Source organism: Cheilinus undulatus, linkage group 17 (genome assembly GCF_018320785.1).
Source record: "Cheilinus undulatus linkage group 17, ASM1832078v1, whole genome shotgun sequence".
NCBI classification, from domain to species: Eukaryota; Metazoa; Chordata; class Actinopteri; order Labriformes; family Labridae; genus Cheilinus; species Cheilinus undulatus.
Window position 1 is genome coordinate 35,484,982 of NC_054881.1, and position 71,938 is coordinate 35,556,919.

Below are 71,938 nucleotides of genomic sequence, written 5' to 3' on the forward strand. Positions count from 1 at the left end.
GCAGTTATCCCAAGACAAGGACGTAAAAAGCCAAAATCTCAAAAAACTTCCAGAAATCATTTATAACTACTTATAATAACGGGAAAACAGAGCCTTTAATAAAATGTATGGAAACATGTCCACTAAGGGCTTCCATAGTAATCATCCAACCTTCAGCTCATACGTGTAATTCTTAGCGTGTGGACATAAAATTAGTAAAAAGCTAAATTTTCTTTTTAATTTACGGATTGTGTGCTCATATTTTATTTACGTTACTTACGTTAATGCTTCCTGATTTTTAATTTTATTTATTTATTTTTGGTCATACAGACCACGCAGATTATAAATAGATTAATATTTTCAGAATTTAACTGATTGCTTGTTTAACATTACGTCTTTTTCACTTCATTTCACAGCACGAGCAGAAAATAGTTTCATCATTTGTATTTGGGAGTTCCTAGTCTGGCCAGTCACCTTGACAACATTGGCCCAATGACAGCGCGCACGCGAACTAGGCCAGCCAATCACAGTCGCCCGGCAAAGCTGCATGTCATTTCTGCCCCGCTCACAACCTGCACCGTGTTTTGTTTGTCTGTCTGCGTACCAGGGAAGAATCCGCAGGCTCTGCTCTCTACGCTGACTCGCTACCTAACTGAGGAAATCTCCCTTCTCATGAGGACTCTGGTAGCCGCAGAGGACGGACGGTTGAGGACCGAAAGGGAGCCCCGTGGACCGGTGGACTGTAGAGTCAGGTGCTGCTGGATGAGAGTCTGACTAGGCATTTTCTCCCCGGTGACAGAGACAACCTCAGCCGCGCATCTTCCCACATCCTCCTCCTCCCCTCCCTTCCTTTCTCCTCTTCTCCTCCTCCTCCTCCTCTGCTGCCCTCCAAAGCTGCAGCACAGCGACCATGGCCCTGGTGACTCTGCAGCGCTCCCCCACCCCGAGTGCAGCATCCTCGGCTAGCACGACCAACAGCAGCGCGGGGGAGGTAGGTGGAAAAGCCGGGGAGGTGTCTTTGTGTACGCGGCATGGGGAAACGCTGTGGAGCTGGTATCAGTGCAGACTTTGAAATGGGAAGGGTCAACCTCACTTCCGTCAATTCTGTGTGGGTTGAAAACTTGATTTCATTGTTACCAGCAGAGTTGTTTGTGGCTGCGGATTTGTAAACACAATCCTGGCCGGGGGGAGGGGGCGACTGCTGGGTTTAGCTGTTAGAACAAAGTGCTCATTTTGCTGCTGCACAAACATTTGCAGCGTTGAACTCAGGTTGTCCTCCCTCCTTGTTATTGGGCTCTTATGTGCACCAACGCTGACCGAGTGTTTGGGAGGAGGCTTTAAAGGTGAATTACACCTTTTTCTAGAGTTTTATTTAGTTAGTGTTCAAGGACAGAGCAGGAAGGTGTTCATAAACTTGTAGAAACCTGAGAAAAACACTCCCTAAGTTACGTCACTGAGGTGTAAATGCAGTGAGAAATTTCAGGTAGCTTTTAGGTTCCTTTTTATTTACATAACACACTAACTTCTAACTAGACAGAATTATTTGATACTTTCATCCATTGCCATTTAAAGCTCCTGTGGAGAACTTTACATTGGTGTGAATTTTGGTGCCCCCTGCTTTTTAGCAAACTAAGCTTTGAAAGGAACTGTATAATCAGACACGTTCACCCTATCTCCTATATGCATATTAAACAATTGAACTCAGTGAATGCATTTTGAGAAAATTTTATATAAAGATATAAATTAGGGTGTCTTTGGCCCAAATGAAGGACTTCAAGTATCTCGGAGTCTTGCTCATGATCGAGGGTAGAATGGACCACGGGATCAAAAGGCGGATTGGTGAAACAACAGCATTCGTAATGTACAGTCCTGGTGAAGAGGGAGCTGAGCCAGGAGGCAAAACTCTCAATTTACTTGTTGATCTTCGTTCCAACCCTAACCGATAGTCATAAGCTTTGGGTTCAAGCGGTCGTACTGAGATTCCTCAGGAGGGTAATCAGATTCAGGGTGAGGAGCTCGAGCATCCAGGGGGATCTTGAAGTACAGCTGCTGCTCCTTCTCCTTCGAAAGGAGCCAGTTGAGGTGGTTCCGGCATCTGATCAGGATGCCTCCTGGTTGCCTTCCTGTAGAGGTCTTCCAGGCGCACCCAACTGCAAGAAGAACCCGGGGTGCATCCAGGACTTGCTGGATGGATTATATATCTCATCTGGCCTGGGAACACATTGAAATACCCCAGGAAGAGCTGGTAAATGTAGCTGGAGAGAGGGATGTCTGGGTGGACTTGTTAAGCCTGCTGACACCGCAACCTGGATAAGCGTAGGAAAATGGATAAATTGAATTTAAATTAACTCACCTGGATGCCCTGTCTGCACTGCACTCTGAGTAGTGTGACGTCACTACTTAATAAACTTAGAAATCATTTGATTTTTGCCTTAAGTGGACTATTCCCTCTGTTTATCTGTAGAGCCTGTATCAGACAACACTTGCACTATTTCAGCTATAACGGGGGAATAGTAGTTTTAGCCATAAATGCTCTCATAAGTTGGTTTCATACAGGAAAAAAATGCAGACATAGCAAAATAAGGGAAAAGGCCCGCCCTGGTGTAATCTCTGTCCAAGATATGTCCACATAGCCATGAATTGTTAGCAGGTGCTACTAACGCTAGCTTGTTGAGGCAATGCTGCAGGCCAGAAACCGTCAACAGGCACAGGAAAGGAATTTCATAATAAAAGTGTCGCTTAAAAATGATAAGATGAGGATAAATGTTTTGACTTTCTGTCGATCTGATTGGGTAATTAATCAACCAATTGGCGTATAGATGTGCACTGATTGATCGTTAAACCCCTACACCTAACCCATGGCAGTGAGTTCAGACATTAGAATGAGCTAAATGGAAGTAGTCGGTCTCATGTTCTGTTTGCAGATCATATAGAGGTCCCATGTTTCATCAAGAAAAAATTCAGATCTTCAGTTGTATTTTTGACCAAAATCTGCAGAAAAACAAATGAGATAACACTGTTTCCACTGCATTTGTACCACAATATTGCCAACATATTTGTGCAATTTAGTGAATGTGGATGTGTTTTCCTGATAGCCCTGATATTGAAATAGATATCAATATTGTATGAGTTTTTCTACGACCAAACAAAGTAAAAAAAAAGAAAAAAAAAAAAAAGAAAGAAAGAAATTAAGAAAAGGTCACTAAACCACTGGACACCAGAAGTCTGGTTTCAGTTCCCACCCACAGGAACTGACTTTGTGGAGACTGATGCTGAGTAAGCTTAACAAATCCCGTTCGCAAATCTTAGCAGCAAACGAAATCAAACGTTCAAATGTGGAGCAAAGCCCAGTGAAATCATAACATCAGTGTTAGTGCTCTACTTTCTGGTTTTAGAGGAGTGGATTACGCGCTCTGAAAGGCTGACCGAGCTCTGGCACAAAAATAAGCAGCGACATTCCTCCTCTGATGAGAAGTTGGGTTTTTAATATAATTTTATGCATTACAGCAGGAATTAAATGTGGAGGAGTGGGGAGTTTCAATGTATCAAGGAAGGTCTGATCATGTTCTGCCCACAGCTCTCCCTAAGGCATACTCGGATTTTTTGACCGTGTAGTGATGCATCATACTCACGGTGGATCTCAGCCTTTAAATGACTTACAGAGCCATAGCCTGGTTATATTTACCAAGGCTAAACAAACAAACAAAAAAAAAACACTACCATTCTGCTGAAAAGTGTTTTAAAATGTAAGATTCATGACATGAAAGCTCCTGATACACCTCACAGCTCTGTTTTATCCATTAGTCTAACACAGAGGGGTTACGAATCTTTATAATCTTGCTTTGTTTTTGTCTTTCAGGACTTTGGGAGTGACGATGACCGGAAAAACAATCAGAGGTAAGAGCTTTTTGCCCCTTCTAGGGTGAAGTTTAAAGAGGTTTATAAAGAAATGCAGATGTTTAGTATTTCTGACTGCATGGAATGTATTTTTGTGGTCAGTGGGCTTTCCATCCCTCATGAGCCCACTCTATCGTAGCAACGGGGAAAATCCAGCCGAAAAATTTACAGACATGACTAAAAAGAGAAAAAGAGAGCTGAAAGCAACACTGTCACATATATAAATGGAGCTGAGTAGGAGTATCCAGGGGTGTCCAAACTATGGCCCAGGGGCCAATTGCAGCCCTCGATCCAGTTTTGATTGGCTTACAGCAAATTAAGGAAATAAAATTAAATATGGCCCACATCTGAACATGAAGTTTGTGCTTGACTGTATTCTACTTCATAGTTTCAGCACTAGGCTACCATGCTAATTCTGTAAACAAACATCTTGACAAGAATTTATTGACGTGTTTTTGTGTAACTAAATTGAGACAACACTCAACATTGAAAACATATTGGCAACCAAAATAACAATATCTTGTTTTCGAACTTCCTGATGGGTTACAGCAGCAAACAGCAGTACCAATTATATTCAAGGGGCCAAATAGGGCCCCCTCAAATCTGATTGGCCTCCCCAAAAACCAGGAAATGATTGTCTGTTTGCCTTGTCAGCCATTAAATCATGTGTACAGCGTTAGTTCAGGCAGGCCTCAGAGACAGGCACTGCCATGATCACCCAAGGCCTCGTTAGCTGATGGCCAGCTGATTTGTTTTAAGCACACAGTTAGCTTATTGCTCTCATGCTGCCTTATTTAAACTGCTATCACATAACCTCTCTCTGCAAGTTGCACTTGCAACCCTCCTCCACCCCAGCTCCTCCTTTATTCTGCTTCTGACTTTATTGTTCTTATTCTGTTGTCATTGATGCCTGCTCTGCTCTTGGCTTTTCCTGTATTGAACTAGCCATGCTCAATCACTAAGCATATCTTAACTTAAATTCTATGGTTTTACAAACTTTCATTTATCTCAACTTGTGGACGTTAAAGTGGCCCCAACATCCTTGTATATTTCTGTACGTGGCCCTCAGTGGAAACAGTTTGGACACTCCTGTCTTAAGCTTAAAAACACAGTGTTAATTCAATCAGTCTTTGGGTCCTTCTTTATTGTTTGTAAAACACTGTTTTACTCCACTATAATGGAGGTAAAAGAATGGACTGAGTGACCAGTAGTGAAATTAGGATTTACAAATATGCAGATAAATTATTAATTTGTACTGATACAATCTGCCAAAGTTAAATATGATAAATCTCTGTTTTGTTATTTTGTGTTGACACCATAGCTAGAAGGAAACAGTAGCTCTATCCACATATGATTCCTTTGCTATCGCCCTTTTCTTACAACCTGCCAACACTAACTAGACCTATAGACCGTAGAAAACTTAGGCGTAGTCTCAGCTAGATCTCCCATTGAAGATTCACCCTGAAGAGCTGGAAATCCAATCTCAACCCAAATTTCATCAGTCTAAAGGAGTGAAGAGGTGGAGCACAGGTGGGTAAACAGCTACAATATGTCCACCTGTCAGTCATCGTAGCCGCGCCCCCAATTATGCTAGGCTTACCTAGGCTTAATAGAATTAGAAGCACTGGAGGATACTGCTTGGTCATACCTGTAGCAATGTTCGCTGTTGTAAAAAACATCAGAAATGGAAGCAGTTGACGTAAATAGACAAGGGATCATCTGTGTGGATAGCTCTCAATCAGGCTTGCACATCTTGACACTGCAATTTACTTCATTCTTCTTTGCAAAACTGTTCAAGCTCTGTCAGGTTGCATGGGGATTGGGCATGAACAGCTCTTATCAAGTCCAGCCACAAACTCTCTCTTGGATTGAGGTCTGGGATTGGACTCGGCCACTCCAGAACTTTCCCCTTGTTGTCTTTAAACCATTTCTGTGTAGCTATCACTGTATGCTTCGGGTCATTGTATTGCTGGAAAATAAATCTTCTCCCAAGCAGTAGTTCTTTTGCAGACTGAATAAGATTGTCCTCCAGGATTTTCATATATTTTGCTGCTTTCATTTTACACTCTACCTTTGAAAGCCTTCAAAGACCTGAGAAGCATCCCCATAGCATGATGCTGCCGCTACCATGCTTCATAGTGGGGACGTTGTGTTTGGTGTCCACTAAATGTAGCATTTTGTCTGGTGGCCAAAAGCCAAATTTTGGTGTCATCAAGCCAAAGAACCTGCCTCCTTTTGACCACGGAGTCTCCCACGTGCCTTTTGGTGAACTCTAGTCCAGATTCAATCTAAGTTTTTTAACAGTGGCGTTGTCTTTACCACTCTCCCATAAAGCTTTGACTGGTGAAGAACCCATGCGTCAGTTGTATGCAGTTGTGGCAGAGACGGCAACAGTTGCTGTCTGCAGAGTCTCTCCCATCTCAGCTGCTGAAGCTTGTAACTCCTTCAGAGTAGTCATCAGTGTCTTGGTGACCTCTCTAATAAGTCTCCTTCTAGCACAGTCACTCAGATTGTGAGGATGGTCTTATCTAGGCAGGTTTACACATGTGCCATATTCCTTCTGTTTATTGATAATGGATTAAACTGATATCCGGGGGAGATCTTTGTATCCATCCACTTATACTTCTCAATAATATTTCTCTGAGTTGCTTGGAGTGTTCTTTTGTTTTCATGGTGTGATGGTAGCCAGGAGTACTGATTGAGCAGGGCCTGGACCTTCCAAACACAGGTGTCTTTATACTGCAATCACTGCACCCAGTTGATCCCTATTTCACTAGCTGGGCCTCTGTTGAATTAAACATTAAACATTGACTTTAAAGAGTTTATTTTGTAATTATATTTGTAAAAAAAGCCAAATTGTATTGGCCATGATTGATTTATAAACTTAATAAAAGGGGAAAAAAACAGAGGGGTTGAATAGTTTTTATAGGCAGTGTAGCTCTTGAGGAAAAAGTAAGATAGTTTATTTTTCCTCTAATAGTAGTGAGTTTGTCACAGAGATTAGAGATGATTTAACCCAACACGTTTTTGAAATGTTCCCTTTGCTCAGTTACATAACAGCGAGTAAATAAACTGTTGTTCCTGCGCGCTAACAAAGCTTTTCTTCAATCCGCTCGACGTCACAGAAGTCATGATTTATGTCAGCTAAGCTTTGGCACAGACTCCGTCTTTGTTCCCTCTCTGAGTGTGTGTGTGTGTGTTTTTATTCCTGTGTGTGGGTCATTCACAGTTGAAACAGTCATGTCATGTTGAGATTGAATGACTAACATGTTTTTTTGTTGCTCACTAATTCATCAGTGAAGAGTCTTAATTTAGGATTCTGCATGTCAGACTTGAGGCTGATGCTGAGTAGCATTTCCAACGCCTCGCAGTACTCGCATGAATGATGCTATTGTGGCCAAGCGTTGCATAGGGAGGGCTGATCGCTGAGGCAGGAGATAGTGAGCAGAGACTGGGAGGACAGGGTGAGACCAGGACTGAGACAGCTTCAAGAGGAACGACCTCCCAGACCAGGACCAGGACAGGAGAAGTCTAAGAAATAAAAGACTCCAATAACATGAAAATGGGTGTGAATACGGAGGTGTAGAAGATGGATAGAAGGATGTACATAAAAGGAGACTAAGGTGGAGGTTTTTTTATTCTAAGAACGGTCTGACTGATGACAGGATGCATCTGGTTGTGAAACCTTCACATAAATCGGTGTTCAGCGTGTTGCCTCACTTTGTTCATCAGAGGGAGATCTGTCGGATGTAAGTAAAAATTTATAGGTAACTTAAAGTTTAAAAAGCTACAGATCTTCAGCTGAGCGAAAGAGATGACAGTGTCTAAATAACACAAATTTATAAAGTAAAGTTTTCTTCATTTTTCTATAATTAAAACAATAATTTACCTAATAATGGAGGTTTCAGTTGATATCAAATGGGTATCAAAGCAGGTGTTATATGATTATTACCAGAATTAAAACCAGATGTCATGCAGTGTTAATTTTGTCGACTAATACTATGGCTAAAATGTCAACAGCCTTTTTTCCTAGATAATGAAAACTAGTAAAGAAATGTAATTTAGTTTTCGTCAGACATTCAAAATCCATGATATTTCCCCACTGTGTGGGAAATCTGTCAGAATACAATGCATCTGTATCTATTCTACTATCAGCTACTGTCACCTGTAGAAGGCAGGGACCCCAGGTAGAACACACTAACATGATTTAGTACCAGATTCAGGCAAGAGAGTAAATGCTTGGACTAAAAGTTAAGACTCAAATTTATTCTCTTGCCTGAAGCGGGTACCAAACCATAGTAGCATGGTAGCACTCTGTATCGTCTGATACCCAATTCTGGTATTGGGAAGGAAAATATGGTAGTGGAACATCTCTACTCAGCGGTGCAAGCCTAGAATGTCATATCTTTTGTCGCTCAGATACTACCCTTCGTAGGCACCATGTATGGGGTGTTGCCCAGATTGGTGTGAAATACATGCCTTGCCATGGATGTGGGAAACAGTCAGTCTGACGTGTCAGGTTAACGACTGAAGCAATCAGTCATTGAGACTAACTCAAATTTAGGGATGAACTCATGCATTGGTGTAACATCCGTATTGGCCAGTATCTGCTTGCTGAGAGGCATTAGACCATTGGCAAATTATGTACAAGAATGCCTGTAGCTGTTGTTTATCTGTATATGATACCTATACCTATTTGCTGACTCAGACAGGAGGTTTGATATATCAGAGAAGAAATCTTCTGTTGGTCAAACATGAGAGAAGTGTCGTCAGATCTTACTCTCTGATACTGCCGTACCGTTGATGTCTAAATATTGAAACCCCTAGATTTTTTGTTTCTTCTATGTAAATTTGTCCTGAATGAATGATATCACATGGCAGTTAGAGCTGTAACAAAGGCACTGTGGTGGTCCCACTCAGTCATACCAGGCTTTGTGAGTGTTGGTTAAGCGGGGAATGAGAGTGTAGGGCTTGGAAACAAAGACTCACTCTGTTCTGTGTGAGAAAAGACGCTAAAGCTCTCCTGCTGCTAACTGCAGCCTTCACAGCAAAGTCATGGCCCGGGAGGAGAGCTGTGTCTGACACAGGTGGGACAGGAGTGGGCGTCTTAAAGCCCCAGCACGTATGGATCGTCGTGGTGTATGAACCTCTGTTCACCAGAGGTCATGTAAAGTTAGTTAATCATCGGGACCTGGACTTTGCTGACTTTCAGAGTCTGATGAGTCCTCTGTGCGGCTCAGTGAACCAATGAGGATTCAGTGAGTGTTCAGCTGACACCTGCTTACTGTAAGCTATCTTTACTGCAGCATTTCATATCCTTGTCTTGACTTTCTCTCTTCCTATTTTTGAAAGTTATGCTAATTTTTTCACATCTGCCTCCATGCAACATATTCAAGACTCAACAACAGAGTGAAATAAAGATTTTTTTCAGCATTTTTAACCAAAAATACACTCTCTGTTTTGGGGGTTTCCCTGTTATGTAATCAAGCCATGCTCTATCTACTGAGGCTACAGTCCTCAGTGAGTTGACTGCCCGGTCTTAGCCCTGTGATGAATGTCTACCCCAAACTCTCCTCCCCTCATGCCTTGTTTCTGCTCAGCTATCTCATCGTTAAAGGCTAAAAATTATATTGTGATTTAAGGTACCATACAGTTCTGTATCGTATTTTACCAAACCTTATTGTTCCATATTTCAGCATAGTGTATCATTCCCTATTGTATCGTACCATATCATAAAGCAATGTCAATTAAATAAAAAGATGCAATGTAAAATAAGTGACTGCATAAATATTCACCCCCTTCGAGTCAGTATTTAGTAGATGCACCATTTCTGTAAAGCTTTCTCTGTATGCTCTGGGTCATTGTCTTGCTGGAACATAGATCTTCTCCCAAGCTGTAGTTCTCTTGCAGGCTGAATAAGATTGTCCAGGATTTTCCTATATTTGGCCACAGTCATTTTGACCTCTACCTTGACAAGCCTTCCAAGGCCGGCTGCTGAGAAACATCCCAACAGCATGATGCTGCCACCACTGTTCTTCACAGTGAGAATGCCGTTTGTGGTGAGTTGCAGTGTTTGCCGTCTTTTCTGATGGCCACAAAGCAGCATATTGGTCTCATCAAACCAATGGGCTTTCATCTACTTGACAATGGAGTCTCCCACATGCCTTTTGGTGAACTCTATTCAAGATTTACTATGAGTTACTTCAACAGTGTCTCCCACCCTCCCATAAAGCTTTGACTGGTGAAGAACCCATGTGTCAGTTGTATGCAGTTGTGGTAGAGACGGCAGAGTCATGTTTTGGTTTGGAATTATGAGGAGAGAGCTGGAAGGCCCCTCTAGAGTCCCTAAAGGTGTGAAAATGACCACAGCAAAGCATATAGAGTTTCTGACTGTCCACCTTCTTCCATGGTACAAAAAGAAGAACCATGCCTTCCATAGCAAAATTATCTTCATGCATGACAATGCAAAGATATCTAGCAAAGAAATTCAAGCAAAAGCTCCCCAAAAACTCACAAGTTCAATGGATGCAAGAATTGTGAAGGTGATATGAAAGAAGGGCTCCTATGTTAACATGTAACTTGGCCTGTTAGGTTGTTTTTGATTGAAATAGCTTTTGATTTCAGTAAATATGACCTCCCAATGCTGCAAATTCAACAAATGATCATTTTCAGTTCTTTACAAACTAAAAAATGTTTCTAAAATCTGTTGTACATAATAATTTGGAACAGTGCATTATGAGTTTTTTTATTTCTGAAAAAAATAGTTATCATAGGGAGGTTTGCTCAATAAACATTAAAATTATGCTCTAACAGTTAGTGACGTGAAAATTATACTGACTGTCATTTACATCGACTATTTAGGAAAATCTGAGAAAAAAAACATTTGCATAAACATTTTGAACGCAATGTACTGATCAACCATTTAATGGACCTTCCTTGTGAGACTACTAGCACCAGTTGGCTGGACCTCTGTTGAATTAGATCAGTCACTTTAGAGGGGATGTTAGCGTGTGGTTTTGTAGAGATTAGGGCTGCAGCAATAGATTCTTTTTGTAGTCGAGTACTCTATTGATTCTCCTGATGATTAATCGAGTGCTCTAATAAGAAATATTGCATTTTTTTAATCAGTCACTTTTGCTTTTTCAAGAGAAATAGAACTAGACAAATGAGAAAAGAAGCTGGGTCCCTTAAATGAACTACTTCTATATTAAAAATTGGTATTAACAGGTTCTCTAAAGAAAATATATTTTACAAAGTGCAATGAAGTTCTGATGACAGTTTACATTTCTTAAAGTTACAAGGAAAGGAAGTTAAATAATTACATAAGATTATGCCATATTTGGGGTTTAGGGCTCCTTTGCCAGGAAATGTTTGGTGCCAACACTTTATTTCTTTCATTGTAGTTCATATTTATTTTCCAGTTCGTCATTGAAGAAAAGGGACACTTAATCATTTTAACATACTTTAGTTTATGCATGAATGTAATATTACACATTATAGCAAGAACAAAGCTCCATCATTCACACAGCGGTCTGATGATGTCTGAATGGTGAACTTCTAGATTATAGGAATATGGTCTATTTTTCAAAAGGGTGTTCACTTTTAATTTTTGTACATTTTTGTTTGTGAGTTCATCCACCATAAAATAAAAATCTGACCTTTTAAGACCATCCACTGACATGGAGAACACACTTTAAGGGATGAAGCTGCTTCTGTGACTTGTTCAATCCTGACTGTATGATGATGAACTTTAACCTATTTAGTCTCTCTCTCAGTCACTGCCAGTGGCAATAGCGTTTTTTTATGTTATTGGTGTCAATTCATTGTCAATATAAGTCTTATCAAATTGTTGTGGATGCTGAAACTTTTTGAAAAATACGCTGAAATCAAGACGTCGGTGCGCTGAATTAGAGAGAGAGGGAGGGGGAGAGATAGAAAGAGGGAAAGCACCAAAACAGGACTTGAATTGTGAAGCCTGAAGGTTTTCTGTGAAACTGTCGGGTCAATCAGAGAAGTTTATGAAATTCCCTGATGTCTGCAGACACAAACTGACCGCTGCAAGTCGTGTAGGCCGCGCATAAACTCAGAGATCTGCGTAGGTTCACTGGTGCAGGCGTAGTGCCGTATCTGCCGTGAAGCCGTGGCCAGTGGATGCGTAAAAACGCAGGACGAGTAGCCTACCCGTAAACATTACTGCACCAATGCGTCTTCCCTCGTGATTTTCACACCTCGTATCATGCATGTTAAGTTATTGTAACAGCGAAAACAAGGGCATTGTGCCACATAAATAGCTGTCTGTGCAAAACACAGCACGCCGTGCACACAGTGCGATACAGCATGGGCGTATATAGATATATGACTGATTTAAGCAAAGCCTCGAGGCAGATAATTTGCCTCGAGGAATTTTTTTGAATCGAAATACCCGGATAATTCAAGGAATCATTTCAGCCCTAGTAGAGATGGAGAAATAAAGGCCTGTGCTGCAGCTCCACATAGTGGTCAACGGTAGCTGCTACAGTCTTAAAGGGGACATATTATGCAAAAATCACTATATCAGGTTTTTTTAACAAAAATATGTGCCCCTGGCCTGTCCGCAATCCCCTCAAGTACCACAAAAATCCACCCACCCCCCCTTTCAGAAAATGTGTGCTGAAACAAACCGTTCTCAGATTTTCCCTTCATGACCTCATGTAGGGAGTTATCCCCACCCTCAGGTTTGGTTGGTCCTCCCCTCTTGGGAGAAAGATCTGCCCTCCTCTCCTGATCCTCAGCTGGCAGCTGAGAGGAGAGGAGGATCATAAGAGCCACATCCATTTCCTGAGAGGGGCGGAGTTAAACAGCTCAGTAAGATTTAAAGCCACGGACACAGAAACAGCTCATTCTGAGCAGGGCTGAAATAGAGGGGTCTTAGACATGCAAAAATCCAATACTGGAGTGTTTTTTCAGCAACAAACTTCACAGGCATGTTTTGGGGACCTCTGAGACCAATATAAACTTGTCTTAAAAGTGTAAAATATGTCCCCTTTAAGCTCTTTTTGCCCTCCAGGTATTTGTAGCAGTTACATAAATGAAAGCTATGAATATCATTTATTAATGTTTTTCAGTCTGATATGAAAGAAAACAAGTTGTAAACTATTGCAAGGCTTTTTTTGTACAGTGCCACATTTTTAAACTGCTCCTGTTTTTTGCTGCTGAGAGAAAAGAAAGAAAGTTAAGTGCTGATCATTTAGAACAAGGATGATAAGGGGATGAGGGGTAGTAAGGTAAGAAGCGATGACTGTAGACATGTTTACAAATGTTCATAAATGAAAGTAAGTCGTATTTGTATAGTTTTATTTTCAAACTGGCATTTTAAATTGATTATATGAATTTAAATGGCTTTGTTTGAGCTGCTGCAGTGTGTTTTCCTGCTTTTTTCCTCATATCAGGCATTAGACAAAAGAAAATACAGGGAGGAAGCGGTTGCTGTGATATTGAAGGGGCCAGAAGTTTAAGGCTTTCATGTAGAGAAAGTCTATGTGAGAATTTTGTAGGTCAAACTCTTAAAAGGCAGCTCTGAGACCTAAATTATCTCCCTTCTCTTCCTTTCCAGCCTCAGTGAGAGCTTCTTCATGGTCAAAGGCGCCGCCCTCTTCCTCCAGCAGGGCGGCAGCACACAAGGACCAAAGACCCCGACCCACCACAAACATGCAGGTAGGAGCCGATGCACAGACGCTTGTGTCTTGTTCTCCCAGCTTAGTCTGCTACAGCAGAGCCTCAGACAAAAAAGAAATTGTCCTCGCTGAGATTGCTTTTCTATCCGTGGGTGTGTCATCTGTTAGCTAATCTGAATCTGACCTGAGGTGACCCACAGAAGAACTCCAGAGATTATCAAACTAATAAAAAAGTCTCAGATCAAGCCGTTTCCTTAAAGCTTTTACAGACTAAATCTGCTCCTCAGCTGTTGAAATGTGTTGCACTGAGGTTTTCATCCTGCATCTAGCATGTGCTGATACCTTTCTTAACCTGACGTACAACACTTTGTTGATCTAAGCTCCAGCCTGATGCTCTGTCTTTTCATTGACTTCAGCAGATTTAGCAGTCTTACGACAAACTCCTGCTGCTGCTGATGTTGGTCCGCTCATGAAAGTGACGTTAAAATGTGGAACAATCGTGCACGATCTAAAAATAAAAATGTGTGAGTGTTTGAGTGTCTCTAACAGATGTTCTTTTATAGACATTCGCTACTATGAGTTTCTAATCTGGTGTTCATGAGCCTGGAGTCATTTAAGGACAAAAGCAGAAGGAGGCTGAGGTGTTTCTCACTGCTGGAAATGAACAGGATTTAGATTTGTCTTTCTTTAAGACGATCACCTGATATGCAGTGCAACAATACATTGATTCCTCAAGTTGCATCAGTTTGAATTAGGAGGCTTTCAGAATGTTGCAGTTGCAAAATTTAACTTGTCTCTTTATATTCTTCAGTCTAAACTTAGCTTAACAGATATTGCGTGTTTCATTTCAGGTGATTTACCTCAACACCTGCTGGTCATGTTTAAGATCCTCCGCTCTGAAGATCGCATTAAGCTGGTCAGTGTTACACTCTCACATTTGTTTTGTCTGTAGTCTTCGTTTTTCATGTCAGATTTACACAATCGTGCAGTCACATGTTGTCCAAGCAGCAGGAATAAATAAAGGTTGTTTGTTTTATCTTGCATGCAGGCTGTACGGTTGGAGAGTGGCTGGTCAGAGCGTGTGCGCTACATGGTGGTCATCTACACCAGCGGCCATCAAGATACAGAGGAAAATATCGTCCTGGGAATGGACTTCATGGACAAAGACAGGTAATTACTCCATCATCAGCATTTCTGCAACAGCTCAATGGCCATCATTATGCTTGAAGACAGTGGTTCTCAAGTGCTGGGTCGGGACCCAAAACGTGGGACGCGGAGCTGTTTTTAGTGGTTCACGAATGTGTCAGGGAGTCTGTTTGGTGCTTTTTGTTATCATTGTGAATTTACTGGTGCTTTTACTTGATTAAAAAAATTAATCAAGTTAATCACATCACTAGGCTGTGATTAATCATGATTAATCACAGCATTTTTTTTAAGATTTATTTTTTGGCCTTTTTGCCTTTGTTTGATAGGACAGTGGATAGAGTCGGAAACAGGGGAGAGAGCAGGGAGAGATATGCAGGAAATAGTGCCACGGGCTGGATTAGAACCCGGGTCGCCTGCATATATGGCGTACGCCTTAGCCACTTGACTACCGGCGCGCCGATCACAGCATTTTTTTAAAAAGTTTAAGTATATATTTATGTTTTTAGCTTTTAAAGGTTGTTATTGTCAAGTGTTGTATTTTTACTCGTTTAATTCTATGTACAGCACATTAAAGTGCTGATCTGAGTCCTTATCAATACCACTATCAAGACTTTCTATAGTTTGGTGGAAAGACAAAATAAGGGCAAATATTTAAACTACAAGTGGTCGTAGCTAAGTAGTGCTTGAGTTAAAAAGCTGTGATTCAGTCTGTCACATCTATTATATATCTCTTAAATAAAAACACATTCACAACTGTTTATATTGAAATTTCTCATAAAAAAACTAAATTTTCCCATTTCTATGTGACATTTGAACACATCATAATATACAGAATACAGTTGTCTAATTTACTGAGGTTACCTGAACACATCATATTTTCCATCTTCAGCTCGTAAAGTTCACTAATTAACTTCAATTTTGCCAATTCCACTGTGGATTTCTACACTGGATTAATATTGTTAACAAACAGGACTTGCTCAAAGTTTTGGAGCACTTTTCAGCATTTATCTGAGCAGCTGAGGAAGAAAATTGTCCCGAAGCAGCTGAAGAGAGTGGTATGACCATGGCTTGATCTCGTGTTGTTGTTAGCATCTTTGCTAACATTAGCAAAGATGTGTTTTGCTCGAAGGTGGTACTAAAGACTCGTGCTTCAGTGTAAAGACGGTTCATCACTGCAGCATGTACCCACAGTTTTGGATTTATCTTAGCTAACATTCACCACCTTTTAAAAGAAAACTGCCATTAAGCAGACCCGGGTCTGTCTCCTCACTTACACCCAGGCACGTAAACATCTGCGCTGGAGGACTACAGGAGCAAATTGTGGTCAAACTTAGTCATATGATTAAATTGCGTTATTGTTTTTTTAACGTGTTAAGTTTTAAAGATTAATCACAGGCATTAACGAATTGTTTACCTAAACTAATCAGCAATTTCCTCTAAGAAAACTTGTGGTAATGTTCCCAATAAGGTTTGGGGATTTTCCTCCAATTTTTGTGGCATTTCCTTTGGGCATTTTCACAGGGACTTTTGCTTCGCTTCTCTTGGAATTTTTGAGCTCACATACTCAACCAAAGTGAAAAGAGGCCACATATCAAAGCACAATGTTAATGTGGAAACGGGAACAAAGGCTGGCGGAGCTAGCTGCTAATGTTAGCCACACTGTAAGAGCAATAGTTCTAAACTGGTGTAGCCTAAGGACCCACCAGTGTCTTTGATGACAAATCACAAATCACGACCCAAATTTCCCATAAATTTCAACAATGGAGGTTTAGTAAAAAAACATTGCACTAAAGATCTAGGATGTAACAGAATTTATGACTGGAACAGAGACGGGGCAAAACTGACATTTTTACAGCTCTCTTTTCCCATGATAACATGTAAATTTCAGCCAATTTTCCAGAGATCTTGAGAAATTACTTCATAAACATGGTAAAAGCAGCTCTTTTATTACAAGAATAGGAGATAAATGAGTTGAAATATTGATAAAACATTTACATTTACCCATTATCACAATAGAGCACAGTAAATAAACTGCATGGTTGCATGTTCTCCATAGGCTTTTGCCTCCATTTTTTTTCCCGACCCACTGAAAACTACTCCACGACCCACTTTGGGTCCCGACCCATAAGTTGAGAACCACTGCGGTAGAGAGAATATCAGGCTCACACCGTAGCCGCTGACACAATGACCCTGTGAGGAATCTGACTGTTTTCTTAAGATTTCCTCCTCTTTAGAGTAATTAGTTAAACAAATGTTAAATCTAGAAGAACCAGAGTTAAATCTAATGTAAAACTGTGATAAATACGTTGACAAAGGATTAAAATTTCTCTAAAATAAAATCCCTGTCAAAAAGACATGTCTGAATTTACTTGAATTGACTTGTTTTTCTTTTATCTTTGCATTGCAGTAAAGATTGCTCCATTGGGATGGTGCTGCCTCTGTGGAGTGACACCAACATTCATCTAGATGGAGATGGGTGAGTTTTCCTCTCATTGAAGATGGCACAGTTTAGTCTAACCTGTATTTTGAGAGTTTCTAATGTACCCCCTTATTCACATTGATTCAGTCCTTGACCTGTGTGTTTTGTTGGTTCTACTGCCCCCCGGTGGCACAGGGCTGTATAACATGCATTTTTCTCAGTGTGAGTGGGAGTGAACTGTTCTTGCTGACCTGTTAACTCTGTCTCTGTATGCTGGAGGAATGTTCCACTGGTCAGGATCCTGAATAGTCCCGTGAACAAGCCGTGTCCAGTCTGTATTTACGCCCCCCGTGACTGCTCCTCCTCCTCCTCTTCCTCCTCATCGTCGCCGTCGTCTCTGTCCAAATTCTTAAACCGATCTTCCTCCTCCTCTTCCTCCACAGAGGCTTCAGTGTCAACACAGCAGGGCGGTCACATGTCTTCAAGCCTGTATCCGTGCAGGCCATGTGGTGAGTGGATCCTTCAGGTTTACCTGAATTAAAAAAAAAGAAATACATTTTTGTTCTGTATTAACGCTGGTGCTAATTTCACCTTTTTGTAAAGGACGAAAGGTTCTTTTAATGAAACCACAGACAGCTGTTCCCATGGATTTAATAAGCAATCAAACTATTGACAAAAACAAAAAAATTACCTCAAATTCAGCTAATAGTGATGTGTGATTTTGGTGTTTTAGATGGTTAACATTGATCATGAACAGCACAAAATACAAAAAACGAATCAAAGAAGCAGGAGACAGATCTTTCATTTTTGTGTGTATTAAAATCGATTGTTTGTGGAGACTTTGTAGAGAGCCCCCAAGCTTTTGTTTATGATACCCACTTGAACAAAAAGGTCTCTCTCTTTAGAAATTGTCACACACTTTGAAAAACAATCTGAGCCTGTCAGTAGTAAAACAATCCCTGCTAACGGACTTATTCTAATGTGTCACATTTGACCCCAGTTAGCATTTTTCAGCTTTGTCTCATGGCTAGTCTTTGAACAACTCAACTGGAGTGACTCTAAAGTTCTTTGTGGCTCAGCTATAAGACGTAAAAATGTAAGTAGTAAAAAAAAAAAAAAAAAAATCCCCTTTTAGTGTTAAGATTTTGTCTTTCCATTTACACCACTCACCAGTCAGAAAGTATAGATCACAATGCACATTCTGGTTTATGGAAGCGTTTTTATGTTTATGCCAGAAGCCATAAGGATGGAGAAAACCACTTTAAACATACAGTCTCTAAATTCCACAACCAGGGGGCTTTCAGTCAAATTGACAACAAAAGATGACATGTAGGGACAAGCTGCTCAGCTCAGCCAACCTCCACTGGTTACTTTTCTTTCGTATATTGAGCGTTTCTGTCCAGTTAAAACACATCTTAGCTGCTGAAGCTTGAAGCTCCTTCAGAGTAGTCATAGGTGTCTTGGTGGCCTCTCTCACTAGGCTCCTTCTTGCACGCTCACTCAGTTTGTGAAGACAGCCTGATCTAGGCAGATTTACACATGCACCATATTCCCTCCATTTCTTTATAATGGAGGTAACTGAACTCTGGGGGATGTTCACTGCCTTGGAAACATTTTTTAAACATTCCCTGACTTATACTTTTTGATAACCTTTTCACAAAACCAAAATTATATTCATGTTAAAAACAGGCCTTAAGAAACAGAGGGAAACTTCATCGTATCACAAAAAGTGGAGTTAATCCAGAGAGCAATGGTAGTGGACATTTGAAAACATGTTAAACATAAGGCAGCTCTGCCACCTGCTGGACACCTGATAGAATTACCAGCCAGACATCCAGCCTCCTGTGTTACTTTTAGGCACAGGTTTCTTATCCACTATGCCCCTTCTATCACACATCCATGCTGTTGCTGTGTTGTGATAGTAACACCTTTGTTCTACGTGCAGGTCTGCCCTGCAGGTCCTTCACAAGGCATGCGAGGTGTCACGGCGGTTCAATTACTTCCCAGGAGGCATTGCTCTCACATGGATGGCCTTCTATGAGAGCTGCATCACCTCAGAGCAAAGCTGCATCAATGAGTGGAACACTATGACCGACCTGGAGACGACGCGGCCGGACTCGCCCACGATGTTTGTCGACAGGTGAGGCCAAGAATGGTGTTACAGTTTAACAAGATCCTTTATGCAATCAAACAGAGCATTTTCTACTCATTATGAGAACGTCTGTGTGTTTTTTCCTCCTTAGTCATGGAATAGATTGGACACAAGCTGTTGTCTTTTCACACTGTGCCTTATTTGTTTCTCATTTGCTAATTTGGAACAGCAGATCTGATGCTTTGACTCATTATGTGCAGGCCGACCGAGCGAGAGAGAACAGAGTGTCTCATTAAAGCAAAGCTTCGTACCATCATGACGTTTCAAGACCTGGAGAACATCACCTCCAAGGAGGTAAGCACTGATCCTGCTACAATTCATTACAAAAACGTTCAACCAAAACTCCAATTATATAAAATGTAGAGATACAAATTGTCTGTGGGGTGAAATATAGGTATGGCAAAATGTCGTCTTGACTCTTGTGATACAGTTATCCATTTGCTAGAGCCACATATTGATATTTTAATCTGAATATTAGGTCTTCATTCTTCCTGGCAGTATGACTCACCATGTCATCTTAACAACTTGTGGTGGGGTTTATGGTATTTCTTTCTCTTCTTGGGGTGTATCAGTGCTCATGGCATGGGCCACTTGCACATCTGTGAAGGCAACATTAATATGTAGAGGTACATACAGGTTTTGGAGCAGCATGCTTCCATTCAGACATCTTTTTCAGGATCATCTGTTTATTTGAGCAAGATAATGCTAGGCTACATTCTGCAGGAGTTACAACAGCATGGCTTCACTTTAAAGGAGCGCAGGTACCAGACTGACCTGCATGCTATCTAGACCTGTCGGCACAGGTCATAGCGACTATGGGAACCTAAGATGTACAACAAAGAAGAATGGGAAAGAATTACACTTAAAATACTTCAATGCTTACTGAGTGTTGTCAGAAGAAAAAGCTGATAACACTGTGGTAAACATGCTTCTGTCCCAACTTTTTTGATGCATGCTGAAGGCATCAGTTTCAGAATGTACGTATATTTCCACAAAAACAATCTAGTTTATCAGTTTGAACATAAAATGCATTTTCTTTGTACTTTATTCAACTGTATAAAGGCTGAAAGTCACTATATTCTATTCTTATTTTACACAGCATCCTAACTTTTTCAGAGGTGGAGTTAGTTATTACAAAGAGCCACAGCGTTCTGGCATTTCTTAAAGATTAAAAGTTAAAGCATGATTTAAAAAGATTAACACTGAGAATATTTTTTTATTTAGCTGAACCAAGAGGTGCTGCTTTTTACCAAAGACAGAGCGTTTGTTAGTGCTTTGTTTCCTTGCCCTCAGATCCGCAACGAGCTGGAGCAGCATATGAGCTGTAACCTCAAAGAGTACAAGGAGTTCATCGACAACGAGATGCTGCTCATCCTCGGCCAGATGGACAAGGCCACACTCATCTTTGACCACGTGTATTTGGTAGGATTCTTCAGCTCTTTATATTTCATGCCATTTTTAATTGTCTCAATATAATTTTACAAGAGAATGTCATACTGTAGTGTGGGGTTAAAGCTTGCATTGATTGCATTGAAAAGCAGTTAGCTTTATGATTTATTCCTTCTTATCATTCTGAGTTTTCTGTGTTTTTTGCCTTTTAGGGCTCTGAGTGGAACGCTTCCAACCTAGAAGAACTTCGAGACTGTGGGTGAGCTGATTTACACAAACTGTATTTTCCTGATTTGTTCCAGAAAGTTTAAACTGAACAGGATCAAATAAGAATAATTTATCGACATGTATGCAGTATATTAACCTAAATGTTTCAGTTTTCTCTTATGGACCATTTGTTTAAGCTCAAACTGTATAGAAAAATAAATTTAACCTGAACTCTTCACATCAGCATCAAAGTTTAAAAATTCCATGTAAAGTACTGTTAATCAAAGTGGATATTTTAGCATATGCAGTGCCTATACAAATGTTTAACCTCCTTGGATGTTTTACACTTTTATTTGTTTATTAAATCAAAGCTTGCACATCTGGACACTGAAATTTTACCCAATTCTTCTTTGCAAATCTGCTCAAGCTCTATCAGTTTGCACTAAGATTGGGCATGAACAGCCCTTTTCAAGTCCAACCACAAATTCCCCATTGGATCGAGGTCTGGGCTTTGACTTGGCCACTCCAGAACATTCACCTTGCTGTCTTTAAAACATTTATGTGTAGCTTTCCCTGTATGCTTTGGGTTATTGTCTTCCTGGGAAATAAATCTTCTCCCAAGATGTAGTTCTCTTGCAGACAGAATAAGATTGTACTCCAGGATTTTCCTGTATTTTGCAGAATCCTTTTTTATCTTTACCTTTACAAGTCTTGCCAAGATGCGTCCCCAAAGCATGATGGTGCCACCACATGCAGCATCATGCACCATGTCCTCTCTTATGGCCAAAAAGCACCATTTTGGACTCATCAGAAAACTTTCTCCCACTTGCCCATGGAGTCTTTTGGTGAACTCTAGTCCAGATTTGATCTGAGTTTTCTTCAACTGTGTCTTTCTCTTTGCCACTCTCCCATAAAGCTTTGACTGGTGAAGAACCAAGGCAACAGTTGTTGTCTGCAGAGTCTCTCCCTTCTCAGCTGCTGAAGGTTATAACTCCTTCAGAGTAGTCATAGGTGTCTTGGTGGCCTCTCTCACTAGTCTCCTTCTTGCACGGTCACTCAGCTTGTAAGGACAGCCTGATCTAGGCAGATTAACACATACAATATTCCTTCAGTTTCTCTCTGGGGGATGTTTGGTGCCTTGGAATTTTTTGTATCCATCCCCTGACTTATACTTTTCGATAACCTTTTCTCTGAGTTGCTTCTTGAGTGTTCGTTTGTCTTCATGATGTAATGGTAGCCATGAAAGCTATATTTTTAATATAAAAAAAGCCAAATTATATTGACCATCATTGATTTATAGAATTACAAAGAGTAAAACATCCAAGGGAGTGAATACTTCTTATAGGCACAGTTTAGACTGCTTTCAGTCATTCATTCCTGCAGTGCAGATCCATATTCATTTTGATCCTTTAATTGATTCACAGAGTGGGTTACATCCTGAATGTCACAAGAGAGATTGACAACTTCTTCCCTGGACTGTTCTCCTATCACAACGTCCGAGTGTACGATGAGGAGGCCACCGACCTGCTGGCCCACTGGAACGACACCTACAACTTTATCGTTAAAGCCAAGTAGGACATTAGCCTTTTTCCCACATGCACTCTTGAAATATTCTGGAAATTTTAGGACAGTCTGTCTCTGAAATCTTCCCTAGTTTCTTGCTCTTACACTTACCTTACATGTGAAGTTTTTTGGGTCTAAGAAAGTAGGAATGATGCCTCCTACAGAAATATAATGGGCTCTGGTTGAAAAAAAAAAAAAACATGCATTCACACATGCACCCTGAAAATTTTGGAGATTTTCATGGATTTAAGAACAGGGCTTTATATTTAAAATAAATCAGTGCCTGTTTGGTGCTTTGGATAGAAAGAAAAGGGGGCTGTGAGAGTGGTGAGGGAAGAAGGAAAACCAGGCAAACAAAGTGTGCGAGTATGTGGTCATCAGTCTGACTGGCTCACATTATCAGCATTCTTCCCTCAGGTAACTGTAAGATAAAGCTGGGAGTTTTGCCAGTAACTCTGACACATGGAGTGCTCTTTCACAAAATGTAAAATCCTTTCTCTGTGTGCAGGAAGAACAATTCCAAGTGCCTGGTGCACTGTAAGATGGGGGTGAGCCGGTCCGCCTCCACAGTTATTGCCTATGCAATGAAGGAATACGGCTGGTCTCTGGAGAAGGCCTACAACTTTGTCAAGCAGAAACGGAGTATAGCTCAGCCAAATGCCGCCTTCATGAGACAGCTGGCAGAGTACGAGGGGATCCTGGACGCCAGGTAAGCACATCTACAGTTTCACTAAGGTTTGCACTTTGCTAGCCCAGTCAGTAAAAATGGTTTGATTGCTTTTACAGTAAACAGCGCCACAACAAGCTGTGGAGGCCGGATACTGATGAGGAGGGGTCGGATGATTTGCAAGCCTCTGGCCACAGCACAGGAGGGGAGGAGACGCCGGTGCTCAGAGAGGAGGAGGCCTGGGGAGGCTGCGGGGCATCTCCCTGCAGAGGTATGGGTCTGGAGATGGAGCCCCTCGACTCTCTTAACTACAACTATTACTTTAGACGTCTGTCAGACTCTGCGCTGGACAGCGAGCCCTCCACCCCGGTGCGGGGCCCGCCTCTGCTGGGCATGGAGAGAGTATTCATTGAGATTGAAGACGTAGAGAGGGATGCCCTGCTGGAGGACGAGGGTTTCCCGATGGCTCATTTAGCTCTGCCAGGCGAGGGCACAGCGGCTCAGACGTGTGGGCGCCTTGATCCGATGGAGGACATGAGACTGAAGCTGGAGTTCAGTACTTTAGAGGAAGAGGATGAGGAAGAGGCCAAGAAAGAGGAAGCAGAGATGGCAGCCTTGGCTCAGACCCCGGGAAATTCAGATGGGAAGGAGGCAGAGAGGACGGAGGAGAGTCGGATAGGGCTAGCCAACCTGAACACCAACAACAGCAACCGGTTAGCCGCTAAACGCAGCTGCCCTGCAGCTTTTGATGTAAGTAGTTATGCTTTAAGTTATGATAGTTATTATTATAGTAGTAAATCTTTTCAGAAATTGAGTTTAGTTATACAGTAGTTAGTTTAGTTATACAGAGTTAGTTGCAGCCAAGTAATCTGATTGGAAAAGAGATATTCATGAGTGTCAACAAAGGGTAGAACAGCATGAAGACTTTTAATTATACAGAGCCTTTAAAAAGTATTCACCCCCTTGGATGTTTTACCTTTTTATTGATTCTATAAATCAGTCATGGTCAATTTGTAAACTAAATATCAAAGTGAAAACAGATTTCTACAAAGCAATATCAACTAGATTTAAAGAAAATTGTAGGGTGAATTATATTACCGCATAAATATTCACCCCTTTAAAGTAACAGACCTAATTCAATAAAGGTCCATCCAGTTGGTGCTTGTAGTCTCACAATTAGTGAAATGGGGATCACCTGAGTGCAGTGAATGTAGTATAAAGACACCTCTGTCTGGAAGGTCCAGTCACTGGCTAATCAGTATTCCTGGCTACCATTACACCATGAAGACAAAAGAACACTCCAAGAAACTCATAGGAAAGGTTATTGAAAAGTGTAAGTCAGGGGATGGAATCAAAAATCCATGGAAGGAACTGAACATCCCCCAGAGTTTAGTTGAATCCAGCATAAAGAACTAGAAGGAATATGGCACGTGTGCAAATTCGCAAAGAGGATACTATTGAGAGAGGCCATCAAAACACCTTTTTGGCCAACAGACAAGACACTATGTTTGGCATCACATAACACTGCACATCACCAAGAACACACAATCCCTACTGTGAAACACAGTGGTGGCAGCATCATGCTGTGGGGATGCTTCTCAGCATTCAGGCCTGGAAGGCTTGTGAAGGTAGAGAGTAACATGAATGTGACAAAGTCAAGTCCAAATATCCCTGATTTAAGCAGATATTAGTCTGTTTTTCCCCCATTTTCTCCTGCTCCTCACAGAGCAGACTTCTGAGTTTTGCGGCCTGGAGCCGAGCAGCAGTGTCACGCTCTGGGCTTGACATCAGTGCAACCCACTATTGTGTGTGTAGCTCCACCTTTTTGAAACAGATAGGTAAGATTGGTACCCCTATGGAAGGGTGGGACAGAGGAACAGTACAGGTCTTTGTTTTTTTTTTTTTTTTGGGGGGGGGTTTTTTGGACCCTTTCCAACTTTTGCTCTATGGAAACGCAAAGAAATGCGTGCCGTTCCGCACCAAACGAGCTGGATCGCTTGGTAGAAATGACCTACAAGAGATATGCAGCTTGGGAGAAGATTTATTTTGCATCAAGACAACGACCTGAAGCAGACAGCGAACATAAAAAATAGTTTAAAGACAAGAAGGTCATAGCAGACTGAATCAGGATATTTTGCCGCATTTGTTTTACCCTCTGCCTTTGACAGCCTTCCAGGGCCAGCTGCCAAGAAGCATCCCCACAGCATGAAGCTGCCACCACTGTGCTTCACAGTGGTGATGTGTCATATTACTTCCATTTCTTGATGATGGATTTAACTGGACTCTAGGGAAGTTCAGTGCCTTCAAATTTTTAATAACATTTTCTCCGTGTTCTTTTGTCTCCATGGTGTACTGGTAGCCAGGAATACTGATCTGGACCTTCCAGACAGAGGTGTCTTTATACTACAATCATTTGAGACATATTCACAGCACTCGGGTGATCATTATTTCACTAATTGTGAGACTACTAGCACCAATTGTTTAGATCTCTGTTGAATTAGGTCAGTCACTTCAAAGGGGGTGATTAGTTATGCATTCATTTATTTAACCCTACATATTTTTATTTAGTTGACATTACCTTGTAGAAATATGTTTTCACTTTGACATTAAATAGTTTTTCTGTATTTTTTTGTAAAAAAGAAAAGAAAAAAAAAGAAGCCAAATTATATTGAACATTGATTTATAAAATTAGAAAAAGGGTAAAACACCCATGGGGTGAATGCTGTTTATATGCACCATTTATGCTGCTGAAGATTATCAGCACTCTATAGTTGTCAGCCATGCTAATATTAAATGCAACAGCACTCACTTAAGGGGGATTTTGCTTTGATTGCATCTTTTAGATATCGCACATCACTGACTTTATAAATTCTTCTGTTCCAACTTTATCCCATGTAGGACAGTGCAAGCACAGGAAACCCTTTAAAAGTGAAGCCCTCCTACCAGTCCTGCAAAGACTGCCTGCATCTCCCTCAAGGACGGCGCTGTGACCGTCCAGCAGGGGGCCGTTCTCATCGCCTTAACCCCTCCCGCCACTGCACCGTGCCCTCCATATGCATAGATCCGCCCGGGACAAACTTTGCCTCCACCCCGATCCTGCAGTCCCTGCAGGCTGCTGCAGTCATTCCCCCAAACTTCGTCCAACCCTGTAGTCACGTGTACCGCTGTGCCACCTGCCTCCCCGCCGTCCCGCTGACCATACGACAGAAGGTGGTGTCGCCCATGAGCTGTGAGGACACACCTTTTGACCGCAGCTCAGTGGAGACAGAGGACATGGAGGAACCACAGGCGCAGGATGTAGGAGAACAGATATCAAGGGAGGGGACGGGGCTGATTCATGAGACTACAGCAGGGGGTGCACTGGAGCTCCAGCTGCAAATGCCAGGGCTGGGGATGGGATTTGGTCTGGAACTGATGGGACAGAGGGCAGAGCAGCTGGAGAAGATTCCAAATGTGTCCATGGAGGGGCAACTCTAGTGAGGCCTTTGCCTTAAAACAGCATCCAAGGCTTGGATAACATGAAAAAGGAGGTCTAACACCGCCTCCAGCAGGTTAAATATTGCAGCTGTGGGCTTTTTAGATGACTTCTGCTGTGGTGCTGTACCAGAAACAAAGCTCTGCCTTGACCTGTGCTGTCCTAGCCTCATAGCTGCATTTAAAGAGCATCCTGTTCTTATCTGCTGGCATGGAGATCCAGGTGAGGCTGTTTGTTTCAAAGACTCTGCTGTGTCCTCCACATAAAGGATCATCACTGATACTCTGCCATTTTACCCTCAGAACATGTGTAAGAACAGCGGTGTTTTCTCATTTTTGAAAAAGCTACAGCTAGCTCTTCGATGTTGATGTAAAGAAAAAAAAAACCTGAAGTAACATGCTTCTGTCAGTGTACTGTTTGTTTTAACTCTCCAACAGTATTCCTGAATGAGCTCAGTGAATGTTTGCAGTTCGGTTGCATTCAGTATTCCCTCTGATTCCTCACTGATATTTTTCCTGCTGCAGCTGCTTCTGGGCATTTCATGTGAAAGCATATTTTTTTGAAAAGGATACAAGCGTATGTGAGCCTTTCTGATGCCTCTTTGTAAAGCGTCGTACCTCGGATCACAAGCTCCTCAGACTGTTTTTGGTCAAAGACTGTTTTGTTGTCTCTGCTCAGTGGCTGAGTTCACCCGACCTCCTCCATTAAACTTAATGTAATCATGTAGTTACAGCGCTCATTTTAGCCCATGCATGACTTGCAGTATTATGTAACATATCTAAAACGTGCATAGACCGAAAACATTACATTCTTTTTTAACAGCATTTTGGTATTCAGCATCATGGTTCAGCGTCATAAAGGCATAATCAAATATTACATTATCCTTCAGTTTAAATGAATACAACCCCATGCTCTTTAAAGAAAAATACAGCAATGATACATGGGAGAATTACGTGAATGCACTGAATCAGATGTTGGGAAAATTCAGAGGCTTGAAGTTTCTCTAAGGAGATTTTTCTGACCATTGTTAAAAACACTGATCATTTCTGCACTCTACTTTTAATGTCTGAAACTGCTGCTGGTGGGGGGTAGGTGTCACCTGCTTTTGCATTATCAACAGCAAGAATTCCTTAAAAGGGATATTAAGCAGTAAAACCAAACAAGGCATGTTTTTTTTGTTTTTTAACCTCCTGAGACCTGAGCTGTCAAACTTATTTATAAATCCTAAATATGCCAATAAGAATTTTCTAAAAAATTCCATGTCAATTCCTGAACATTTTCAAGCAAATTCCTCCAAATTTCAAAGCAAATGCCCCGAAAAGAATAACTACATTTCCCAAAAATTCCATAAAAAGGACAGAAAATCCCCCAAAAAAGTATAGCAAATTCCCTGAAATTTCCTTAAAATTCCTGAAAATTTCAGGAACACCCAACTCCCAAACCATAACAAATTTCATGAACTTCCATTAAGATATCCCAAATATTTCCAAGCAAATTCCCCAAAACAACCAAACAATTTCCATGAAACTTCCATGAAATTCTTGAAAAAATTAGAAGGAAACCTCCTTCCAAAAAAGAGGATCCCCTTGAAATTCCAAAACATTTACATATAATGCCCAAATTTTACATGAAAATGCTTTAAAATTTTAAAGCAAATTCCCCCAAATATTCAAACAAATTCCCTGAAATGTCCATGTTAATTCTTTAAAATTTCAAAGGATACCCGTAAATTCACAGTCAAATTAATTAAGGTACTTAAAAATTTCACACTTTCCATGAAAATACCTCACAATTTGAAATCAAATTCCCCATACTTACAAAAAAAATCCCAAGAAAATGCCTATAAATTTCAAGCAAATTTTTCCTAAAATTTCCAAAGAAACTCTACAAAATAAAAGTACAGATATCCAAATTTCCTTGAAAATACCAATACTAATATTCCCAATCAATCTGAAAAGGATATTTATTTTAAAAACTACATATTTCCCAATGTCCATGAAAATACCCTAAAATTTTAAAGCAAGGTCCGCAGAACATTCCAGTTAAATTTCCTGTAATTTATGTGGATTGCTTGATAAAAACTCAAAGGAAACCTCCTGCCCAACAAAGAAGTCCCCATTTACACATTCACTTCCCAAATTTCCATTGAAATTCCTCCAACATGTCCAAGCAAATTTCCAAAAACATTCCAAGCAACCCAACCAAAGAAGTTCCCAATCAAATTCCCAATCATTTACAAACCCATTTCCCAAATTCCCAAGAAATTGACTCTACATTTAAAAGCAAAATTTCCCCAAAATTACAATGAAACTCAAAATAATCAAGCATATCCCCAAAATGTCTACAAAATACTTGGTGAACCCAGTAAATACCCCCAAAATATGCAAATAAATTTAAATGAAAATTTCGTAGCAGATTGTCCCAGCATTTCAAGCAAATATCTTAAACTTAAAGGGTCATTCCTGACAATTTTCTCAGAAATTCTAACTGCAGAAATTACTACTATGTTGAAGGAAAGCTAAAATGTAATGTCTCAGAAGTATAACTGGGTCTTAGGAGGTTACGAAACTACTTTTGACGAAATCAGCAAAGAAATGAAGAGTCACCACTTGAGCCACAGGGGGCGCCGACATCAACAAAAAGTTCCTCACTATAACTTCAAACATGATATCATTTTCTGTTTTGAGTCAGATCTTTCCTGATGTAACAAAGCCATATCATGATGCCAAGATTAGCTAACTACCTAACACAGATTTAATATATTTATGATTTCCTTACTCTGGCTAAACCTTTGATCTTTTGTCTCCTAACACTCATAGCAGGCTGCCTTTCCTTTCACCCATGAAAGCTTGCATAGGCATGCGGCACATGTATAGATGAAGCACTTGAGCACAACTCTAGTATCCGTTCACACAGAGCACTCACATAAAGCATTTCAGCTACACTTATTGAAATAATCCGAGAACACTCAAGCAAAAACGTCAGACAGGAAGCATCTTCAGCTGTTTCGCTGCTTGCATTGCAGGTTTCACAATTCAGTTAAGCTGCAGCTGTAATCTTTGATGATAGTTTCTGCAAAGATGTAAAACGAAACTCCAGTTATTATTATTCTGAATTCCAAGTAGCCAAACTAAATATTTATATTTACTGTGAGAAAATGTGTTAAAAAGCATTTTTTATTTTGTAAATCTTTAAACTTGAGGCATGTTTTGTTCCACTTGTGCCGCCCTCATTCCAAAGTTGCTGTGCCACAGGGTTTTCTTCAGTTTGATTGTGTTCTTCCTGTTTTTGGCACGCTGGGTGTGCTGAATGGTACCGAATGATGTGTTTGCAGGAGAAGCACATGCTCGTGTTAATTTTGTTTAAAGATGTGAGTGATTACGAAAAAATGATGGCTGCAAAGAATGAATGGAAACTGTTATCCTCTTTATCCTTTGGGATTATCGTGTACTTTTTGAAGATTTATTTAACTTTTTTCTTTAGTTTGCTCGGTAGAACCTCTTAAGTCCTCTGTACCTTCTCGGACTTGAACTAGAACACGGGGAGCTGCAGGTTTGCTCCAGTAGTTTTATTTATTTAAATAATCTGGTTTTGCCTCTTTACCCTCAGTTGGTTGAGAATGATGAAACCAAGAGACATGGAGTTGTTTAAATTAAACTAAAAACAAACTGTTTGGGAAAATGTGCATTTGTTTTGTTGCAGAGTGAAATGATCTCGGAGGTTAGGCTAACAAACTAGAAAAAAACAATTAAACATGGTTTTTACTTTATCTGAGGGCAAAAAATCCAACAACCAACCTTTACAGCTCACTATATACCAGATAGTTTGTCCTATTTGGGTTTGATGAAAAGTTTCAATAAAACAGCAGATTATTATCTCCATGAGCATTAAAGGGGCTATTGGGTAGGTTTTTTTCAAAAATCCCAAACTTTTGAACCATAACTCTAACAAGAACGCACTGTCCATGACTTGATTACTTGCTGAAAGATAAGAGGTTGTGTGAATGATTTCATGAAACTCTCAGCAAGAACAGAAACAAACAACATTTTAGAAACATACACTTTTCCCTTAAAGGGATAGTTTGTTTTTTTTAGAATTGGGGCCGTGTGAGGTACTTGACAGGTGTATTAGTTACAGGAATACCAGTTAGCATGGCTCTTTTATTTAGTAGGGGAAAGCTAGGCTATAATTAACTACAAACTACTGCATTGTTTTCCTAACAAAAGTCCCTGTAAAGTCCCAACATGTTGAAATAAGGCTACTGTAAACATGTGAAAACCCTGACATCTATGTGTGACTGATTTTTGGATTCAGACTGAAAATTTTTTAGCTCTTTCCTGGATTGGTTCAGTTTGGGCAGTAAAAATATTGCAGCCCATGGCATTTCTGGCTGCTATGGAGAATTACTACTGGCTAAATGCTGTGTTTTTCTTCATTGTGAGGTATATTTACTAAATCAATCAGCCACGATGGCCTATGGATTATTAAAAGTATCATGACAGAGAGATTTGTGCCAGAAAACAGTAAATTTAAACCCCAACTTCTGTCTCTCTGCTCAGGCAAAGCACCAGACAACTGCACTCTAGCCAGAGTTCACTGTAAGTTCAGGGTCAGGCTAATTGCTGGGGTGCTTATCTATTTTTCTGTTGAACCAGAAGGTGCAGGAACAACCATTTACCGCCTGAAGATGTGTTTTAATCCATAGTTCACTTGTCTTTAGCCCTGGATGATTAAAAAAGCAGACTATGGCTTTGTCTCTCTCAAAGCGGCACCAGTTCAATCCCTCCTGTCTGTCAGCATTGCTATGCTAGAGTTTAGTTCAGTATCTAATGGTAGGCACAGTCTGCTCCTGCCAAGTCTGTCAAACTGAAATCCATTGAAGGCTTTTATTTTGAAGAACATCAGGAAATTGAGTTGCAACATAGCAGCATAGCAGATTCCTCCATTTAGACTGAAGCATTTATATTAATTTAAGAGGATCATAATTCTCAAGAGTGGGCGTGGCTTCAGCTCAGTCAACCAACACGCCCACCCCATCCTAGAGCAAATATTATGGCCTCATTTTTTAGGATTTAGAAGCTTAATTTTATAAACTTAGAGATGTTTTTCATGACAAAAATTGAAAATTGGCCTGGTGGTTCATAACACAGTGGCCTGTCATGCTAAAAAGCTAAAATATAGATTGTTTTTTTTTACTTTACAGGGTTGGTAAATGTTTGTTATTGAGCCACCTCTTAGTGCAAAAAGTAGAAGAAACATGCTGAGAATCATGTCTATTTGGTGTATATTTACCCCTCAACTACTATTCGACTGAACCAGCATATCTGAATTGTTTTGCATCTTTATATTTTGACACCCTGATCTAGTATCAGTGATGTTTATGTGCTCCCTATCATCATTTACCTGAGTAATAACCAAAGAAGTCCCCTCACCAAATCCTTCTTGGCTCAGTAAAGCTAGCATAGTTTAGATTGTTGTTGTGTCATCTGACATGGTGATATCACAAAAAAAAAAAAATATGTCTGATCTGACCTTTAGGGTCACACTGACCTACATCTTTTATGGTTTTCATTCTAACTATGGCCAAGTACCTCAAACAACCCCACTTAAAAAACACTGAACTATCCCTTTAATATGATTCTATTTAAACCAGTTGTTCTCAGTTTGTTAGCAGCTCTGACAGGTGGGACTGATCTGTCTGTGACTTAAAAGACCTAAGCTATGTTCCCAGACCACAGCACTACGTTTGCTTCATGTTTAACTTGTTTTTGTATTTAAGTGCCTTAACCTCGGCCTTAGCTCCATCATAAATCATCACAGGCTTTTTCAAAGTTTCTGTGAGTTTGTTGATGGTCTGGCTGTCTTTTGTACATTACTCACCCCCGTCACTCCCAAGAATAACCATGATCCCTGCTATATTTAACTTTGCACAATGTATGCAAACACACGCTCATATAACAGCAGCCTCCTTGACCCTCATATACATGCACACTTGGTGGACTTCCATTATCAGTCACCTATAATAATGATTATTTGATATTGTGGTACTCTATTGGTTCAGTAGCTGGCTGAAGAACCTGACATTTAAATTTAAACATAAATATTTGAAACTAACCCGTCTGTATATAGGTCTTTCTTTATAATTTGTCATCAGCTTGCAGATGTGGTCAGTATTAAGAAAAGCACTGTTACAGCTACTGTGTAATGAAGACTCATAATTCAGTTCTCGTGTTTGTACCACAGCAAAAAAAACGACTTCTTGTTCCGCTTTATTCATTAGGTTATGATTGAATTATTTTTATTGAAATATTCCCAAACTGACAATCCTATTTTGTGAGGGAGGACACTGAGACATATTGCAGGTTAAAGGGGGGTTCGTGCATTTATAGAGAGTATTTAAAGAGCACAAGTCTGCCACAAAGCATGTGAGGTGGAGACAAGTGGTAAATATTGACCTACCTGGGAGTAAAATTTTGTTGTGTTTACTGTTTTTGTTATCTTTCATGTACTGTACTGTACATTGTATATGTTCATGTGTAATGCACTTTTTTTTTTTACATTTTGTTAAGAACGATGTCCAGTCTGATGTTTATCATGGAAATAAAACATTTCCTCTGCATTCTCTTCATTGTGTTTACATTTATATTACTTTAACTAGACTCTTACATGGGACTCTTCTTAATCCTGTTCCTGCCCACTCCAGCTGGATTTCTGACCGTTACCACCTACTTCTGCAGAACGTGTCATGCCAGCACCCACAACAGGTGCGTCTAGGGCTGGGCAATTAATCTCAAATAAGTTTAAATTGCAATACGGCCTGCTGCAATTTACAAATCACAGCATTTGCAATATTTCTTTAACTTGAAATCTATCAAAATACCACTTTAATACATTCTTTTTGCAGCAGCAGAGATTTTATGCACATTATGAAAACATTCAAGTGTCCATTTTTTTAGAATGGTTTACAGAAATCCTTTTTTCTGTTTTTACATGTATTTTTCTTAATCAAAATGAGTGATATAAAAGTGATAATCTCCCTCAATAGAACAATTTATATCAAATTTGCAATATAAGCATTGCAATCACAGTCTTTTATCATTCTGCCCTAGTCCATTCTATCTAATTATGATAAAGCTTAGGGTTAGTGCACAGAAGTCATACCCCCAGCAGCAATCAGCTGATTGCCAGTTTACACCAGTATTCCCTCCCAGCTCCCACAGCCAATCACAGCTTTTCCTCTCAACTCAGCAGTCCATTTAAATATGACGTACTTCTCACTAATCCCTGCTGATGCACCACGCTGCCACTGGCAAGGCTTAGTCTCCTCCACCCCAGCCTCCTCTTTTATAGCAAAAAGCTTGTTACACCCTTATATTCAGATTCATGCTACTATGGATCGAAATAATTTCATTGTTTTTAATATAAATAATCATAAATGCTTCTATCGATATGGGGGTTTCAAGCTTTGCACTTCCAGAAAGTTAAAGCAGGCTGCTTGACTAACCCAGGGCGCATCTGTTAGGCAGAGCCTTCTTCACCTAGTAAAACTGTAAATCCATTCTGAAAAAAATGGTTAAATGTATTATAGTGTTCCTGACTGAGGTTATAATATGGAGTGATTTATTGCTTGAATTTATTTTAAAAAAAACGCACAAGATAAAGAACCGAGTAGTAATCGCTTATTACATCGCAATAAAAGGAGAAAAAAAATCGATTAGAAATTAGATTATTTTTGTGAATTGTTCAGCGCTAGGGGTGCTAGTTTCCTCAACTGCACCCTTGCGATGTGTATTAGTGCCACACATGGATAAAAAAGCAGCTGGGAGTCCCACACCTATTTAACTCCTGTCCTGGTAGTAATAGCAATGCCAAACTTATATTTTCTGACCTAATTTACATATCTATTTTAAAGTCATATAGAAGTTAAATTATTTCCTGATCTCTGGAAAGCTTGTATGTCTTAAAAGCTGTAGTGCACTTCCATCAGCTCTCTCAGACAGTAGACTAATCTCTACTGTATTTTTGCAGAGTATTTTCTGTCCTCAACATTAGATACTTAATGCAATAAGGCCAATTTGCATGGAAAGGGGTGTTTTATCCCCAATAACTGCATAATTGACTCCATGATCAAGTGGGAGAAAGTTCTTTGGTCTGATGTGACCAAAATGGTGCCTTTTGGACATCAAACAAAATACTAAGTTTAGTGGACACCAAACACACCATCCCTACAGTGACACACAGTGATGGCAGCATCATGCTGTGGGGATGTTTCTGGCAGCCGGCCCAGGAAGGCTTTTAAAGGTAAAGAGTATAATGAATGTGGCAAAATACAAGAACATCCTGGATGACGGTCTGTTTCAGTCTACAGGAGAACTACGACTTGGTCGAAGATTTATTATCCAGCATGGTAATGACCCAAAGAATACAGCTAAAGCTACACCGATAGATTTAAACCTTCCACACACAGGTGTCCTTATACTACAATTACATGAGAGTACTAGAAACAACTGGCTGGACCTCTGTTTAATTATGTCAGTCATTTTAGGTGTAAATATTTATTCAGTCACTTATCCTACCTTACATATTTTTGTTTATTTGACATTACTGTGTAGAAATCTGTTTCACTTTGACATTAAAGAGGTTTATTGTATTTCTGGGTCAAAAAATCCAAATTATATTAGCTATGATTGGTTTATAAAATCAATAAGCAGCTAAAACATCTAGGGGGTTGAATACTTTTTATAGGAGCTCAAAGTATCAAGGTATTGGCATTTATTCCCGCCTCTTTCAGTAATAGATTTTAAGGTATTCATAAAAATAACCTGTGTTTGAAAACTATTGGGATGTACTACATATCTCTAATCATATAGTATGAATGGTCTGCCTGTCTCTGGCCTGGCTCTTTTAGAGAAATGGACGGCCCAGAGAGAACTATTATTGAATTAGTCAAATGAAGTCAGTCTGACATCATGTGCCAGGTGACTGCTGGAGGAGAAGATCTCCCAGAAAGACCAAAGTCTAACAGGACAGAGGGCAGACGGAGCATAAAGCATCCACATCAGTAAGTACATACCATTTATTATGACATTATTATGGAAGAGTAATAGATAGGGAACCTTGAAAACAGCAGACAGCAGAGTTATCTGCAGGGAAGTCTAATGTTTGGCAGTAATGTTATGGATTTAAGTTGCATACCTGTAATGTTCATAGTGACAGCATACATACACTCCTGTGGTATGTCATACTGGATATCAGCTGTGTGAGATGTTAAATTAGCATCACATTTATTTTATGACCTCATGGCCTGCCTTACTGCCTGCTATGAAAATTTTACATTCAAAAGAGATAGTATATCTGGATAACCTGCTGTCATACCAACTACTGCATTTTCAGTGTATTATATGTCACAGAAATCTAAATCTAACGTTGTATTTTGTTTTGGTAGAAGTACAGCTCCCCTTGTAGAAACCCACAATAGGTTGTGTAATCAGTCACAAGTTTCTTATGAACGTTGTTTGAAGTAATTGAAGCATGAGAGACATTAAAGTACAAGAGGGGGAGAATGGAGAGGTCTGTTTCATAAGCTGATATTACAGATAGCTCCCGCTGCTCCCATCATAACACATCTATCCCTAATAACACTTCACTGTGTGAAACTGCAAGTGCACTCATCTGTAAGTTAGTGGACTTAATTTTGCTTTAACACAACTACAAGAGCATGGTTCAAGAACATGACAACTCTTTCAAGTGTAAATCATAAAAATGCTGCTAACAATGGACAAGGTTAGATATACTCAGAAGCCTTTGGCACATAAAAACTCTAAAAGGTAAAAGAAGGTAACAGTGATGTTTTTTCCTTAGATTTAGAAACTATTTCAGTTATTTTCCCAACACATTAATTTCTTACCATTTCAGCATCATTTTTAGCCCTCTGTTCTGAAGACGTCGTCATTGTCTTCAGCTAGCTTTGACCTTTTATATTACTTCTTCTTATGTGTTCCAATCTCTTGTGGCTAATCAACCTTTACATCTTTTCTATCTTGTTTAGCTGTAATGGAAACCATTTGATTTGTTACCATTACTATGGGAATATGCTTACAATTTAATAGTGTTTTTCTTTTGCTAACTGCAATGGTTTAATACTATCTGTTTCCAATATGGTGAGAAAAATGCTAACAATTCAGTAGTGTTTTTCTTTTGCAAACTACTATCCACCTTATTCCTGGGGCCGCTACTGTAAATCTGAATATGGGCGAAACTTCCGGTGCTAAAGCAGAAGTACATTAAATACATGTAGTACATCAAAACGCAATTCTTCCAAGGGCTTACTGAAATGATTTAGCTTCAGCAGTGGTTGTTCTGAAATAAACATTTGCTGCAATAAATACTGCTTCATTTTTGTTAAATCAATTAAGTTAAATGAGCTGAAAGTTTTAAATAATATTTTCTGTAATGCTCAGTACCTGGTGCTTCATTTGTGGTACTACTTACGTGACTAAGTTAAATATATGTCTTTAACAACAGTGTTTTAAACACTGTTCACTATTTAAATGCATTTGGGATGTAATTCTTTCAATATTAATTCATCATTAATTCAAAACTTGACATTTACCATATACTGCCTTAATTTGTCCGTTTCGTTGTTTTTTTTTTGTTTCGATTGTTGTTTGTGTTTACTCTACTATCATCACTTGGCATCCAAACATGCTAAAATGATGTTTCAAAAACAGTTTAAAAGCACTTCTGGACATCGTTGCTGCGTGCTGCAATGTGCATCTTCAGCTAAATTTAACTCGTCATTGACAGTCAGCTCAGGTAACTCAAGCAAACAGCGAGTAAACCGCAACGAATTTGCCATCACACGCCTTTCTCTTCTCCCGACTGGAAGTGTGGGAGCGGTCTAATGCCAAATGCGGAAGCAGTTCATGCATAGAGCCCATTACTATACTGATATGAAGCTAATAAAGTGAGCTAAATATGCCTGTCTGAGTTATCCAAGGTAATGTCATCACTTTGTACTCTTCAGATGAGGGCAGAGAAATAACAATGTTATCCCGTTTTAGGTGAAGCAGACGAACTATACATATTTTAATGTCCAAATTGCTCTAATAATCACGTTTCACATCTCGTTTCTATACAAAGTCCCATTTACATAGACAGGACCGGAAGTTGAGCCCATATTTCACGCAAAGAATCATGGGGGCTGGGAATAAGGTGGATAGTTTTAATGCTAGCTATATGTTTCCACTACTGTGAGAAATATGCTAACAATTTAATAGTGTTTTTCTTTTGCTGACTGCTATAGTTTCAATACTAGCTATCTGTTTCCATTACTTTGAAAATATTTTAACTAAGTCTAGCTAACAGTCTTTCTTTACCATTATACTGAAGTTTAAATGCTAACGATTTGAACAATTAGTCAAAGATATATTTCATCCACTTTAAGCTTAAAATCTGTTAGCATCTTCGTTAGCCTCATTTTAATGCTAACTTCTGATCTACCACTTACAACTTATTCAATGTCCCGGTATAGGTCGTTGTAGTGACTTTTTTAATAGTTTGCATGCTAACTGTCAAAAGTGCAGTGCTTATAAAAAACATCCACCCCTTCATGTGTTTTACGTGTCTACTGATTTTATAAATCAGTCATGGTCTGTATAATTTACCTTCTTTGACAGAAAAAATATTTTTAAAAACCCTCTTTAACACCAGAGTGTAACAGAAAGCCAACTGAACAAAACTATGGGATGTAAAATAAGTGACTACATAGATATTTACCCATTCCAAGACAGTTTTCTGTAGGTGTAGCTCCACAGATTCTATTCTCTGTTAGAATGAGGTCTGGGCTTTGACTCAGCCTCTCCAAAACATTCACCTTGTCGCCTGTGTAGCTTTTGCTTTATCCTTCAGCTCATTGTCAGGCCAGAAAATAAATCTCCCAAGCCATACTTCTTTTAGACTGAATAAGATTGTCAACCAGGATTTTCCTATATTTCACAGCATTCATTTTACCCTCTACCTTTACAAGCCTTACAAGGCCAGCTGCTGAGAAGCTTCCCCACAGCATGATGCTGCCACCACTCTGCTTCACAGTGGGGATGGTGTCGGTGTCTGCCAAACATAGCGGCTTGTCTGATGGCCAAAAGCACCATTTTGGTCTCATCAGACCAAAGAGCTTTACTCCGCTTGACCATGGAGCCTCCCACATGCCCTTTGGTGAACTCTAGTCCAGATTTCATCTGAGTTTTTCTCAACAGTGGCTTTCTCTTTGCCACTCTCCTTTACAGCTTTGACTGGTAAAGAACAATAGTTTTTGTTTGTTTGTTTTTTTTTTGTATCCACCCTGACTTATACTTTTCAATAATATTTCTCTGGGTTTTTTGGAATGATATTTTGCCTCCATGGTGTAATGGTTGCCAGGAATACTAATTAATCAGTGAATGGACCTTCCAGACACAGGTGTTTTTATACTACAATTGCTTGAGACATATTTACTGCACTCAGGTATGCAGATGACTTAGGTCAGTAACTTTAAAGTGGGTGAGTATTTATGCAATCACTTTTTTCCATCACATATTTTTATTAAATTGCCATTACTTTGAAGAAATCTGTTTTCCTTTTGACATTACAGACAGTTTCCTTGTGTTTCATTTTATATTTTATTAAAAAAAAAACCAAATCACATTGGCCATGATTAATTTACAAAACCAATAAAAAGTGAAATGTCCAAGGGGATGAATACCTTTTATAGGTACTGTATATGGGCAAGTTTTAGGCGAAAATTTATGGATAAAATGTTTTGTTCTCCTGCTGACTATGATAGCATTTAAAGAAATTTAACTATTTCCATTATTTTTTAAATCATCATCAAGCTCTTTTAGCTAATAATCCACTGGCATGTGATTTCTTGTTTGATATTGTTTTATCCACACTACACAGCTCAATTTGAGTCTTAATTATGTAAACTAACAAGTATCCCAGATGAGGGGAATGCTGTTATAGAAAATGAGTCATAATTCATAGTAGCTATCAGAACAGATGCCGGTTCTCAAGGGGAATAGTTTCATTTACAGTCCACAGACAAGCACATTAGTTGAATATCCAGGTCTGCATAGAAATGAAGTGTCACTCAACACCTCTCAGGCTTGAAATAGCTTTAGCGACAGAGCACATGATTGCAGACGTGGGGTGAAGAGGTCCAGTCAACTCTCTTTCTTCACTCACCTGTCAGCTGACACTATGAAAGCACATTAGCTTAGTGATTTTGGGTGAATTCACAGGGATTAATTTAAGTATCTCCATCTCTCCTAAAAAACTTTTCGGCGTAACAATACTTGGCTGCTTGTTAGTCTGCTAAAAATACCCGTATTCCACATGCCGCTTTAAAGACTGTTGAGCTGTTTTCCCTCTGTTATAATCTCTCCTCCACCATCCATCATGTCAGTGGTTAAACTCTGCCATCGTCAAACAATCCAGTTCAGAAGTTGAGGCACTTGTGACTCGAATCAAATATTCCAGGTGACCTTTTGTACACCCTGTTACCAAAACAACAGTAAACAGTTGGATTGAAGGGAAGTAAACACGGCACAAACACGCCTCGCATCTGAAGCAGTAATTGACAGAGCGTGATGCCTCAGACTTGAATGCCTCTGAAGGGATATGTTTACACAATTAGGCCTAAATTAAGGCTTTCAAGATGTTGAGTAATCATATTCCATTGATATAATTGATACAGTGATTCTTGAATTACAGCATTTATGTCAGAGAGTTGATTCGACCTTGGCACCAGACCTGGCTGACCTCTTATCTCACTTGTCTTGTTTCTTTTTTGGCCCCCTGACTCATGGCAGCAGTCAGACCAGCTTTAATTTTAGCCACCATAGAATTCCTTTCCAACAGAATAGGGAGCGATAGATGGAGAGGCCTTTGAGGGACAAGTGAGCGGTATAGAAGAATATACAAAAATAGAGGACGACTTCAGAGAGTTTAAAATAGGCCGACATGCCTGCTGAGTGCTTTCATTTCATTGGGGTGGCGAGGACAGCCATTGTTGGTGCACCATTCTGACTTCCTGATAACATTTGTCCTGCTCTTTTCCTAGAACAGAACCACAACCATGGGCCAGAAGCTAGAGAGGCTTTCTGAAAAGGATGAAGAATCTCTGGATAATTCAGATTGGTCCGAGCAAACCGGGGAAACAGAAATGTTGGAGGCAGCCGAACAAGTTGAGAGCAGGAATCAGGACGATGGCAGTCCCGCGACCCCTGGGAGTATTGGCTGGATTAGCCGGATCAGTATCAGCAGCTTGGCCGCCGGGCGTGCAGGGGGGCTTACAGTCACTTCTGCACGTACAGACCCCCAAACTGGGCAGCCAATCAGGCCTCAGGGTCAGCGGGAGAACCCTCCAAACAGCAGGGGGGAGAGGGTGGGTGGAGACACGGAGAGCCGGAGTGTCGATCCAAGTTCAGAGGAGTCAAAAAGTGTCCTGAGCCTGAAGGCAAGACAGGATTCAGACAAAAAGAGAGGCAAGGCTGTGGTCTCGGCTGGGACAACAGCTATGGAGGAACAGGAGAATGCACAAAACTCAATACTTGGTCATCGCAAGTTGAGTCTTGATTCTCAAATAAGGAGCCCAACAGGGTCATGTGATCCTGTTCTTGAGGAAGATTTTGTGGTGCTAGAAAGAGATGACTCTTGGATATCATCGGATGGGGATGTCGCTAATGATGACAGGATAAAAACAAAGAAATCTGTTAGAGGAAAAGTTAAGGAAGATCCCTCTCTTAGCTACAGGGATGATAACCTTTCACAGCAGGAAAAGGACACTGAAGAGACGAGCAGGAGAAAACCTGAGACACTTTCAGTCACAAACGCTGAGGGTTCACACACAGCCGCTTCTCAAAGCAAAAGAGGTCAACCCTCAGCTGAAGTGACAGGCGGCAGGTGTCGGCTAAAAGGAGACGGTCCTGTTGGAGCTAACAACACTGAGACAACTGGTAGAGAGAAAGCAGAGAGGGAACTCAACAGGAATGACCAAAATGAAGGGCGAGTCACTCCTAGTGTGGAGCGTATTTTATCTGAAAGCACCAGTAAATCTGTAAGAAGGAGCAGCAGTGGTTGGGAAGCGTGTTCTGAAAAGGTGGACTCAGAAAAACAAGTGGAAGCGGACCAGTCCAGACTAAGCAGGTTTGCTGGAGCGGTCTACAGGAGGGCTAAAGAAGGCATATCTAAGAAAGAGAACCAAGAGACCAGGAAAGACGCCAATACTCGCCTCTCGAAGAACCCAAGCTTCGATTTACCACTGCTGCAAGACAACGTCTCGTTTTCATTGGAACAAAGCAACGTGATCCCTCCTCTTCCTCTGCCAGGGAATGAAGGCAGCGATGGAAAGATACAGGTTGCCTGCTTGAAGAGAGAGAGTGAGCTTGTGTCTTTCTCTGCTGTCATCACTCCTCCACCCGTAACTCATCTGTTCCCAAAGGGAGACACTTCAATGGAAGAGCAATCAGAAGTGGCAGAGTCCCCGGTGGCACCCAGAGCTTCACGTGATTCTATGGAAGACTGTGCACCGAAAGAAAAGCCCAAAGGTAAAGGTCCACCTCCACCTGTCCCTAAAAAACCTAAAAACCCATTTATAAAGCTTAAAACTGCACAGTTAATGTCTACTGATGTGCAAAGACGCAGCAAAGACCATCTGCGCTCTGAGGAGAGGGCCAGAAGGAGGCACACGTTTGATTTCAACAAGATCCTTCCATGCAACGCTCCAGCTAGTCAGGACATGTGCATGCTTTGGGATGAAAGGGGCACTTACACAGTGCCAATGGACATACGACGCCTGTCAGCTGACCTTAGCCAATGGGAATCCTCAGTTGAGTGCATGGATGATCGGTTTGGAGATATAATAGACTTTGACTTCTGTACACGTTTGGCAACGCTGTCACCAGACGAAGACCTGCAGAACCTGGACATGCTGCAGAGAAGAGTGTTCCTGGAGAGACAATCCAGGTTTAAAAGTTCACAAAAGCCCCCACATCCTTCAGCATCCACAGAGAGTTTACATATACCTGAGGTCCCAGCAGAACATGAAGCCCAAAGACCAAAACCTCTTTACTCAAAGAACAGAGAAATCCCCCATGAGCCCATTTCTGAAAGAGTCAGTGCACAGATAAGTGACGATATCCACACTAGCAATGGCACCACTAAAGACATAACTGATTACGGTCGATCTAAGCTTGCAGGAGCTGAGGTGGGTTCCTACAAGCCTGTATCAGAGATCATCAAAGAAACCAATCAAATGCAGAGACACCAAGGCCGGCAGAAACCTGAAGCAGACAAAGCTCAAGTCCGGGTGTCAGAGCAGAGTCCCAGTGTGAAAGTCTCTCAGATGAAGAATGCTTTCGATGTCCCAAAGAAATCCAGAGAGAGACCAGCAGAAGTTCAAGCATCGCCAAAGAAAGGTAAGGACTGTTTGGACTCATCAATCTTGTCTCAATCTTGTCTTTGTTTACAGGCCCCACAGTTTACATAAGGAAAACACGTGTTGGAATGATATGAGAGGGTACTTTCCAAACTGCACAGCACAGACTCTTCTGTGAGAAACTCTTGAACTTTAAATGAACAATTCAGTTTGCTTGTGGTCTAAATATTGATGTTTTGAATTGCTAACACATGAAAGTTATTAAATTGTTGCTTTGTCTTTAACTGTGACCTTCTGATGCTAACAGGCTGTGATATAGAAACACCAGAAGCTCTTTCCAACAGTATTTTATCAGAGCAGTAGGCATAAATACATTGATCCCAATTAACTCAGATCCACAATTAGTGCATAATTTTTTTGGATTGCAATCAAGTGCACGATTTATTGTCCCTTTCATCACACTTTGGTTTAGCCACTGAAACATCTCCCAGCAGCAGAGATCTAAAATAAGTCAGACAGATCAGTGGACAAGACAAAAGTCACCTACACGTTGGATTTTTATTATCCCCTTATTTCCTTTTCAATCCATAACAAGTTCCTTTTTCTTTGGTTAAGTTCATGCCATCATCTTTAATCTACCCACAGAAGTTCCTTCTTTTCTTTTCACATAAAAGCAAGACTATATCCAAACAGAAGGTCGATTATCCTTAGTTTAAAGGTCACATATTTAACCCCTTTAAGACAAGTTTATACTGGTTTATATTGGTCCCCAAAACATTCCTGTGAAGTTTGTTGCTGAAAAAACACTCCAGGATTGGATTTTTGTACATCTAAAAACCCCTCTGTTTCAGCCCTGCTCAGTACAAGCTGTTTCTGTGTCTGTAGCTTTAAATGCTAATGAGCTCTCTGACTCTGCCCATAACCACACCTCTCCCAAAATCAAGAGAGGAGGGGGGAACTTTCTTCCAAGCAGAAAGGGCCAACTGGACCTGGGGGCGGGGCTATCTCCCCACATGACATCATGAGGGGAAAATCTGAGAACGGCTTGTTTTAGCACACATTTTCTGAAAGGTGGAGAAAGAGAGGGGAGTAGGGAGTGGATTTTTCTGTTTCTTGGGGGGAATGTGGACAGGCCAGGGGCAAAGTTTTGTTATAAAAGCCTGAAAATGTTTATTTTGCACAATATGTGATCTTTAAGACAACACATTAGATGAAAACTGTTTTGTTTCAAAGGGAACCCTGCGTTTTAAAAAAAACCATTGCAGTACTTGATATTTTGATTTCTCAAAATCCAAACAAGTGGAAAGTACTGTGATTTTTTTTAGTTCAAAGTCTTTAAGTGGTTGAAAAACATTTTTGAGTAATCCCTAATGAGTCAGTAAAACTCAAAACATTTGAGGTTACTGATAATTTTGAGTTTCATCAACTCAGTCTTACTAATACATTTACGTTGGGTTAACCTAACTTTTTTTTAGTTAGACTTCATAGTGGAAAAGTTCCTACACTTGAAAATTCTGTTAAAACCCTCACAAAACAACATGTTCGAGCACTTTTTGTAAAGCTTACTGTTCTTCGTCCACTGCATTTTTCCCTTATTTCTATCACATACTTTATTCTTGAACGCTTACACCACCTAAATAAGGCCAATTTAAGTGACTACAAGGGAAAAAAATGAAAAGTGGAACCAGGAACTTCTCTTCTATCATGTTCATGAACTCAGTGAGTAACTTCACTCATGTTGCAACAGTGTCTAATGCCCAAAGGCATTCTGGGAAAACCCTGCAGAATAAGAGATGAATGATTAATAAATTGAGTACAATGACAGAAAATATATAAAGTGATTGAGAACTGTTTACTTAAAACTGAAAATGTCTTTTATGAACTCAGTAGCTGTTTTGGATTGTTAAGTCAACATAATTTTCTTTTAACATCCTGTAACTGTTCAGCCTTAGAGTGGGAACTAAAAGGTGCATTAGATCCAGAGAGTACACCTCCATAGAGTTCAGTACATCCTCCTTATAATGTGTGACTTCTCTGAGTCAGAAACTTCACTCATGTCACTCAAAAAAAGTGAACAACTCTAAAAAAGTCAGGAAGTTCCCACTTGATAGTTTCTTCAGGAGTTGTCTAAAAAGAGGAGTTCATTGAAAACAGCTGACATGTCCATGATCTGTCAGTAGCAAAACAACAGGAGGTCAATTATTGTTATGTAATATACAGCATTAAAGTGTTTATCACTGATTAGATCAAGAGTCTTGTTCTTTCTGAAGGACTGGAGCTGTAATTCAATATCAACCCAAAACAGCCTCTCACATGATGTTGAAAACAAAATAGACAGTAAGGTGAACAAGTTCTTTCTTTCTGTATATATAAGAACTGGATTTAAATCTGAGTCCTGGTGTAAGACTCCCTGCATTAAAGCTCTCCTAGGGACTTTTTCTTTGTAGGACTTGTCACTCCCTATGTACAAAACAGTTTATCTGATGTCTTTGCTGAGATTCTTAGGTGATAGATGCTCATAAAAAGGCGCATGCATCATGCATGTTTCTTTAGTGTACTGTTAAATACTTTGTCTGACACCTACCCCCTTATGGGATTTACAGCATTAAAAATAACAATAAAGAAATGTTGATCTTGTTGATTATGGTCTTTGTAGATCGCATGGAGACATCAGTGTTTGTTTCAGCCTGTTTAACAACCAGCTAAAAACGCCTTACAGGAGCTTTATCCTCCTGTTAGACTCATGTACTCCTCGGTGTAAATGAGAGAACTTCTGTTTATCTACTTTGGTAATTCCTGTGGCAGTGTTGGAAACTCACCATGATCTATTTTAAGATACAGTCCAAATGTTGACCTTTAAAGTAAGAGGAAAAAGGGGGTTGCAGTTTTCCTCCTCTACCTTCACTACTCACTCATAGAAGAGTCACAAACCTGAACGTTAATGTCCTTACTAGTAGGTGCATTATTTGACAATCACATCATTGAAAGTGGGTATTTTTTTCAATTACAAAGGGCATTTACTCAATAATTACTACCATCATTTTGATATTTTACCAAGAATTTCACCCACTTACTTGTCTTCTCTGGAGCTTTAAGCCTTGTCACACTAAGCCTTGTCTTCACAGGAGCCAGTTGTTGTGAGGAAGGATCTGTAGGCATGCAAGCTCAGCAGCTGTTGACTTCATCCATAGCACTTGAAGGGCTTCTGCTCTGAACTAATTATAAAGGTTTGCATTTGACCTCGATGAAGACCAGTCAACGTGGTTGAAAGCCCTGGGGGGGACAGGGGGTTAAATTCAGTTACATTCATCATCAAGAAATGGAAAGAATATGGCACATGTGTAAATCTGCCTAGATCAGACCATCCTCAATCCAATTGAGAACTTGTGGCTGGACTTGAAAATACCTGTTCCCTGTAAATTGTTTCACATTACATATTTTTATATTACTATGTAGAAATCTGTTTTGATGTGTGTCAAAAAGCCAAATAATATTGACCATGATTGATTTATAAAATCAACACAAGGGTAAAACATCCAAGGGGTGAATTTTGAAACTTGTGAATTAACTTTCCTGAGTTTAACATTTCCATTCACAGCTATTTTAAGAAATCACAGCACCCCATAATGATGATCAAATCTCACTTTGCAACAAGAGCTTGCAAGGAAGACATAAGTACAGTTTTATAGATTTTAGGTAGTTACATTTTAGGAAATAAGGCATCTACTTAAAACTGGTGAAACTGTAAAAATATAAACAAACAATCTGTACAGATATGCTCTGTGACAGCATACTACTTCGCAGACAGGGGGGGGTTGGAGTGGGGGGGTCAGTGAGTGTTTGGACAGCCCAGGCTGGTGGGGTGGGATACGGGATGGGACATGCAGGGGGGGGAGGGGAGGGACTGTGATACAAAGGATGCTTTGGTGATAATAATCCACATTTTTGCAGAGTTGAACAAAATCAAATGAATCAGCATATCTACTTCAAAAGACACGAGGAGGGTGTAGCGAGAAGCCAGCTTTCTTGCAGACCCATCCCCATTCACAGCCCTGGGACATGAAATCTGACTTTTCATGTGCGCATGTGCCGTAGCCGGTCGTCAGCGTACCCTATTGAATTTAATAACGATGAGAGTAGACGAAAGCTAGTCTCCCGCAGGTGAGAGGCAAACAGGAGATGCTCTAATTGTCAACGGGCATCCTCAAATACCACTAGATCTAAACACTGCTTCCCTGCCACATATCTGCAGAAAGAAGTAGGATTTAGAACATAGCGACCGGGCTTTTTCTCGTGGAGACAAGGGATACTAGAGCAACGTCCTGCAGGATAAGGGCGCGCCTAAACTACCAGATTCATGTGTTGTGATTGATTACCCCCGTGCTTTCGAAAATCTTGCATAGATTTAGGAGGTAAGAAAGCATTAAAAGTATCTTTGCATGGTACATTTTGCATGTGATCCGACGGCCGGGGCGGTGCAGCATCCATTTAGCTCGCTGGATGGGTTTGGGAATGAGAGCAGCCAAAAACCTTGGGTGGAAATATCTGCACTTGCGTCAGCTGGCGGCGGTCCACCGCAGCTAACGGTTAGCAGCTAGGCTAGCCGCTAGCTTAACAGATGAGCGGTCGGATGCGAACACTCTTGACAAACTAGTGGATAAATTACAATAATAATACCTTTTATATAGAGTGGGCCGCTCACTGTGAAAGAAATACGTAACATATGTGGCTACGTGTTTGCTAATATCACGTAAATGCTCTTAAAAAGACACTCCCCTTCGGTTACCTCCTCCTTGTATGCGATGCGTGTCAGCGGCTGCGGAGACCGGACCATCCCCGGCACAGCTGCCGAGCCGCTGGGGCAGTGCGGCGGAACACGGGGCAACCTTTATAACCATAACCTATGATATTTTAAAACCCTATTATATTGTAATAATAATAAAATTAAAGTTTAACTTGCGCTTTATCTCCTATTTAGTGAAAGTCACATCTGGGGCGTAATGTAACCCACCAAAATATAAATCTGCAGACTCTTGTTCCAGCCGTTAGGTTAGCAACCTTTGCTAGCTAAGTTATGATAAGCTAAACCGTCCCAACAGTGTTAACTGCTTTATACTGAAAGCTTGCAAGCGCATTAAAAGTCACAACTAGGCCCCGATATGCTCTTTGTGTTTAGTTTGTTGCCTTGAATGGGGAGGAGGGAACACAACGAGCTTTGTGCTAAGCTATCGTTAGCCACCAACCATTGTTTAACGTTAGCACGGGGCATCTGTTTCCACCCCCAACGGCTGCATTCAAAACTGCGATATGCCGGTGTTATAATGAGTTTAGGCTAAAACTGGCAGTCATGCTGATTAATCATTTGGCTTGCACACCCATTAAGTCGCTTTGTCCAGTCAGCCTGTATAATAACGAAAAGGGGCACCAGACCACTTAAAACCCACTAATTGTATACACATTTAGGCCATTGAAGCCGTTATATTCTCTCTCTTGTGGTTAAGAATATCAGAGTACTATTCTGTACCTGCTGAATCAAGGCCTAACACTAACTGAGTGGCCACCATCATGATGCTCGCTTAGGACTGTGTGTTAGGTGATGGTGTGGTGTAAGCAGAGCCAGCACAGAGGGGCATGTTGTAACGTATGATATCAACTAGCCAAAGCCTGCAGGGGCTGAGGCAGCTCGTTTTGTCAAATGCATATTTTGAATGAGGGTCTGCTGATCTTGAATGGAGAACTGATAGAGGCTGAGGGAACACGTTGTTCTGGTTTGATGTGGAAGCTGTGCTGTCCAGCCATAATGGAGCCCTGGATTTACATTATCGCTGTTTATAGCCCTTTGTTCTGCTCTATGAATCAGTTATAAAGGAAAGTAATTGATTAATGGAAAGGATTGTAGGAATAATCTTCCTTGATGTTTAGACCTCTCATATTTCTGTCTCAGGGGGTACTAGCTTCAGCTAAAATGTGCTTTTAAAGGCTGCATGCATAGTGCAGATGTGCCGTACATACAGTATATGCTGTGAGATGCCAGCACTGTCATGAGCTACAGAGGAGGATGTAATTATTAGCCTTCCTAGGACAATTACAGTTTTATAAGTGCTGTTAAACAGACCGATAATTTTAAACACATCTTTTCCAGCCATCCTAGCTTTATTTTAGATGCTTACATTAATTTACTTTGCACACAGACAAAAGTATTTCACAAAAAAGCAAAATTGCAGCCTATTCTATGCTTGATGCATCTGCAGAGTAGCAAGTGTCATATGTGACGTAAAATCTTAAGACACACCCCTTCTCAGGCGTCCAGCATGGCGTACATTTCCCAAATTTTTACAGACGTGCTAGACGTAAAAACATGCCACAGGCATGATTTTTGAAGATACTGACCCCTAGTTTTCTGGGAGAATATTGGTTTGCAGAGAGGATTTGAACCCACCAGACGTTTTGCTGTTGCGTGCCTTACCAGGGTCTAAATTAATACCCCCTTTAGAACTGACCTTTTTGTTGAGCCATACCACAAATCACTATTTTTCAGTTAAGTGCTTTTACTTTGTACTGCTCAAAGCTTGTAAAATCAAGTTAAAACTAAAGGTTATTTTCATATTCACAGAGTCTAAAAATTCCCTTAAGGGTCTGAGTTGTCACTGAAAAAGCATGGTAGCATGGCAAAAACAAAAGAAATCTGATTATACTTGAGAAGAATTGTTGATACAAAGCAGGAGAAGGATATACAAAGTTATGACAGTGTTTTCAAGTGTCAAGAACTGGAGTGAGAAGTATCGTCAAGAAATTCAAAGAGAGCCACTCAGTCCAGAATAAGCCTGGCAGAGGTAGGAAGAGAAAGATTTCAAAGATTCTGGACAGAAAACTAGTGTGAGATGTGTCTAAAGACCCCAGAACAACTGCCAAGACAGTAGTGAGGGACTTAGCCAAGCCAAGAAGAGACACCTTCAAGCCAGACTGAATGATGCTTCAGCGTGTCTGGAACTGGGAATCTCATAAAGGTGGATGGAATCATGAAGAAAGAATGATATGTGAAGAAGTTTAAAGAAAACCTCAAGCAGTCAGCAGCAAAACTGGGTCTGGGTCATCACTTTGTCTTCCAGCATGAAAACGAACCAAAAGATAGGTAGCTCCTGGTTAGGAACTACCTCCAGAAGACCAAAGTAAACCCTGTTGACTGGCTATCCTAAAGCCTTGACTTGACTCCCATTGAAAATCTGTGGGGTGAAGGTCCAATCCAGAAGACCATTAAATCTGGAGGAGCTGGAGAAATTCTCCAAAGAAGAATGGGCTGGGATTCCTCAGGAGACCATGTTTGAAAAAAGCAGAGTTAAAAATTCCTTGGTCTACTTAACATCACTTGGGAAATATATAACAAAAAACTGAAAAATGTCATAGGTGTGGTGATAATTTCATCCTCATCTGTAAATTAAAAACGTTCAGGATAAAAAAGAAAAAATGCTGCGTCACATGTCCTTAACTTTAAGGCTTCCGTGAGGATACTGTTTGTATCAAATTTTGCAAGCAAACTTTCTTTCAACAGCCTCCAGCTTATTGTTTACTCTGACACCTACCCTCTGCTAGCAGCAGTTTTAAGCTTTAAGAATAACTAGATGGAAATGCTCAGTCTTGTTGTGATGGCCTGGTTTGCTTTGCAGGTTATAAAGCTTCACCAGTCTTTATTTTAGTCCGTTTCATAACTGCTTTAAAAGTTGTCACAGGAGCTTTAATTTTATGGGCAGACTAACAAAGTTGCTGAAGAAGATTTGGTAACAGTTCATGTTCTGTAATTGGTTGTTAAAAAGCCTGTTATTTTGAAACCAATGACTGAACGCAGCTTCAGAATGACAGCTTGATTACTTCCCTAAGACACCAGATTTGCCTGTGTGATTTCACAGTACATCATGTCACTCAAAGCCTGGAAACTCTCCTGCAGGCATCTCATTTTTATTCCAAAAATTACAATACACAAATCTAAGACATGTCAAGTATAAGGAGAATAGCTATTGTGATTGGTTAGTCTGTTTGGGCCTTTAACCACATCAAAGATTTCCAAAGTTGACCAAATGAATGACTGAACTTGACTTGTCTGTAGGCTTCTCTTAATGAATGACTTCTTGCAAGCATAAACCGGAGCAAAAGAAGAAACAGGAAGAGGTAGACATGCTTGAGGCGGCACTGAGGCACAATATTATTATTAAACGGGGATCAGCCATCTGAGATCATTTCTAAAATCATGGAGCAGCAACGGGCCATCTGTGGTGTGCTCGCAGGAGATGTTGGGCTAAAAATAAGGAAGGACTGCAGATATTTCCGCAAACGCTTACCTTTTTTACTGTATCCTAAAGTAGTAACTTGGAATGTGTTGTAGACTCTGAATCCTTTCCATCATTTTCAATAGTACGGGAAAAGGAAGCTATCTTTAACTACTATCTTTACAAAGAAAATGAAGCTGCTTGCTTTCTATATGCAGGCAACATTTGCCTGATTCTGATGTTTAATCTTAGAAAGAATCTGCTGGGCTGCAGATTCACTGTTCTGCAGTGACTTGCTGAAGCAAAGCTGACCTTCATAGAACAGGTAGAATGAATAATTACTTCTAAAACTTTAATTGGAGCCTCATTTAGTTACAGCAAATTTAAGCACCGAGGCGCTGCCGTTTGACATCCACACATTGAAAAACTTGTTTTTTTGTTGCAATTAGTAAGTAGATGTTAAGAATTTTTTTTCATGTACCTCGTGAGATTAAGCAAATCTCTCTTTTCTAGGAATTTATTGTACTGAAGGAAGAAGTTTCTAAGACATACCTTCAAAAAGGGTCAATTGAACTGAGTCTGAGCTTGACTGGTATGTTGGTCTGCTGGTATTAGGCTAATACAGGTTAGTAAGTACCAATATGGCTTTGTTTTATGAAGTAAAAAGAGACTAGGACATTTTTTCTTGTCGGTCTCACATATCTTGTAGACTCTAGTTTCAGTAAAATTTTCTGCATTTTAAACCAGCATAAAAATGTTAACACCTTTGTTTAGAAGTAGGCATTTACAGATTTTCCCCATTACTCAGACTGGAATATAATAAGATACTAAAGAACCCCCAAATAAACTAAAACCCTCATCAGCATTATCGATAAACTGTCTGTTTTTCCAGCCATTTACATTAAAGTTCTATTATTGTTTTGGTTGTGCAATGTTTGTGTCTTTACTTGTTTGTGGTCCATCCAAAGTAAACTTGATAAATTCCTTGTTAAAAGCTGCTCCCTTCATATTATAATTTAATATAATGGTTTAAAATGATGAATAATTCAACGTCTGGTAGAAGTAAGATTGTCAAAACTTTCTTTAGCTTTGCTTTTAAAGTTTTTTGACCTTTCTGTCTGGGTCATAAGTCTGGAAGTATACAGTTATATCAGGATGTAAGCTCAGCTGGAGAATAATGTGTCTCCTGCACAGTTTACCACAAATATTTGCCAGTAGGTCTGCATAGAAACAAGCTCAGTCAAAGCTAATAAGTGTAATTTAATCAGACAGGCTGCACTGGCAGAAAACCAAGCTAACCCCCAGCATGCTCTGTAATGATGAAGGATGCTCATTTTCACATTTTATAACATCACTTCATGTAAAAAAATGCATTACTGCTGCTAAAATAACTTATTTATGATATTAGAATAATGATCTGACTCTGACCTAATGTTCTTTCTTCATTTCTCCTTGCAGATATGTTGCGACGAGTTGTGCGACAGAGCAAGTTTCGTCATGTGTTTGGTCAGGCCGTGAGGAACGACCAGTGCTACGATGACATCCGCGTGTCCAGGGTCACATGGGACAGCTCCTTCTGTGCCGTCAACCCCAAATTTGTTGCCATCATCATAGAAGCCAGCGGGGGAGGAGCCTTTCTGGTTCTTCCCTTACAAAAAGTGAGTGGCATTCACATTCTGCCACCTCAATTTGTTTTTCAAAAACACATGGATATATTCAAATATGCATAATTTACAACTTTGAGAAAGTGTCTTTATACAGTCATGTATAAATTATTTATATAGTCATGTTTAAATTGGAAAAGTGACTGGATCTATGCTTATTATTGGAGAAAGGATGGAATCTGATAAATGTATTATTCTCTACTCATTTTTTGATATGTCAACTGGACTTAGGTCAAGTTTATCAGTAGTTGTAAGCATTCTTTTTCTCGTTTGTTTGCTTGTAGGAAGGGTTTAGAAAACTTGAGATAAGATAATACTTAATGCTGGCATTGCAGCAGCAACACAAAACAGTAAAGGTCAGAAAAATACAATAAAGTTGAAATAAAGATAAGGACATAAATAGAGTAAAATAGGAGGTACAGTGCATTCAAAAAGTAATTAGACCCCCTTCACTTTTTTCAGTTTTGTTATGTTGCAGCCTGATGTTACAGTCGAAAATATTCATTTTTATTCTCATTAATGTACACTCAGTGCCCTAACGTGTCAAAGTGAAAACAGAATTTTTGAAAGTATTGCAAATGTATTAAAAATAAAAAAAAACCTGAACTCCCATTTCTCTGGATCTTTGCTGAGATGTTTCTACAGATTGTGTTTTCACTTTGTCATTAGGGTACTTTGGGTAGATTAATAAGAGAATTAGAGGAGTTTATTCAATTGTAGCTTCAGGCTGCTACATAACAAAACTAAAAAAAGTGAAGGGGGTCTGAATACTCTGTAAATGCACTGTTTATGGGTACCGATACTGATAGCAGTATATCTCACACACTGATACCGATAATTATATTTGTACTAACTACAACAGTGCTGATGCCAGCAGAAGTGCTGTGAAAAATTGATTCATGTCCGAATCACACACACTAATCTCTGCAATTCTGAATCAATTCAAAACTCCCAGGAATCTTTCTTTTTTTTTCAACAAACTTTATCACATCCTGAGTGCATTTTCAACAGCAGACACACTGCTGGTAACTTCCTCCCTCTGCCGTCTCAGCTGCAGTAGCATGTGTGGCTCATATGCTGCGCTGTTAGCATTAGCAGCGCTAGCTCTCAGTGTCTGCATTGTTTATATTATTGTGTCTGACATTCTGATGAACTGCCTGCTTTTTCTATAGAGCAGTGAGTTAGCCTGTCCCGCTTTGACAAAAGGGAAGTTTTGAGACTCACTGCTGATTCTGCAATCTTAGGAAAGAGGCAGCCCAACCCAACATGTTCGCTAAGTGTGTTAAACTAATGTAGCTTCTTCAGGAACAAACATATCTGAGTTCACACCATGCATGTCATGTCAGAGATCAGTGTTATGGTTTAATGAGTGACCGTGTTAACTGGTGACTACACGTTAAAGCGTTTGGGTTAAAGAGCCACTTTGCTTAGTTTTCCATTAAAGTCAAATTTCCTTAGCATATCTTAGACATAAAAATGTTCAGTGTTATAACAATGTTGTTATTACAACAAACAACGACACACTTGCAAGTAAACACGGTCACTAATTTACCATAACACCTGCTCTCCTAGAGAATCGTCAGCAGTGAAGGCTTGAGATTTATGATCAAGTTTCCACTCATGAGTTTCTGATAAATACATTTCCTGCTTAGCCCACTCATTTTAGAAAGCAAATAATAACTTATAGCATCTACTGTAAGTGCACAGCAGACTGAGCAGCAGCTGAAATAATCACCACTTTATAAGAAATAGGGGATGTGTTGTGAATTAGGGAATCAGTTTGAATTTAAAAATTGATCCTGAGTTGAATAGATACCAGTATTAATGCAAGTGAATGTGTAGGAACCTCTCTAGTTTGAATAGATGTTTTAGAACTGTGAGCCTGTTATCAAAGTTTATAGAACTGAATCAACAAGGATATATTTAAAGTCCAAAGGCTGCTCCCTAACACTGAATTCAGTTGACATTTATGAATACTTGCAGCGTGATTCATATCCTGCTCACAGGGGGCTTTGACTAACAGAGGGGAATAAATAACAACATGACAGTAGCAACTGAGGACCAAAACTGGACACAGAGAGAGTTAAACATACCAAGAGATAGAAGAGTTGTATCAGATTAAGCACTCAGAGTGTGCAACAAATCAATCCTATGGGCCCGCTGTGCCAGTAGACCGTCAGCACCCTGCTGCTCTGATGCAACCCCCCGCTGCCTTCTCCCTGAAGCTCATATCTGTAGTAGAAACCAAAGATAATCAATGTTTAAATCTGCCCAGTAGTAACGGCATCCAATGTGTCTCCTGTTACAGTGCCTAATTGAACACACAATACTCACAGAGGGGACGGCTGCTGCTGTGTCAATATTTTAGGTCACTAGGTTAATTGATTTATATTCACCATGTAAAAGTCAGACTGCTCTCACTGTAGGATGTTCTACAAGGAATCACACATGTCAAGATGTCAGAAAAACTAGCGAGCTGGTTCAGAAAAGTCTTTTCAGTGACAGTTTATACTTCTAAGCCAATAAAGAGGAGAAAATGGGGATGAATTTAAAACTTTTCAATACGATGGCCATAAAAGCACAACAAAAGTATGCAAAAGACGAAGATAAGATAGTTAAATCATCCCTGCTCACTGCTCATTTTCATATCTCTAAATTATATCAGCTCAAAGAAGCTCTCACAGGTCGCTCTCAAACACTGTTGTAACTAACGTTTGTTCTGTCTCACAGACTGGCCGTATAGACAAGGTCTACCCGACAGTATGTGGTCACACAGGCCCTGTGTTGGACATCGACTGGTGTCCTCATAATGACCTCGTTATCGCTAGTGGATCAGAGGACTGCACAGTCATGGTAAGGAAAGCATAAGCTTTTATTTCTTTTTTTCAGAAATTTATTACATTTCATCCTGACTTTTTCTTGATGAGTATTAATTGTTTTATTCGACACAGTTACTGAGTGCTAACAAGTCACTAACAAGTGATTCTGGAGATTTAGGTTGCTATGATACCAAAACTAAAATTGCTGAATGATAGTTTTTTTTGCATTGTGATCCAATTAAAAGAAGAGTCTACTAGTGACATAAATTACTAACATTAAAAAACATTGTTGACTAATTTTAAATGTCTCTAGCTATTAACCACCAGGCCAAATTTCAGTCATGATAAACATCTATAAGTAGGGCTGGGCTATTATGGCAAAAACTAAAATCAGAATTGAACTGTTACCTTGATTAGGATTCATGAACGTTCATCCCACCCCTGACATGGTGTGTGTTGCAAATATTTTTACAATTTTAAAACAAATAACTGGTATTTTGTATATTTTTAAGTTTAATGCATAAGTCTTGTGTACTTTGAGAACAAATTTATGTGGCGAAATCTATAAAAGGATGCTTAAAATGTATCAGTTGATGCGCTGAAGTCTCACCCACTTAATAGAAAATCAAACTTCTGTCAGATTTTTTTTTTTTTTTTAAGATTTGATTTTGGGCATTTTTGAGCCTTTATTTGTTAGAGGAGGACAGTGGATAGAGTCGGAAACAGGGATGAGAGCGGGGGGAGCGACATGCGGTAAAGGGCCTCAGGCCGGATTTCAGCCCAGGCTGTCCAGGTTCATAGGGTGCGCCTTAAACCACTAGGCCACCTGTGCCCCAATCTTTTGTCAGATTTTCAAGAAATGCTCAAATCTGAATGGAGGACTCATCTGTCTGCTGTGTTTATTGGACCTGTCAGCTCCCTGTTTGAGCCGCCAGTGTCACAACCACATTAATTTCATGATGGACAGATAGTTTCCTGATGTTGCTCCTCAAAATAAAAAATCTTGAATGATAATAAGAAGCAGAGACTTTAATGTGACAAACTTGGTGAAAATAGAATGTGTCCAGTGCCACTGAAATTTAGTGTGGCTTTAGCATAGAAGTTTCAACACCTTCATCAGGTGAAGATGTTAGGGCCATCAGCGCCGGGTTCAAGTGACAGATAGCCAAGCTCTCCAGCAATTAGCCCTCCCCCTGGGTTTATGATACATTGTGGTTAGAGCACAGCTGCCTGTCTCTGTGTCAGAGCGAGGGAGGCAGAAGTCTTGGATTTTTTTTCATTATCTTCTGTCAAAAGTTGATCACTTTGTTGTGTTGCTTTTAATAGCCCGTAGGCCACCGTAGCTGCTGGGTTAGGCAAATGGTTGGTGGCTGACTTCCAACAAAGGGACATAGACATATGTATGCAATTCCATGACAGTGTTTTACTTGGAAGTAGTGTCTGTGCCATTGTACACAGCTTTACTGCATTGTACTCTACTGATAAACTATTTTAAGTAGCTCATCTTTTTGTGTGGAATGTAACCATTTTAATTCAACTTTTCTATTTTTTTTAGGTCTGGCAGATTCCTGAAAACGGACTGGAGACCCCGCTGTCAGAGCCCGTGGTCGTGTTAGAGGGCCACTCTAAGAGAGTCGGCATTGTGTCCTGGCATCCCACCGCTCGCAACGTTCTCCTTAGTGCAGGTGAGCTTTGTCTGCTGCCTTTGTCACGCCTCAAACTAAAACTCTGGTTAAGGTCATCTGTCATTTGTTGTGATGCACAGCTGAACACTCAATCTGACCAATCATGCCTGGATTGATTGCGTTGCCTTTGTGTGATGTCAAATGCTTAAAATAGTCTGTTGTGTTCATTTCAGGGTGTGACAACCAGATCGTCATCTGGAACGTAGGCACAGGAGAGGCCATGATCAACCTGGAGGACATGCACCCTGACGTTATCTTTAGTGTCAGCTGGAGCCGCAACGGCAGCCTGCTGTGCACCGCCTGCAAGGACAAGAAGGTCCGCGTCATCGACCCTCGTAAAAAGAAGATTGTGGCGGTAAGTTGGATCTTACTTCCTCCTGTGGAATAATTTCCCATTATTACCCACCAAAAGTGCAGCAGCAGAGCCTACAAACATGGCTGCCAAGTCTGACAAGTGTGTTTGTGTTTTCAGGAGAAGGACAAAGCCCACGAGGGAGCTCGGCCTATGAGAGCCATCTTTCTAGCAGACGGAAACATTTTCACCACTGGATTCAGCCGCATGAGCGAGCGCCAGCTAGCTCTGTGGAAAAGTGTTCGTCAGATAACTGTCATTCAGCCTTAAACACAGAGAAACAACACTCAGTCACACTGCAGTCCATATTATAAAACTAAAATTATGTTGAGCCTTGTCTTTTAAAGCTATCCCCACAAAGTATGTGTACTAATATTATCAGATACTCCCATCAGTTTTGATTTTCAATATTTTTATAATTTAATGTTCATTACACTTCATCTCCAGCTGGGGGCGCCAAAGTCAAAAGGTTACAAGACTATGTCAAGTTTACAGATGACACTAAGAGGAATTATTTTATGTACTTGTCTTCTTTATAATCGCTATTAATCATCAATACATGCGTGAGACCACATTAAACTCCTTACAGTTGACTAAAATAATAATTGTATGTTTCTAGGACAACATGGATGAGCCGATATGTGTACAAGAGATGGACTCCAGTAACGGCGTTCTGCTGCCTTTTTACGACCCCGACACTAATGTAGTCTACCTGTGTGGAAAGGTGAGCAGCTTGTATATAACTTCCTGCTTTGTGTCAGTTCTCTGAAACCTGGATCCTCACCTTACCTTACCATGTGACCTCAGGGTGACAGCAGCATTCGGTACTTTGAGATCACTGATGAGGCCCCTTATGTCCACTACCTCAACACCTTCTCCACCAAGGAGCCCCAGAGAGGGATGGGGTACATGCCCAAAAGAGGCCTGGACGTCAACAAATGTGAAATTGCAAGGTACTGCAAAAAAAGCCTCTTAATCTTGTTAGTTGTAATGTTTTTGCTTGTCTTGTTATTTTCTATAAAATCCTTTTTTTACAGAATTGCTCTAACATAACAAACCGCTTCATACTAAGAATACAGGTGCATCTCAGAAATTTAGGATATCATGTAGAAGTTCTTTTTTTTCTGATTTACTTCATAAAGTTAAAATTTTATAAATTCTGGATTCATTCCATGCAAAGTGAAATATTCCAAGACTTTACAAAAAAAAATGATTACAGTGCACAAAAATCAAACATCCATTATCTCAAAATATTAGAATATTGTGGAAAAGTCCAATTTTCAAAGGTTTCCTGAACCTTCATTCTCTACACTGGTTCAATACACACAGCCACAATCATGGGGAAGACTGTTGACTTTACAAATGTCCAAAGAACAATCATTGACACCTTCCACAAGGAGGGTAAGCCAAAGAAGGTCACTGCTGAAAGGTCAGGCTGTTCTCAGAGGCTGTATCTAAGCATGTTCCTGCAGAGTTGACTGGAAGGGGAAAGTGTGGAAAAAAGGAGCACAAGCAGCAGGAATGGGCTCCGCCTTCAGATAAAGCAGATCCAAGAAGTTAGGGGAGCTTCACAAGGAGTGGATGGGCTGGAGTCAGTGTATCAAGAGCCACCACACAGACGGGTCCAGGAGATGGGCTACAAGTGTCGTGTTTCTAGTGTCAAGCCAATCCTGAACTACTACATCTTAGACAATGTTATAAGTGTCTCACCTGGGCTAAGGAGAAAAGAACTGGACCAGTGCTCAGTGGTCCAAAGTCCTGTTATCAGATGAAATTAAACTTTGAATTTCATTTGGAAATCAATGTCCCAGAGTCTGGAGGAAGATCTGGGCCCAGAATCCCTCAGAGCTTAAGTCCAGTGTTTCCAGTTTCCACAGTCAGTGATGGTTTAAGGTGCCATGTCATCTGCTGCTGTTGGTCCACTGTGCTTTATCAAGTCCAGAGTCAATGCTGTCAGCCGTCTACCAGGAGATTTTAGAGACCTTCAAGCTTCCATCTGCTGAGAAGCTTCGTGAAGATACAGATTTCCTCTTCCAGCAGGACTTGGCACCTGCCCACAGTGAAGCCAAAAGTACCAGAAACTGGTTTGCGGACCACGGTGTTACTGTGTTTGATTGGCTAGCCAGAGAATCTCAGAGGAAGATGAGTGACACCAGACTTAATGATATAGACAAGCTGAAGCCTGCTATCAGAGCAACCTGAGCCTCATAACTTCCCAGCAGTGCCACGGACTGATTAGCTCCATGCAACATCACATAGATGCAATAATTTTTGCAAAGGAGCTCCAACCAAGAACTGAGGGCATAAATGAGCATCATTTTCCAGAAGGTCAACATTTTGTGTTATTAATCCTCCTTTTTTTGGACTGGTGTTTTGTGATATCCTTTTATCATGAGATAGTGGATTTTTGATTTGTGTCATCTCAGACTTGCTCATGCACGTTGATCACTTCCAGCAACAGTTTTATTCATTAAAAATAACAGTTTAGAAATTGTCAGTGCTTATGCCTGCTTACATTTGAAGATCATAGAGAGACATTAGTGATAATTACAGTCTGAAAACCAGCTAAAAACCCTCATGCAGGAGCTTTAAAGCTATTAGTGCTTCTACTGCCAACACTGTTTGATCACTCTGTTATGTTTCACATTTAATCTGTTTTAATCAGAATGCATCTGTTATCTCTGTAGGTTTTACAAATTACACGAGAGAAAGTGCGAGCCAATCATCATGACAGTCCCACGTAAGGTATGTCTGTCTCTTTCTTAACTTAAAAATTTAAATATCCAGGGAGTTTTTTTCAATAGTGACGTTAAAGACCTTTCAACATTTTGACATAAAATTCTGAACCTGACATTTTCCACCTGTCCTCTCCCATCCAGTCCGACCTATTTCAGGACGACCTGTATCCCGACACAGCCGGCCCTGATCCTGCCCTGGAGGCAGAGGAATGGTTCGCTGGAAAAAACGGAGGCCCAATCCTGATCTCACTCAAAGACGGCTATGTCTCCACAAAGAACCGGGATCTTAAAGTGGTCAAGACGAACGTGCTAGAGACCAAACCGGCCACGAAACCAGAACCCATCACAACGTCTCGACTTGTGGAGAAGCACGCTTCTCCACAGCCCTCAGTGGTGAGTTTTATGATAGCAAGACTATAGGTCTGATTAAATCAATGGGAATCACTTATTTAACCTCACATGTCTTTATTTGACATTTCTATTAAGATAATAGAGACTAATTCATTTCAAACCATGTTTTTTGGCAAAGTCCTGAAAATATTAACATCCTCACTTGATAATTTCTCTAATTTTATTTCCTTTGTTTATTATTTGATCATATATCATCACTTCTCTTACTTTGATTACGCTCTCACATGGATTCACAGTGCTTTTTCCCCTGAGTGTTGTCTGACGGGCACACAGCAACTTTTGCTGACAGTTGCACTCCTCCGTTCATGGTTATTATCCTGGTCGGAACAATTGAGTAAAGTTATGGATCAGCACATACTTGAATATTTGGGTTTCCATTCAAAGGAGAACAGCTTAACAGCTTTATTCCCTGTGAAATCTCTGCTTGTTTTGCAAGGATTTAGAGCAGCATTTGTTCTAAAGGTGATGTTTCAGTTGTTAATCAGCTAAAACTCTTGCAGATCTTGTCTGATTGATCTAACTTTGTTTCTCTTTTGTGCAGAAAATGGAAGACAAACTGGAAGAGGTACTCCGAGAGTTCAAGTCGCTCAGGGACCGCGTCATCCTCCAGGACCGCCGAATCGCCAGACTGGAAGAGCAGGTTGCCAAGGTTGCCATGTGAGACGTTTTTGTTTTGTTTTTTTGGAGAGGAAGGAACAGACGGGGAGGGGTCAGCCACGGCCAAATGTTCACGATTCGGCTACATGGAGCTTGGCGTCATACCTGAGACCAGACCAAGCCTACATTCCAAGATGGACTTTTTTTTTTTTCCTCGCCAACTTTCACAGTTCCCTCAGCCTCACACTCACACAGATAAGGAAGAACTCTCGCCGCTCATGTTCACATTTGAAGGAAAAGACATTTTTGTTGAAGAAAAGTCTTAACTTTTTTGTGGTTAAACATTCTCATGTGAAGTTTGAACTCAGAAAACTGTATGTAGCATCAGTATTTCCATTGTTATTTTCTTTTGTGTTGCCAAATATGAATGGTGTGCGGTTTTATGCACTGCTTTTGCATTTCTTTCCCTCTTTGTCGTACATTCCAGTCACATCCTGGTAGATTGATTTAGTCGAACTGGAAATTTTTTTAAACAATAGTTGTTGAACTTTTATCCTGCCACCAGTTTGCTCATTGATCAGATTTATGAATGTGGAAGAATTCCTCGATTCTTCTTTTTGTTCCTGTTCTTCTGAGCTTGAAATTCAACATCGGGCTTAATTTGGGGAGGGGGAGGGAAGGGTGGGAGGGGGGTGCATTTCTCTGGTGTAAATGTCGTGCAAATGTAGTGGTGCCTCTCATCACTGTTAAGGGTCAAACCGCAGTCGCCCTCTCCGGTGCAGATACGGTGTTGGGATGGGACCACTCACCCAGCTTGTGTTTCACTGAACCCCTGACAAACAGTTCTGTGCACATAATAAAGATTTTACACAGGAGAAAACCTGTCGATTCTTCTTTTCTCTGTATTCTGTCTAACTTATGTCATTTTTATCCTTGCAGGTTGAGCTGAGCTCATCATGTTTCAATTACAGTCCACCATACAGTTTGAGTGCGCCTACCATCATGGTGCCAAACAGCCTATTGGTATGTGTGAGGCCCCACTTTGACAAATATCATCCCCCAAAGAGGGCCACTGGTTGATTGTGAGTAAAAAAAAAAATGTTTCACAGTTTAGGAATGTGCAATATGATTTGTAATTAGACTCCTCTAGACCCTCACAGAGTGGAAGAAGGATGCAGGGAGGCTGTCTGAAGAGCTGGACCCTGACACTGATGATCCGAGTGGGGGAAAGGAGGGTCATATGGATCCACACAAGACAAACTGATAGCTATAGAAAAAGAGAACTGATTAAAAGGATTACAGGCAGCGAGACGATTGGTCCACAAAGGTCATGTCTAGATGTGGTTAGTTTGGTGTCTTAAGCGTAAACACTCATAATCAGCTGATCACCACAGCAGGAAGAGACAGATAAGGACTTGAAGTGGGTGATATGAATGTACAGTCATCCTTACACTTAGTTTCATTAATGAAAATACTGCGCTTTTCTGGAGCCCTGGATGAGTACAATCTGAAATAAGAATCTGTGCCATTCAATACTTTGAGAAGATGTTGTACCTTAGATTTCTAACAGTCAGCAAAAAATCTGCAAACCCTCCGTCCTCATCAAAGAATCTAAAAACTTCCTTGATCACCTGTAATTTCTTTTTTCACCTGATGGTGGTGCTGAAGCAGCTCTGTAACGTTTTTAAAATTCTGCTCACAAACCACAAACCTATATGGCTTAGGACCCGAATGGATGTTTGACCCTTTTATTGATTTTATAAATCAATCGTGCTCAATATAATTTGGCTTTTTTGATTAAAAAACCCTCTTTAACGTCAAACTGAATGTCTTGAGTGCAGTGAATGTGTCTTAAGTGACTGTACAATAAAGACACCTGTGTCTGAAAGGTCCAGTCACTGCTTAATCAGTATTCCTGTCTACCATTACACCATGGAAACAAAAGAACACCTCAAACAACTCAGAGAAAAGGTTATTGAAATGTATAAGTCAGGGGTGGTCACAAAAAAATCCAAGGCACTGAACATCCCCCAGGGTTCAGTGGAATTAATCAACAATAACTGGAGGGAATATGGCACATGTGTAAATCTGCCTAGATCAGGCTGTCCTCACAAACTGAGTGAGCATGCAAGATGGAGACTAGTGAGAGAGGCCACCAAGGCTACTCTGAAGGAGGTACAAGCTTCAGCAGCTGAGATGGAGAAACTCTGCATACAACAACTGTTGCCGGGGTTCTTCACCAGTGAAAGCTTTATGGAAGAGTGGTAAAGAGAAAGACACTGTCGAAGAAAACAGAATAATCTGGACTAGAGTTCACCAAAAGGCATGTGGGAGACTCCATGGTCAGGTGGAAGAAAGTTCTTTGATCTGATGAGACCAAAATGGAGTTGGCTTTTTGGCCAACAGACAATGACAGTGACAATAACAAAACTGAAAAAGTGAACACACTGTCCATCCAGTACTCCTAACCCACCTTTATCCCTGAAGATGGGTAACTTTTTAGACTACTTCCAGGCTTTGAAGAACCCTGAACCAGCACAAAACCATTTTGTCTCATTCTGAGTTTCCACAATGAGTAGAAAAATAAAACTCAAACTCAGTATGCATGGTTACTGCGGCTTGTTTTCAACCAGATTGTGAATCCAGGAAATGCGTCTGAAAAAAGGTGTCAGTGTGCAAACTGCTTTAAGCTACTGTGAGGGACTTTCAGTTTTAGTCAGTATTACTGACCAGTATAAACCAATATTACACGGTTCAATTATTCATTTAATACAAAAAAAAAAAAAAAAAAAAATCACACTGTAGAGTTTAAAGTTCAAAGAAAAGTAGTATGACACCTACCCCCTAGCAGACAGTTTAGACATTAAAAATAGCAAAGAGAAGACATCAGAATTTCTCACTTTAGACTCATTGCTCTCATAGGATTTGAAGAGGCATCAACATTAATACAGGTCTCTTTTTAACCATTTAATAACTCTGCACTGTACTTTTAATTATTGTATAAATAAATCAAGAGAAATGGCAGGCATGTGGGAGCATTTCAGCTCTTATAATAGGATTTGCAGAGTAGAAACAGTTCTGCTGGTTCTCCTTTAGCATAGCGTACTAAACACCTCAACATAGAAGAACACTGATGGTGTAACTGTTGTTCTTAACCTTTGTAGAGTTTTCAGAACCACTTTTCAGTCTCAGTCTGAGTCATGTGTACAGGAAGTGACAGTTATGATTTCAGCTTGAGAAGAACCCCTCTGTTTCCACACACAGGAGCAAATAAAGGCTTTAAAAGCTTTCTTTATGAAGACAATAACACTGATTTCCTCTGCTTTTAAAATGCATGTTTTTCCGTGATGTAGTGCACGGATGTAGCTGATGTTATATAACTGCGGTTTGCCATCCAGCAGTGCTTTGACATTGCCACTTTGGCCCACATGACACATTGAAACATCCCTAAACAGAACTGAGAACTTCCTGTTTCTTTATCTGAAGTAGAAAACGGTTGAAAACATGAGGTTGTTGTCTACACAGCAGCACCTGAGCCGCACTAAAACCCTCCGTCTTTGAGGTAAGGCTCATCGTCTATCTGTGAGGAGGTAGAAATCTCACTAAAAAGCTCCTGGTGGCTCATACTTCCTTATTGATGCTGGCTTTATTTCTAAGGGAAGTTCCCATCTCTGTATGGTTTCTCTAAAGCTGTTGCATAGTGATGTTTTCTTATGAAAGGTGTGATCATTTCCTGTTTCTTATAGTACATGAAGCAGCGTCACAGTGAGCGTGTCAGTGCTGTGAAGATGTTCTACCGGAGAGGCTGGAATGAGCTCAACTCCACTTTTCTCTGATTTTATCGTCCGGTTCATCGCTCTGTTTCACTGACAGCAAGGTAAAACACTCACAGAATGATAACTCTTCATACTGAACTAAAATCTCCACTTTTGTAGTTGTTTCTGTGGGTAAAAGTCAAGGTTTTTTTTCCTTTCCCAAAAAAATGAATTTTCTAGTTTGAAATTTTCCTAAAAAGAAAATAATTTATCTAAATTTTATAACCTACCTTCAAACTACATTGCACTTTTACCTTCAACATTTAAAATCTTACCAGACATTTGGTATAAAATCTTTTTTTAACATTAAAATATGTTTTATGCTGGTAATTTATATGTTTTTCCTGCTTATACAAGAAAAGTTGTGTTGTAAAACTGCTCAAATGTGAATCTGAAGACTGCTGCATCATAAAAAATCACTAGATTACTAATGTCCACTCATGTGAATCATTTTAACCACAGCTTTTTTTCTTTTTTTTTTTTTTTTTTTTTTTTTAGCTTCAGGGACCTCAAACTTCTGGTTGTCACGCAGCTACACGTATGCTTCCCGTAGTTGCAACAGTCAAAAGTATTTTAAAATGCTCCATGTTTCTTTTATTCAGAGAAAATTCACAAAGATATGTTAAAACAATTAAAAGGACTCCTGTTCTGGCATCAGCAGCCGCTGTAGCCCAATGGAGTTTTTACTGTGGCCTCATTAAATTGTGAATTTTAAAGATTTAAAAGGCTGACTGGTTGATTTTGTGCTCAGCTAAAAAGCTTTAACTTCAAACCTGATTATGAGGCTCAAAAACCCGTCCTTTTGTTTAAATCTGCTCATTCTGTGCCAATCATGTTGCTTCTGCTTGCTTTGGAAACTTTTTTTTTTTTTTTTTAATTTGTTGATTGGAATTTTTCCTTCATTTTGAGTGAAATTCTGCTCTTTGGTTCTTTGTTGATAAGAAACATGTATGAGTCATGTGTGTTAGCTTTACTACCCTAAGCGTCAAGACCACACTTACTAAGACTAAGGCTACGCTCAGACTGTAGGCCTTACTGCACAATTCTGATCCTTCCTCAGATCAGATTTCTTTGTTTGGCTGTTCACACTGCAGTCAACCTACAAAAGATCAGATCAGGATCTGATTTAGAACCACATTTGAAAAGCTATGTTCAAGTGTTATTAAGATGTCTAGCGTACACAGACCCATGATACTGACTAGCTTAAAACTCCCTAAAGGAACTTTGGATTCATGGTGATTTTTGGTGTCCCATGACCACTGTGCTGGTGTAGCATGTGTGTCTGATCAGTAGCACTGGTGTTGGCATCCTGGCTAACAGTTCGCTCACTTTGGACCTGAATACTGTGTCAAACTATTTCTGGGTTACAAAGTTGAAATCATTTATCAGTGCCACATCTAACCCCTTTTAACAAGGTTATCTGCTCATTTTTGCCATTATTATTTTCTACTTTTCATCAATTTTGCAAAACTTTTGCCAATTTTGGCAGATTTTTACCATTTTTTGTGGCATTCTAATCCCATTTCGCACCTTTTATGCCTATTTTTGCCACTTTGGACAAATCTGTGCAATTTCTAACCCCATTTTATCACTTTTATACCCTTTTACCATTCTTCTACCCATTTTTGCCACAATTATTTCCCACTTTTTATCAGTTTTGTAAAATTTTAGCCAATTTTTGTAGATTTTTTCAAATTTTTGCATCATTGTAATCCCATTTCACCATATTTTAACCCTGCAAACCACTTTTTCTGCCCATTTTTGCCACTATTGAATCTGTAAAGGGTCTTTGAGTGCTGAGAAAGGCACCTGTAATAAAGTGTATTATTTCTAAAATTACTATAACTTGCAACATTTCATCAATATTGCAACATTTTTGCAGATTTTTACCAATTTTTGTGACATTTTAATCCCATTTCACCACTCTTAAACCAATGTTGCCAACTTTAACCACATTTCCGTGTCATGCCCACCTTTGCTTATTTACAATCCCTTATCACAGCTCTTTTGTCTATTTTTGCCACGTTAACCACATTTCAGTATTTGCTATGCCCAATTTTGCCAGTGTTTATTCCATTTGCACCACTTTTGGCACCTGTTTCTTCCTCTTTGATTCATTTTGGTGACTTTAAACATATCTTTTTGCCAATTGAACCAATTTCTGCCATGTGTTAATGCCCTTTCACCACCTTTTCTGCTCATTTTTATCACTTAAGACCAAGTTTTGCCACTTTTTAACCCCATTTCATCACTTTGATACCCTTGAACCCACTTTTACTGCCCATTTTTGCCACTATTACTTAAAACTTTTCAACTGTTTTGCAAAATTTTTGCCAATTTTTGTTGATTTTTTTCCTATTTTTGTATCATTTTAATCCAGTTTCACCACTTTTAAACCCTGTAAACCACTTTTTCTGCCCATTTTTGCCCCATTGAATCTGTAAAGTGTCCTTGAGCTGAGAAAGCAGCCTTTAAATAAAATTTATTATTATTATAATTACTATTATTTGCCACATTTCATCATTTTTGCAACATTTTTGCAGATTTTTACCAATTTTTGTGACATTTAATCCCATTTCACCACCTTCTCTACCCAATTTTGCCACTTTAGACCACTTTTTGCCGCTTTTTAATCACATTTCACTCTCTGTTATGCCCATTTCCACTTTTTATAATCCCTTTTCACAGCTCTTCTGTCCATTTTTGCACACGTTAACCACATTTCATCACTTTTAAACACCTTCCACCACTTTATTTGCCTAATTTTGTCATACATCAGGGATATTTGCCTCTGTTAACCCATTTTTACCACTAATAACCCCCTTCTACCCATCTTAAACCATTCTTGCCAATTTTAACCACATTTGGGTATTTTTTATGCCCATTTTTGCCACTTTTTAATCCCTTTGCACCACCTTTTTCTGCCTGTTTTTGCCACTTTGATCATTTTTTGTGACCTTACCTTTTGATTGCATTTTACTTTCTGCCCCTTTAACTAATTTCTGCTTCTTTTACACATCCATTTCACTATCTTTCCTGTCCGTTTTTGCCATTTAAAAACAATTTTTGCCACCTTTTAATCCTGTTTCCCCACTCTTTTGTTCATTTTTGCCAATTTTTACTACAGCAGTAATTGTTATGCCAAATTTTGCCACTTAAAACCCATTTTGCCACTTTTAACCCCATTTAAACCACTTTTTCTGACTGTTTCTGCATATATGATTTGCCACATTTCATCAATTTTATTTTTTTGCCAATATTTTGCCATATTTTAATCCCATTTCACCACCTATTCTACCCATTATTGCCACATTACACCAATTTTTGCCACTTTTTAACCACATTTCATCACTTTTAAAACCTATACACCACTGGGTTCCAGAAAGCTTTCCTCTTTAACCCCCCTAATGGGAGGCTTTGTAAGTAAATAGTGAAATCTATTTTTCTCAGAAGTCAAATGTGTGGCACATTGAGACTCTTGGCCGCATTAAAGAAAATGCAGTTTTAGCACCATGTTACTGTAAACCATCTGACACCTGGCCCCTCACAGGAAGTCTAATTTAGATTTCTTTCTTCTTCTGATTTCAGGTTTTTGAACAACAATGATGCAGCGCAGCATGAAGATATCTCTTGTCCTCCTGTGGGGAGTATTTTGTTGGTGTCCTTCAGTGGCCATGATTACTCAAACCCCAGAAAACAACATGCACACAACTGATGAACCCCAAAAAACAACCCAGCAGCTGCTCATCAACCCAAATGTTCAGAACAAAACACAGACTCATCCCACTCACACGCCTGCTGGAGCTGATGTTGCAACACAGGAAACGGAAAAAGCAATCTTTACTCGCAGCGCCTCAGATGATAGAACTTCCGATTTGGCGGCCAAAGAGAAGGCAGCAGCAGCGACCACGGGAAGCTCAGGGGGAAGATTGCTTCATAGCTCTGCTGCAGCGACCACAGCTGAAGCAAAGTCCAGAAACAACATGAAAAACGGCACAGAACATGCAACAGTTAATCAGCAATCATCCACCACATCTACCAACAAAGCTACACCATCAACAAACATCTCAGAAACAGCAACTCCAATAGGTGGTCAGTCACGTCAGCAGTCAGCTACCACATCTACCAACAAAGCTACACCATCAACAAACATCTCAGAAACAGCAACTCCAATAGGTGGTCAGTCACATCAGCAGCCAGCTACCACATCTACCAACAAAGCGACACCATCTTCAGTAAACATCTCAGAAACAGCAACTCCAACAAGTGATCAGCCACGTCAGCAGTCAGCTACCACATCTACCAACAAAGCGACACCATCTTCAGTAAACATCTCAGAAACAGCAACTCCAACAAGTGATCAGCCACGTCAGCAGCCAGCTACCACATCTACCAACAAAGCGACACCATCAGCAACAACTCCCTCGGCATCTTTAACAACAGCCCCAATAATCGAACCTACATCCACCACCAAGCCTGAGGTTACAACAAAGTTACCACCCACCAACTCTTCTACGGATTTTACCCAGACTCCATTCTCCACCCACAACCAAAGTTCTCCTTCAGTTTCCTCCAAAGCCACATTGACGGAGAACACCACCTCTGGGACAGCCCCTACAACAGACAAATCCACCACAGGAACTTTAGCTCTGCCTTCATCTCCGCCTACTACTAAGACAGCTTCCACCTCCACATCAGAAAGAACCACAGGAAGATCCAACACAGAGCCTCCAACCACCAACACGACTGACAACGCCACCTCTCCTGCAGGGGTCTTGATCCCTAAGGATTCCAAAACACTTCCAACACAAACAACAAAATCCCCCCAAACCATCACAAAGAGTCTGCCCAGCACTGACCCCCAGCACTGCTCCACTCGCCACTTGGTAAAGCAAAGCCTCATCGCCATTGCCTCCCTGGCCGCGTTGGCCACCATCTTCATGGTCAGCACTATCGTCCTCTGCACCAAGCTGTCATCCAGGAAGTACAGGATGAAGAGACCGAAGCAGGACACAGAGATGATGTGCATCTCCTCTCTGTTGCCTGAAAGGAACTACAACTACAGCAGGCACCGCAACCCGCCCAGCAACGGGGTGCTGGTGATGCATATGGCTGGAGACAGTGATGAGGAGGGAGGAGATAATCTCACGCTCAGCAGTTTTCTTCCAGAAAATGATCGTTCGGTGTAGGTGGATTTTCAAACATGGAAGCTGACCCCCCATTTCCGCTTACGTATGTGACTAACAACTGTATTTCTGTACATGAATGCATCCAACTTAAGTCTGTTTACAGCCATGCAGTGTGTTCAGAGAAAAACTGAGACTAATGCAGGACTAATACGGCAGGTCATCACATAAATGAAGAGGTTGGCCTTACCAGGACTGTAGCATTGATTACGAAATATTTCACTAAAAGACAGTGCCTATGAAAAGTATTCAACCCCTTGGATGTTTTACCCTTTTATTGATTTTATAAATCAGTCATGGCCAATAAAATTTGGCATTTTTGACCAAAAAGAAATGGACAAAAAAGGCTTCAATGCCAAAGTGAAAACAGATTCCACAAAGTAATGTATGGCCAGCCACAAATTCTCTAACGGACTGAGGTCTGGGCTTTGACTAGGCAGATATGCCATATTCTCTCCATTCTTAATAATGAATTGAACTAAACTCTGGGGGATGTTCAGTGCCTTGTAATATTTTTACATCCATCCTCTAGCTTATACTTTTCAATGACATTTTCTCAGAGTTGCTTGTAGTGTTCTTTTGTCTTCATGTTGTAATGGTAGCCAGGAATACTGATAAACCAGTGACTGGACTTTTCAGTGAAGAAATCTGGTTTCACTTTCATATATAAACAAGGTTTTTTGTATTTTTTTTTCTTAACCCCTTAAAGCCTGTTGTGTCATATTTGATACATACTTTTATGACGCCTCTATCTAATCAATATGATCGTAAATTACTTTTAAAAAAAAAGAAAAACATCTGTATGCAATCTGATAAATGATAAAAATGCCCTCAAGTGGATTATCAGTTACCAAAAACACCTAATGTATCAAATGAGATACACAAAATATATACATTAATTTTTATGGAAATTTAGATGTCTTGAAATTTCAGTAAAAGTCACATAAACATTTCACTTCCAACAATTTATGATTTTTCTGGCTGTAATTTGTGTTTTCAGGCTTTAATGGTTTAAATTGATTTTTTAAAAATTTTCCATGCATAAAGGCATGAACTATTAATACCGAATCTGCTTTTGAACCTGCTTATGGAAATGTTTATTTCCACCGTAAGAACAAGCATTTCTTGATTTGTGAAATCAGATCAGTTTTCCCTGTTTTATTTTGAAATGCTGACTCAATACATCAACATTGGACTGCAGAAAGAAGAGTCTTTAACACAAAGAATTTTCTGTGAGATCTTCAAATGTGTATTTTAGGCTGCAGTAGAAAAAAAATCTTTTTGTGCATAATTTCTTATTATTTTTGCCTCCTGGACAGACTCAGGATGAGGACTGGGATCAAAGATTGTATATTTTGAAACATCCTGAGCTGGACCCTGATGGTATTTCACTCAGTGACGGGAGACAGGAAGGCCTGTTCTGTCAGGGGGATTACTGCTCTTCAA

The 71,938-nt window shown here is 40.1% G+C and overlaps 3 protein-coding genes across 5 annotated transcripts; all 3 read left to right on the forward strand.

Annotated features, from left to right (window-relative positions):
- The first annotated feature begins 595 nt into the window (after nucleotides 1-595).
- Nucleotides 596-33,128, forward strand: ssh1b (slingshot protein phosphatase 1b). 2 transcript variants are annotated; one of them, XM_041811590.1, is made up of 15 exons: nucleotides 596-970; nucleotides 3,839-3,876; nucleotides 13,469-13,569; nucleotides 14,381-14,445; nucleotides 14,578-14,699; nucleotides 17,083-17,151; nucleotides 17,538-17,603; nucleotides 19,040-19,234; nucleotides 19,447-19,540; nucleotides 20,540-20,668; nucleotides 20,848-20,894; nucleotides 22,267-22,413; nucleotides 22,914-23,114; nucleotides 23,192-23,822; nucleotides 25,971-33,128. In XM_041811590.1, the coding sequence occupies exons 1-15, from the start codon at nucleotides 890-892 to the stop codon at nucleotides 26,547-26,549; spliced, it is 2,565 nt and encodes an 854-aa protein (XP_041667524.1). In that variant the 5' UTR covers nucleotides 596-889; the 3' UTR covers nucleotides 26,550-33,128. The 2 variants fall into 2 exon arrangements, with proteins under 2 accessions (XP_041667524.1, XP_041667525.1); XM_041811591.1 differs by lacking the exons at nucleotides 596-970; nucleotides 3,839-3,876 and adding an exon at nucleotides 7,542-7,625.
- Nucleotides 33,129-41,039: 7,911 nt separating this feature from the next.
- Nucleotides 41,040-62,151, forward strand: LOC121525676 (coronin-1C-A-like). Of its 2 annotated transcripts, none has more exons than XM_041811780.1 (11): nucleotides 41,040-43,004; nucleotides 52,684-52,883; nucleotides 55,620-55,742; nucleotides 57,264-57,393; nucleotides 57,567-57,748; nucleotides 57,866-57,985; nucleotides 58,365-58,469; nucleotides 58,553-58,698; nucleotides 60,433-60,490; nucleotides 60,625-60,876; nucleotides 61,436-62,151. In XM_041811780.1, the coding sequence occupies exons 1-11, from the start codon at nucleotides 41,105-41,107 to the stop codon at nucleotides 61,553-61,555; spliced, it is 3,336 nt and encodes a 1,111-aa protein (XP_041667714.1). In that variant the 5' UTR covers nucleotides 41,040-41,104; the 3' UTR covers nucleotides 61,556-62,151. The 2 variants fall into 2 exon arrangements, with proteins under 2 accessions (XP_041667714.1, XP_041667715.1); XM_041811781.1 differs by lacking the exon at nucleotides 41,040-43,004 and adding an exon at nucleotides 47,082-47,376.
- A 2,838-nt stretch (nucleotides 62,152-64,989) lies between these two features.
- On the forward strand, nucleotides 64,990-71,288 carry selplg (selectin P ligand). Its single transcript, XM_041810153.1, has 3 exons — nucleotides 64,990-65,053; nucleotides 65,238-65,368; nucleotides 68,895-71,288. The coding sequence occupies exon 3, from the start codon at nucleotides 68,909-68,911 to the stop codon at nucleotides 70,493-70,495; it is 1,587 nt and encodes a 528-aa protein (XP_041666087.1). The 5' UTR covers nucleotides 64,990-65,053; nucleotides 65,238-65,368; nucleotides 68,895-68,908; the 3' UTR covers nucleotides 70,496-71,288.
- Nucleotides 71,289-71,938: the final 650 nt, after the last annotated feature.

Coding starts and splice junctions, on each gene's coding strand:
- selplg (XM_041810153.1), top strand. CDS start 68,909: ATGATGCAGCGCAGCATGAAGATATCTCTTGTCCTCCTGTGGGGAGTA.
- ssh1b (XM_041811590.1), top strand. CDS start 890: ATGGCCCTGGTGACTCTGCAGCGCTCCCCCACCCCGAGTGCAGCATCC. Junction 19,235..19,446: donor CCCACGATGTTTGTCGACAG/GTGAGGCCAAGA, acceptor CATTATGTGCAG/GCCGACCGAGCGAGAGAGAA. Junction 20,895..22,266: donor GAAGAACTTCGAGACTGTGG/GTGAGCTGATTT, acceptor ATTGATTCACAG/AGTGGGTTACATCCTGAATG.
- LOC121525676 (XM_041811780.1), top strand. CDS start 41,105: ATGGAGGAACAGGAGAATGCACAAAACTCAATACTTGGTCATCGCAAG. Junction 58,699..60,432: donor AACAAATGTGAAATTGCAAG/GTACTGCAAAAA, acceptor TTATCTCTGTAG/GTTTTACAAATTACACGAGA. Junction 60,877..61,435: donor CTTCTCCACAGCCCTCAGTG/GTGAGTTTTATG, acceptor TCTTTTGTGCAG/AAAATGGAAGACAAACTGGA.